At 35.0% G+C, this 72,089-nt stretch overlaps 5 protein-coding genes and 1 long non-coding RNA gene across 6 annotated transcripts; 3 read left to right on the top strand and 3 right to left on the bottom strand.

Annotated features, from left to right (window-relative positions):
- Window positions 1–16,661: 16,661 nt before the first annotated feature.
- Window positions 16,662–17,253, top strand: LOC141674855 (uncharacterized). Its single transcript, XM_074481559.1, has 2 exons — window positions 16,662–16,733; window positions 16,822–17,253. Exons 1-2 carry the CDS (start codon window positions 16,662–16,664, stop codon window positions 17,251–17,253), a joined length of 504 nt encoding a protein of 167 aa, XP_074337660.1.
- A 62-nt stretch (window positions 17,254–17,315) lies between these two features.
- Window positions 17,316–18,337, top strand: LOC141671270 (uncharacterized). Its single transcript, XR_012555027.1, has 3 exons — window positions 17,316–17,570; window positions 17,671–17,744; window positions 18,299–18,337. It is a non-coding gene; the product is annotated as an uncharacterized LOC141671270 (long non-coding RNA).
- Window positions 18,338–40,031: 21,694 nt separating this feature from the next.
- Window positions 40,032–41,896, bottom strand: LOC141674854 (uncharacterized). Its single transcript, XM_074481558.1, has 2 exons — window positions 41,803–41,896; window positions 40,032–41,671 (listed from the first exon to the last, which is right to left on the bottom strand). The coding sequence occupies exons 1-2, from the start codon at window positions 41,894–41,896 to the stop codon at window positions 40,032–40,034; spliced, it is 1,734 nt and encodes a 577-aa protein (XP_074337659.1).
- A 6-nt stretch (window positions 41,897–41,902) lies between these two features.
- On the bottom strand, window positions 41,903–46,405 carry LOC141674853 (uncharacterized). Its single transcript, XM_074481557.1, has 11 exons — window positions 46,397–46,405; window positions 46,181–46,244; window positions 45,906–46,094; window positions 45,482–45,604; window positions 45,023–45,148; window positions 44,762–44,815; window positions 44,411–44,685; window positions 43,774–44,260; window positions 43,243–43,685; window positions 43,110–43,138; window positions 41,903–42,818 (listed from the first exon to the last, which is right to left on the bottom strand). Exons 1-11 carry the CDS (start codon window positions 46,403–46,405, stop codon window positions 41,903–41,905), a joined length of 2,715 nt encoding a protein of 904 aa, XP_074337658.1.
- A 12,281-nt stretch (window positions 46,406–58,686) lies between these two features.
- On the top strand, window positions 58,687–59,124 carry LOC141674852 (egg cell-secreted protein 1.1-like). Its single transcript, XM_074481556.1, has one exon. It carries the CDS (start codon window positions 58,693–58,695, stop codon window positions 59,122–59,124), a length of 432 nt encoding a protein of 143 aa, XP_074337657.1. The 5' UTR covers window positions 58,687–58,692.
- Window positions 59,125–59,515: 391 nt separating this feature from the next.
- Window positions 59,516–60,848, bottom strand: LOC141672970 (uncharacterized). Its single transcript, XM_074479671.1, has one exon. The coding sequence runs from the start codon at window positions 60,800–60,802 to the stop codon at window positions 59,912–59,914; it is 891 nt and encodes a 296-aa protein (XP_074335772.1). The 5' UTR covers window positions 60,803–60,848; the 3' UTR covers window positions 59,516–59,911.
- Between the last annotated feature and the right edge of the window lie 11,241 nt (window positions 60,849–72,089).

Raw genomic sequence — 72,089 nt, 5'->3', positions numbered from 1 at the left:
AAGGCCCAAGGCTCGTCCGCAGCTTCGAGACTTCACGGATAAGGCATCACCCTGGCCAAGGATAACCCTCCGCTACCAGCTGTTTCTCTAGTCCGCGGACACAGTTATAGCCGTGGTTCACTCCAAATATTGGACGCCTCCTTGTCCCCCGATAAAGAGCCCCTACCAGAATGCAGGACAAGTGATCCCAAATTTTTGGGTGCAAAGTGCAGGATACTCCAAAGTCTCCCAACAAGGACACCCGTTGACTACAGAGACAGAGATCCCAAAGCACACACCAGATTTCACCCCACATCCCTAATGAGGGCATCCATTAACTACAGGAGGAGGCCTTCAGTCCAGGCATACCCCTGGAGGTCTCTGACCACGAACACCGCCTTTCCTGTAAATATGCTACAGGAAGGAGTTCTTCAATAGAGTACATGCATCAAATACGTGAGTCATAATTAACTCCATCTTCCTTGAGCCTTCTATGGAATCCATCTAAGCATCCATGTCTGGAACCTGTCCAAAACCATTTCCCACATAGGGCGCGTCCTACGCTCTTTCCAGAGCACATTGAAGGTCCTTTACATCATGAGGGCGCACCTCCTTCCTTGAGGGGAGGGAGCGCCTTCTCTATTGTCCAAGCGTTCATTAATTGTTCTTCCCCAAGTGTCCAAGCAGTCCATCAAGCAGCATGTTCAAATCAAGTTCTGTGACAAACTGAGAGTGAGGCCGCGCCCAAGTGTTTCTCTTGGCCTCGCCCTTGTCATCAATCCTTTGATTTCTCTTATTAAGAGGGCGCGCCCTAACCTGTCCAAGGGCTTGGCCTCATACCAACCCAGCCAAGGGCTTGGCCTCGTGCCAACCCAGCCACAAAAACTCATTTTCTTGGACGATCTTCCTTGGTCGTCCGTCCTTGGCCATCCGCGAAAACCCGTTTTCTTGGCGTTCGCCCAAATTGAATTATGTCGACCCGGATTTTACCCGGATAACTTTTGTACCAAATTTTGGCTATAACATTGAATATTATCACATCAATGTTATTCAACTTATCTCTCTAATTTATATCATTACAATAAAATTGAATGAATTTGCAGTAGTTCTGCATTTTTCACCTATTGTGTAAGCTATTTTCTTTGAATGAGGTCACTAGTTCTGTATTTTTCACCTATTGACTAAGCTATTTTCTTTGAATGAGGTATACCATAGTACATAGCATATTCTTATTGCCCATATTATAAACATCAAGGTAAAATTTACTTGGCTTTTTCATTGCAGCAGCAAGAACAACTGAAGCATTATCACTTCACTTGACTAGGAAGAAGCATAATCCGAGCAATAGCAAGTAGCAACTAGCAAGCAGAGCATTCAACAATGGTAATTTAAATTTTGCAATTTCCTGCAATTTAATATTTAGGGTCATTTTATATTCTGCAATTTTCGTGCAATTTTCTGTAGGCCGTAAACTTAAATGTATTGGCCTGTAAATTCAATATTTTAAATTTTGATTGTAAAATTAATGTTGATTGTAAACGTAAAGATGGTCTGAGTTTTTTTGCAATTCTGGCATATTTTCCTAAATTTTGGTTTTCATTTTCGGTTTTCGGTAATAACCGAAATGGTTAATTCGATTTCGGTTAAATACTGAATACATTTTGGTTTAGTTTTTGGTAGTGATATTTCCCTTAATTCGATTTCGATTAACCAAAAAAAAAATTGGTTCGGTTTGGTTTTAACCGAATGTACAGCCCTAACTATCAGAGTTTGCCAACAGCAATTGATATCAGAGTTTGACAAAGGTGACGTCTGTTGGTAAAAACAATAATATTACGACTAAACTAACACAACGAGGCAGTTATATACCCAATAACAAGAACAAGGCAGAATCACCAATAACGAAAATATGTCACGAAGGCCAAACACATAATATAATCAGAAACTGTTAAATAAAAAGAAGACGAAAAAGAAAACTTATCGTAATGAAGCTTTCAACACAGCTGAGTCACCAATCCCTCAAGAGGAATAGGCTATTCTTGAAGAGTTTATTGCCCTCACTTACAGTGTCCTGAGCCTGCAATAACCCTTCTAGGATAAAACAGCAACAGAACACCGAACTCACAGCAGCATGATGTTCAACGGCGATCAGACCTCAGTCGCCCAGAAAACCAATGTATGTATGTATATTTTTCAGAGGGAGAGAGAAGGGAGATGAGAGGAGGATGCTAGGGTTTTACAGATGTGTATCTCTATTCATATCAAAAACGTTTTTCTTAATTAAAATCCTAAAAACGTAACTGATCAGTTTTAATTAAAAAAAATATTTTACTTAAAATATATTTCAATGTGAATATTATTTAGAATTATAACAGTTAGATATGCCCAATTTACCAAGCCCATACCATAAGTAAAGTCTAGGCCCACTAACAAATTCTAACACATAATATTTATATTAAAATATTAATTAAACAATAGTAAAATCCCTCGCCCAGGTCGCCTCGCGTACGCGAGACGCCGAGACATTCTCCCAAATCGCCCTTCGACCCGACGTGTCGTGGCGAGGCGAGGCGGCGACGCGCATATGTGTGTGCGCGCGAGGTCCACACTACACCCATACATACCCACATGCCTTAGTAGTTGTGGACTACACTTGCATGATATACTATATAAAGCCACCAACTCTCTTTTACCATATCAATGTGGTACTCAAGTTTTTACAACTTAATCAACCACAAACCCATTCCAAGCTAGCCATTTCAACTCCATTTATTTATGGATTCCACTAAGAAAATGTCTTAGATCCAAACATGAAAGTTTGAGTCCTCTTAGCAAGGAACAACTTCCAACTATTAGTTTTCGGAAATTACATCAAGATCATAATTTTAATTATGCCTCAAAGTTCCATTTTCTAACAATCCCCCATAAATCCTTACAGAAATACATATATGATTTATCATGACTTATTTTTCCGAGTCGGTACGCTTCCGGGTTTGAACCCTCCTAAATACTCTACATAGATAGATACCAGATAGAGATGAAATATTTCACCTTGAATCTTTATCCGTGTAGTGTAACCACACTCCATAGACGACGACAAGTCAAAGGCTATGGTCAGATCTACGGCTTTGAGACGTTATGGTCGTGTCTCAATCCTGTTCGTCAAAATCTTTGAGGAATAACTTTTTCCTCTAATTACGACCTCACAATAATATTTGCTTATCTGGTTATCTCCAAAGATGAGCTGCTAACATCTCGTCTTACGACTTGACCCCATTCAGAGTTCAAAAAACTCTTGCTATACTAGCAGTTTCAGTACCTTTTGAGGTTTCCAGGGGATAGACTCAAATACGTAAGTATCAATCTATATATAGTAAAGTACTACTGATTCATCCTTACAACTTGTTATTACCATATTGAATATACTTCGAGGGATCTCCTCTCAGGTGTATTGGGTTCCCGCTGTAGATGAACCATGATGGGTTATCAGTCCCATCCACAACCTCGACTTAAGGACCACAACATACTCAAGCCCCTTAGTCAAAGGATCAGCTATATTATCCTGAGTTCCTATGAACTCTATAGCAATAATCCTATCAGACACAAGACCCCTTATAGACTTAAGTCTAACTTGGATGTGTCTCTTTATTTTAGCATTATACTTCACACTTCTGATCTTGTCGATAGTTGTATGGCTATCACAATGAACATAAATGGCAGGAAGCGCTTTGCTTAATACAGGTAAAATTGACATCAGTCCATGTAACCATTCAGCCTCCGTCCATGTGGCATCCAATGCACACAACTCAGCCTCGAACGTAGACCGAGTAATCAAAGTCTGTCTAGAATACTTCCAGGACACTGCTGTACCCCCAAGGGTAAACAGATATCCAGTCACTCCATTGGAACCGGATTTCTTAGCTATCCAGCTTGCATCACTGTACCCCTCGAGTACCCCGGAAATCTCTGATAATGCAAATCAAGGGAAATACTTCCCTTAAGATATCTAAGAACTCTATCCAGTGCCTCCCAATGAGTCTTATTCGGATAGCTTGTATATCTAGCTAGCTTAGACACAGAGTAATAAATATCTGGTCTAGTCACATTAGCAAGATATTACAAACTACCAATAATCTGAGAATACCTTAACTGAGACACATGAATACTAGAACTATTCTTGATAAGGCCAACTTTAGGATCGGATGGAGTACTAGCGATTCTACAATTTGAATAACCATACTTCTCAAGTATAGATTTCTATATATAATGAGACTGTGACAAGGTTATTCCATCAGTTGACCGAGTCAACTTGATCCCAAGAATCACACTAGTTTCACCCATATCCTTCATCTCAAAGTGCCATTTCAAGAAACTTTTTGTCTCGTTAATAATCTCAATATTGGTTCCAAACAACAAAATATCATCCACATATAGGCACACAATCACACATTCATTTCCTCTAACCTTATAATAGACACACTTGTCACTTTCATTAACCAAAAACTCAAAGCCTAAAATAGTTTCATCAAACTTCTTATGACAGTCTATAGGAGCTTGTTTTAGGCCATAAATGGATTTGACTAACTTACATAATTTCCTCTCGTTACCAGAAGCAACAAATCCATCAGGTTGATCCATATAAATCTCTTCTTCAAGGTCACCATGAAGAAAAGTTGTCTTTACATCCATCTGATGGATGATAAGACCATGTACAGAAGCCAATGCAATAAGCAATCTGATTGTTGTCATTCTAGCAACAGGAGAGTATGTATCAAAATAGTCAATTCCTTCTCTTTGCCTAAAGCCCTTAGCAACTAGCCTAGCCTTATACTTATCTATTGAGCCATCAGGGTTTAACTTCCTCTTGAAAATCCACTTACATCCTATAGTAAAACACCCGGGAGGGAGATCGACTAACTCCCATATTCCGTTAGAAATAATAGAGTCCGTCTCACTCTTCACAGTGCCTTTCTAGTGCCTTGACTCCGAAGAATCCATGGCCTGACGGAAAGTTAAAGGTTCGTCCTAGACATTGTAAGTGACATAATCACTTCCAAAGTCCTTAACTACCCTTGCACGCTTACTCCTTCTAGGTTCCTCTACTTCGTTAGGAATAGAGCTACTACCAGAATCCGCCCCAATATTCGACATCCTTTCCACATGATCGGGAATGAAACTCGATGTGCGAGTGGGATCATCATTAGATGTACCTTGAGGTATACCAGTCTTCATAGGGAACACATCCTCAAATAATGTTGTATCACAAAACTCAACTATCATATTCGCCACAATACCATCTATGTCAGATTTTAAAACTAAAAATCTCATAGCAATTGTGGTTTCAAGATAGCCCCGAAAGACACAATCAACAGTTTTCGGTCCTAGTTTCTTTCTCTTGTGTTCGGGGACAAGCACCTTGGCAAGGCAACCCCATACACGAAGATAATTCAAACTAGTTTTACACTTCTCCATAATTCATAAGGAGTCTTTTCCATGTGTTTCAGAGGGACTCTGTTCAGAATATGGCAAGCCGTATTCAGAGCATCTCCACACATGTACTGAGGCAACCCCGAATTAATCAGCATACTGTTAATCAAATCTTTAAAAGTTCTGTTCTTTCGCTCTGCTACCCCATTAGACTCAGGTGTATATGGTGGAGTCACCTCCTGAACTATACCATTGCTTGCGCAAAATCCATTAAAGGAGGTAATCGTATACTCACCACCTCTATCTGATCTCAACCTTTTAAGTACTTTGTCAGTTTGTGTTTCAGCTTCATTTTTAAACATAATGAATTTATCTAGTGCTTCATCTTTATGTTTAAGCAAATAAATACAACAATATCTACTACAATCATCTATAAAGGTAATGAAATATCTACAATGATCCTTATTCAACACACCACCAAATTCACATATGTCTGTGTGTACTAGATCTAGCAAGCCAAAATCCCTAACAACATTATGAAATGGTTTCCTTGTTAGTTTAGCAGTCACACATACTTGACATTTAGTTTTCTTATCAATGGCATGCTTTGGAATCAACTCTAAATTCATCATATTCTTTAGAGTACCAAAATTTAAATGACCAAGTCGTAAGTGCCATAAATCAGATGATTGTACACAACTAACAGAAGGTGCAACACTATTATTAATAAAACTGCCCAAAACAGGCTCCATATTTATTAAAAATAAACCATCAAACGAGTAACCCTTGCCAAAAAATGTACCAGTATGTGTAATAACTACTTTATTACATTTAAGAGAAAGTTCAAAGCTATTTTTAACTAAAAACAGCTTCCACTAATAATATTTCTACGAATAGAGGGAACATGATGCACTCTAGTGAGAGATAGAATATGCCCAGAAGCAAACTTCAGGTCCACATTTCCTATTCCAAGCACGTGTGCAGCACTAGAATTCCCCATCATCACTGTCACTCCATGAGTCTGTTGATAAGATACAAATATAGTAATATCAGCATAAATATGCACATTAGCTCTAGTATCAATCAATCATTCATAAGAAATATAAGTGGAAAGTAGTTCAGGGTTGTAGTTAACATACCCGTCGTTGGCTTCAGAGGCAACAACCTCACCAACAACCATGTTAGCCACATGCCCACTAGTGGTTGCAAGTCCAAGTACAGTGTTTGCTTGAGCTACCACTCCAGCTTTCTTCGTTTTCTTCACAGGACGGTCCTTGCTCCAATGACCAGCCTATTCACAAGACCAACATGGTTTGTTTGCCTTTGGTTTCTTAGCCTTCTTCTTGTCAATTTTAGGTTTAGTATTATCTTTCTTACTGACAGATTTCCTTTTCTGCCCAATAGTCACTACGTTCACCTTCGAACTGCTCCCATATTCAACAGGCATCACATGTCCTTGTTTGGACTTGTGCTGTTCTCGCATAGAGATGTCCAGCATAAGGTTTGTCCATGTGATCTATCCTTTCTGTCTTTTCAGGGAGAGAGCAAACTCCTCCTAAGACTTAGGGAGATTTTCAATCACAGCCATCACCTTAAACTTCTCAGGTAAGTCCATTCCAAACTCACTCAAAGCATGCACCAATATCTTAAACTCATGTACTTGCTAAGTCATGGACCTGGTATCCACCAGCTTGAACTCAAGAAACCTCGCCACAAAATACTTCTCAAGACCTTGAGAATCAGTATTATGGGTTTGGTTCAGCTTCTCCCACAACTGCTTAGCACTATAGGCATCCGATGAATAAATATCAAATAGAGTGTTCGCTAAAGCAGCCAGAATGGCTGCCCTAGCCACCCCATCCTTCTCAGCCCATAGCGCATAAATAGTCATAGTTTCAGCCTTTTCTTGATCCACAACTGAAGGATCATACTGCACAACCGGCCATAGACCCTTAACAGTTAACCAGAGCTTCATATTTTTCTGCCAGCGAAAAAAAGAAGCCCCCGCAGGCATGCCCGATAAATCAATAGGTTGTGGAAATCTGTATGTGGTCCAATCTATGGTGGACGTAGTAACTCCAGAACCAGAACCAACATCAACAGGAGTCTTATCAACATTAAGAGGAGTCTCACTTTCGTTAACCATCTTGTAAATTACAATATAACAAATAAACTCTTCAAGATTGTTGGTAAAAAAATAGTACTACGACTAAACTAACACAACGAGGCAGTTATATAACCAATAACAAGAACAAGGCAGAATCACCAGAAAACATGTCACGAAGGCCAAACACAGAATATAATCAGAAACTGTTAAATAAAAAGAAGACGAGAAAGAAAGCTTATCGTAATGAAGCTTTCAACACAGCTGAGTCACCAATCCCTCAAGAGGAAGATGCTATTCTTGAAGAGTTTATTACCCTCACTAACTGTGTCCTGAGCCTGCAATAACCCTCCCAAGATAAAACAATAACAGAACACCGAACTCACAGCAGCACGATGTTCAACGGCGATCAGACCTCAGTCGCCCAGAAAACCTATATATGTATATTTTTCAGAGGGAGAGAGAAGGGAGATGAGAGGAGGCTACTAGGGTTTTACAGATGTGTATCTCTGTTCATATCAAAATTGTTTTTCTTAATTAAAATAAATATTTTACTTAAAACATATTTCAATATGAATATTATTTAGAATTGTAACAGTTAGGCAGGCCCAATTTACCAAGCCCAGACCATAAGTAAATTTTAGGCCCACTAATAAATTCTAACACATAATATTTATATTAAAATATTATATTAAGTCACTATTTATTTAATTAAAATAATAGTAAAATCCCTCGCCGAGTTTGCCTCGCGTACGCGAGACGCCGAGACATTCGCCCAAATCGCCCTTCGACCCGACCCGACGTGATGTGTCGTGGCGAGGCGAAGCGGCAGCGCGCGTGTGTGTGCGCGTGAGGCCCACACTACACCCATGCATACCCACATGCCTTAGTAGTTGTGCACTACTTGCATATTATACTATATAAAGCCACCAACTCTCTTTTACCATATCAATGTGGTACTCAAATTTTTACAACTTAATCAACCACAAACACATTTCAAGCTAGCCATTTCAACTCCATTTATTTATGGATTCCACTAAGAAAATGTCTTAGATCGAAACATGAAAGTTTGAGTCCTCCTAGCAAGGAACAACTTATCAAGATCATAATTTTAATTATGCCTCAAAGTTCCATTTTCTAACAACGTCATCAACATTTGTCGTCAGTATTTTCTGATCAGTACCTATCATCAGCATTTTTTCATATCAGTGTTTGTCAAGCTGGAAATCAGGAGATGTTGAAGGAGGATATATTTGCAGAGATATGTCGGTGTAGGACTTAACTTTTTGTAGCAATAAATAGTTCAATATGTATTCGGATTCCTTATTCATGTATATCATATCAACTCATCTATTGTGTAATTGTGCAATATATAGGAACATGTTAGGTTAACACTATATGTGTCATGCATTGTTTTATCTTATACATAACCTAGCAAATCTAAATGATATATGTTCATCCTTTGAGAGAGTTTTGTAATCAGTTTTTATTCATTATTATAAAAACTGTTCTTTATGGTTGAGTACTTGTTTCAAATTGATCGGCATAACTGTATTCACCCCCCCTACAGTTATTAAAAGGTCTAACAATTGGTATCAGAATTTGATGTTGATACAGAAATATTTTAAGATCCAGAAAACAATCAATAATGGTAGACAAAGAAACTCAACAAAATCCCCCACACCATCAGCCACAAACCAAATCAACCACAACATGAGCAAATAGGAGGCTATCAAGGTTCCAATCTTGAAGATTAATGAATATCCTATCTGGAAAGTTAAGATGGCTATGTGTCTGGAATCAACAGATCCCGAATATCTGAACAGGATTTATGATAGTCCTCACAGGCCCATGAAACTGGCTGTTGCATTTCCTAGTCAATAGGAAAAGATGGTTGATAAAGACAAAGAATGTTATACTTCTAAGGATCTTTCATCTATTATGAAAGATGCAAAAGTTAGACATCTTTTGCATAGCAGTCTAGACAGTGTGATGTCCAATAGGGTGATTGGATGCAAGATATTCAAAAAATTTTGGGACACTTTAGAGGTAAAGTGTCAAGGCACAACTACTATCAAAAAGAATAAAATGACAATACTTACTCAGGAGTATGAGCACTTTAACTCAAAAGCTGGTGAATTTTTGACTTAAATCTATGACAAATTTTAGAAGTTGCTGAATGATTTGTCACTTGTTGACAAAGAGTATTATCTAAACGATTCAAACTTGGGCTTATTCTGGGAGCCCATCAGAGATTGTTATGAACCGTTATAACCTTAGATCTGGTACTACTTGTTGGGTTTGCTAAGCAGGCCTAACTCCACATTAGTATGATATTTTCCGATTTGAGGTTGTGCCTGCATGAATTTATTTTTGGACACTCCTAAAAGACCTCATACTAAAGGTTATCACGCTGCCTATATATTAGCAATTTTCCCCTCTCATAAACAATGTGAGATAATTTCTAACAGTGCACATATACCTGAAATCCAAGCCCGATATACCAAATTTTCGTTAAATATTGCATCCGTGTACTGAATTTTCGGTATACCAAATTACCGGTTCTAATTCGGATGACTGTTTGTAACAAATATATATTATTTCAATATGTAATTATAGAAAGTCGAACTCGGCAAAACTGAAAAACTTCGATTAAATAAATAATTTTGTACAACACTGCAATTGTGCAGAATTGAGCCCGAATTTAAAGTGAAAATATTTAATTAAATTCTCCGAGTAACCAAAATTTGGTACTTTAGTAATATCTTGTTTCACCAAATTAATGTTTACTTATCAAATAATGTTACACACTTTTTATATTATATTTACATTAATAACGTTCCACACTTTTTATATTATATCAACGTTAAGCCTTTTAAACATTCACTAGTGGATATTCTGTCCATCTCAGTATATTTGTCTTGTTTGATTTTTTGTGATCAAGTTGACTAGTTTATTCGAAAATTAAATACTAATTTTTTTATTTTAAAAAATTATAAAATACATATTAAAATGGATTACTTATACTTTCCAATGATATAATTTTTATATTTTTTCTTGAATATATACTATATAAACTTTTTAATCAAAATTGGCTTAGTTTCACCGTAAAAAAAGTAAAACAAAATAGATAAATTAAAACGAATGAATTATACGTTAATAAATAATATTTTCCCATAATCTCAGTGGAAATTGTTTTACATATGATCTGGATTTTGGAATGTCCCCCAAGTTACCTAATTACCTCCACAAACATTGTTTCGATATATATTATAGTATCTTTTGCTACCGTCTAAATCTTACAGATATGTTACTTATCTAGAATGTTTATTAAGCGCATTGTTTTTCCTATAAATACTATTTTCCTGATGAACTATTTTACACTCACAAAATTATTCTATCAGTCTTTGCATGTAAACATTGTTGCTCTCATTATAATTTTCTATGATGGCAATCACTTCAAAAACTGAATTGATCAAAAAAATTATGATTACAGTGATCGCAACAGTTGTAATTATATCAGCAGAAATGCAGGTGGCGAAATCAGTAGATTGTGATCCAGCGGCATTAGCGATCTGCCTTCCATCAGTAACAGATCCGAGCATACCACCACCACCTGAATGTTGTTCTACCATGATAGCACAACAACCTTGTTTCTGTCAATACCTTAAAAACCCTGTTTATGCAAGATATCTTAATTCTCCTGGTAGCAAAAAAGTTGCAGCTACTTGTGGTTTTACTATTCCAACACAATGTAACTAGTTTTAAAAATGTTGTGTACCCATATATATATTGAATCCAATCGAAAATAAAGTAGTAAGATGTGTTATTTTACTGCTTTTATGTAAAATTAGAGCATCTAGGACACAATCTAATTACCAGTATATGATTGGATTTGGGCTTTAAAATTTTGGAATACATGCACCTAGCTTCTTAAGTTTGGACCTGATTCTTCAATTTGAAATCAAACTCTTTTTACTAAAGAACATGGGTATCAAAAAATTAATTTTTTTCAGACACATTTTGATAATGATTATGAAAGAAAAATAGAAAAAAATAAAAAGTATAAACATAAAATAAATTTAGGAGTACATTTTTAATTTTTATTCTAAGAAACTGTCTAAAAATAAGATATTTTTCACCTTTAGTTTGACCGACATTAAATATTATCAATATCTTTTTCTTTTATTATTTATTTTATTTATTAACATCGGACACAATTTTTTTCTTATTTGGGGCCTTATATATCTCGAGGTCAGCCCAAACCCCATTTACAGTAAAACCTCTATAAATTAATATAGTTGGGACCGGAGAATTCTATTAATTTAGTGAGATATTAATTAATCGATAAATTAATAATTATTAATTTATAGAGAATTTTCGGTAGCAAACAAAATTAACTTTTGATTAAATTTTTATTCACATAAATTTAAATAAAATGAATTGTACAATTTATATTTTATACTTAATTCAATTAATTCAATGTATATGAATTTAGAAAGTCAATGTAATGTACAATATATTAGATTCAAAGTCCATGTAGTGTATAAGTTAAATTCATTGTATTTTACATAGAAAATATTCAATGTATATTAGGAAAATTCAAAGTACATGAATTAATTTAATTCATTGTATTTTACATAGAAAGTATTCAATGTATGTGTAGTCATAAAATATATTATATATACTGTATATACTAGATTGGGGGAAAATTATACAAACAAAACAATGGCTTCTCATCTAAAAGGTGTCACAAAATCAACAATGACGGATGAAGCAAGAAAAGCATTATGTGAGTATAGAAGAGATTGCAAACACCATCCTTGAAAATAGTGTTGAAGATGATCTTGAAGACGATACAACACCGTTGGAGCCGGTTACACGTAAAGAAGCACTCAAGGCATCAAAAATGCTTAATAACTTTTTGATGCAACATGAAAGCACCACACCCGAGCTTTTGAATGCAATAAGGAAGATTAGGGATGAGCTTCATGTTGATTTAAATTATATGAAAAAGCAAACTACAATTGAATCATATTTTACAAAGATGTAATAGCTATATTTTTATGAATATAAGGGAATTATTAATTTATAGTTTTATTGGGACCATATTTTTATACAGGGTTTTCAAAAAAATTATTATCTTATTATCTTATCGAAATTGATCATTTTTTGAACTGGCCCAAGTCGGGACCGGACAAAATTATTAATTTAGAGAGATTATTAATTAATCGAGTATTAATTTACAGAGGTTTTACTGTATAATCACCTCATTTGCAGAATGAAAAGGCAACTGCACGCATAACCACATTTATGAACAGGGGTGAGTAATGGGTCAAAATCGAACCGAACCGTAATTGAAAGAATCGATAATCAAAATAGAAATATTTTAAGAATTGAACCGGACCCGTTTATATGTAAGAATCAAACCGTAAATTTGGGTTTAGTTCGGTTCTTAACCGAAAGAACTTAATTTATATTTTATTTTATATATATTTATTCTTCATATTACTTTATATTATAACTTTTTAAATTTTGACTAGTTTTGATTATTTATTAAGGGTAACTTAGTAAAATAAGATTTTTATTAGTGGTGGATCAATTTAAATTCGATTATTTTCAAATATTTAAGAAGAAAAATATTTATAAAAATATTCAAAACTCCATAAATATTTAAAAAACGAGTAAGACAATAAAAATCATATTTTTCTTAAAATTTATTAAAGTATTACAAATAAGAAAACATAATACGTAATATATATACATATATTTATATATATATATATATATATATATATTTGTATTTATGCATTTATATACGGTTCGGTTCGGTTCTTACGGTCTAGTATGTTAAAAAATGAACCAAACCAGAAACCGAAATTTTTAAAAAAACAAGAATCAAACCGGACCCGAATTACTTAAAAATCGAATCAAAACCCCAATTTTTTATCGGTTCGGTTCGATTCTCGATTTCGAACCGGAAAATACTCGCTCCCAGTTATGATCACCTCATCTTCACCTTCATCTTGCAGAGTGAAAATCTGCTAAGAGAATGCTTGAGTTTTCCACCAAAGCATTAATCACAATGTGATTTTAAGTTATTAAAATCATAATTGTTATATTTCATTAACATCTACCTACATCCGTGAAATTTTTCCATAAGCGAATACTTCTTTAAAAAAAAAAGAATTTCTTCTGTTTCGTTGTCTTATTCACTTTACTTCTGGGTGAAAAACCAAAATACTTACCATTTAGGGAGATTTGCCCAAAATGCTGATTGGCGGGGATTCCGCACTAAATATCCACTAAATACGCATTGCTCACATTCGAATTCTATTTTTTTAAAATTTGTAAAGAACACGCATGTACAGAATGCGGGGTTTTTTTTGTTTTTTAGCGAATACGCATCTTCAAGATGCGTATTCTAACTAAATTAAAAAACAAAACACGCATTCTTGTAATGCGTGTTCTTTACATTTTTTAAAAGTTTGAATACCCATATGTGCAATGCGTAATCCGTGGTTATTTAGGGCGGAACTCGCGCACACAGGTATTTTGGACACTAAAAACTAAAAACTGGTGTATTTTGAGCATTCTTTCTTTACTTTTCATACGCGCTTTAAGGTGTAAATAAAACACGGTTTGTATATATTTTAAAAAAAATCTTTTTTACGAATAAAAATTATTCAGAATAAAAAATAAAGTGGACAAGAAAAATGAGTATAAACGAATCATAGCTCAGATACGAAAATTCGTGACTCTAACAGATCACGATCTAAAAAATCCGGTTGTAATCCTATTTGAACCTCAATCTGATAAAATTAAATGGATATTATATGAATAATCCATACGGGGTTCTCATTGACACCCTCGTCTTCGGGGTCATTTGTTAACCCCTGTACCATACCAAAAGTACTGGACGAGGCTTGAATCACCTGTTCAGATTGTTTGATAAATTTTTTTTAGCTGGATGAGCCAAGAATTTAGCTGGACGACTCATTCAAAAAAATATAGCTGGATGGTTCATGTAACCTCAGGATATAGTAAGTTTTATCAAGTGATATCAAGCCACTAGAGCATAATACAAAAATATAATATATTTATTTATAATACATACGTGATTTTCTTAAAAAAAGTATAAAATTAAAATTTCATGCCATATATTAATTTTAACATTTATACTTATATTTTTAGTTTTTAAATATGTTTATATTCAAATAATAATGTGGATTTTAATATGAATACATTTGTCTAAAATTTGTTTAATATTTTTAAAATTAAACTTACAATTATATATTTTTCATGTTTAAGACTGAAAATATTGTTTACTCTTTAAATCTTTAAATGGATAATATTTATTCAAAATATATGTATGTTTTTATTATTAAATTTTCAAAATACGTGTAAATTGTTATTGATTATTAAGATTAAAATACAAATTAATTTTTATATATACGTATGGATATGATCAACAAATACTATCATTCAGAAATTTTGATATTTATTTACCAAACAGGATTAACAATCCAGCATTCAGATTATCAATCGTTCAAAATTTTAATCGTCCAGAAAAAATGATTCAGATTTAACAAATGACCCCTTCGTCTCACTCTCTCATCTTTTTATTATTATTATTATTATTATTATTATTATTATTATTATTATTATTATTATTTTATAATCAATCAATTTCTTTATCATTCTATTTAGTAAACTAAATAAAAGAGAATAAAATCGATACACTTTATTAATAATCGAAAAAATATTTTACTGAAACGTAAAAGTCCCAAAATACCAAAAGAGCTCAAGTGTTAAATTTTAGTACTCACTTTCATAATTATATAACTATTTTTTAGATTTTATATTATCAAATACCAACTACTAATACAAACAAATTTACTTCTACTCTTTTTAGAATTATTTAGTTAGTGTACATCTGAGCATCGATTTAATTTTAAAATGAAAAACATGTTTTTAACAATAACTAAGTAATAAAAAATGATTTTATTGATATTTATTCATTTTTAAACTAAAAATCACTAGTTTACGATATCGTTAGTTTCTCTCACATCGACTCTTATTTTTAAGTTAAAAACATTTTTTAACAGAAACGAATTTATGAGTTGTATCTAAATTTTATTAAGTAATATTATATTAAATTAATAACTTATATGTGATTTTAATTTGAAAAATAATTAATCAATAATTAAATAATATTAAATAAACTATATTAAAAATGATAATTATCAAGTAATATTAAATTATCTAAAATAACAAAAATGATTGGTTCATAAAATATTTACAATTTGTTTCATAAAATAAAAATTATGAGTAACAAAGCTAACATGTTTGATGTTTATATAAGTAAAACAAGAACAATGTGGTCAAATTTCATAACTAGGTTCAATTCCTTGTAATTACATAATGTAACAAAATTTAATAAATGTTAGATTTTTATAACAAGTAAACCACTAGATGCAGAATAAGAATAATGCGGTGAAATTTCATAAGTAGGTTCAATTCCTTGTAATTACATAATATAATAGTATTTAACAAATATAAATTTAATATTTAATATTTGTTATTAATTTTTAAATTTCGATCATTGTTTAGCACGAATTATAATATTATGTTCCCTATAAATATTAATTTGGTACTTTTAACTTCGAGTCCGTGGTTCGCACGAATTACTCACCAGTAATTTATAGTAACTAGTCATTGAGCCCGCTGCGCTTAGCATTTTCTTAATTATATTATATTTATTTTATTGCTGCGCTTAGCATTTTCTTAATTATATTATATTTATTTTATTTAATTGCACTTCCTTATTGTTTAAAGGTATTCCAAGTTTATGAATTTTTTAATTGATTTGCCTTTGTTTAAGGAAATAGAATTTAAGTAAACATAATAAATCTAAAATTACATTGATGACAGGCGTTGCCATTTGTTAAATAATGTTGTTTTAGGTGTAAATTTTTAAGCCATATTTTAAAAGGTTGACTTTGAAAATGTTGTAGTGTGAACAATTAACAATGCATTAATGTTAAAATAAATTTTTTAACCTCCACCTACTACTTTGTCTGCCACGGAAGGTTACTTTCTTCCATTATTGAATCCCCTTTTCTTCCTTTCTTCAAAGTTGTAACCGAAAATGGATATTGGATCATCCAAAATTAGTTTCATTTGTACTAACACGATTCAAAATTTTATGCATGGTAAACTGGTAAGCATTTCCAGAAATTTGATTACCTCTGTCATTTTTTTCATTTATCAATTGCTGACATATTTCTTGTGTTACCACTTTCTTGCAGGAGTTACCCACTTCTTTTGCTTCTCAAATAGGCAGTTTCATACCGAGGAATGTCTCCGTGTATGTGAACTCTGGTAGAAGTTGGAGTGCTACCATTGATGCTAAGGTTAAGTACATCGAAGGTTTGGAAGATTTGATGGATTTTTATCTTATAAAACCATATCATCCTGTCAGACTGCATTATGATGGGAGTAGTAATTTCTTAATTGAAATATATAACCCTTATGCAATTGAAATTAATTATCATGGGGATCGTGTTATTAATGCTGGTATTACTAATGGTTCTTCTGTGTCGAAAGAGGTGGAATCAGATATGCTTCGTTCTACATTTTGCCGTAATGCAATGGATAATACTGTTAGCCTGTATGAATTGGTGATCGAGACAAAACATCTAGCCGGTGACGAATTCGTAGCGGTGAGTATATTTTTTTAAATCTTATTTTGAAATTTTCATTTTACATTTTAATAAGGTTTAACTTCTTTAGGTGCTGCCAGAAAATGCTTGCAGAAAAATTAATCTTCCAAAAACATGTTTCATGATAAGAATTGGATTTGAAAAGTTTTTATGGAGTATTGATATAATATGGAAATCTGGCTATGTCCTTTTTGGTGATTATTGGCTCCGATTTGTGAAAGCATAATTAATCGAAGTTGGGGATACTATAGTATTCAGGCAGACGGAAAATGATTGCAGCTATGGGGTTTGTGTATATCACAGAGCAAGTATTTCCCCAGAACTTTATCTATCAGGTTAAAAATGTACTATAAACATAAAAAAATGTAGTCCACAAATCCTAGTTCTTTTTAAACTTTTTTGTAAAATAATTAATATTTTTGAATTTTGGATCAGATATTTCAGAATTGTCTTTGCACTTCAGATTCCTAAAGTTTGTGACTGAATCAGCCATTATGAATGGAGAACTTGTAAGTGTTTTATATTAGGCATCATAAAATTATATAAATTAACTTAAGTGTACTATAGTAGTATATTTTTTCAATGATAGGAACTTCCACATGTGTTTGTGAAGATATTTGGGATAACTATTAGGAGTGTGGTTAATATAGTAGTCGAAGGAACTACCGCATTAGATTTCACATTTTCATTTTCTGATAGTAAAATTTTCAGTTTGAAAGAACTATTCAAGAAGTTGCAAGTGCAGAATGATTACATTATTATGTTCAATTATTTGGGGAATTCCACTTTCTCAATATCTTTGTATGATACGTACCATACTAATTGCGGACAAAATATGAGGGGAATTTTCAGTTTTGAGTTGTTTGTGGGCAAAAATAGTGAAGTACAAAGCAACAATGAGTAAATTTCAATTCCAGAAAATAGGAATATGGTTATTAAAGGTAAAAATTTTCAAAAGAAGTAAAGTCTTTTTCAATCTTAATTTTTTCCTTTTTGTAAAGAAACCATAAAGTTTTATATTTGTTTATTAGTTAATAATTTATGTTAAACATATTTCTTGCAGCTTTAGGATTGAGAAGTGAAGACAGTAATGATTCAGAAGGTAGGTTGAATTCTTTACGCCCTACAATGCACTTGTTTTTTTAGGAATTAAACCAAACAACACTTTCAGTCTGTTAAGTGGAAATTATTAAGTTAAAGTGGAAAAACTTTCTGCACTGTTGTGTACTTTTCAATATAAGTACTTTATTGAATTATAGAACGGTAATTCTTTTATTTTATTCTGCAAAATGTAATGCATAATATGGCTCGGCTACTCAAATTGAAGAGACTAATAAGGTTGTTGGAGATCCCCAAGTACCTTTAAGTGTTACCAGAAGTGAAAATATGTTATAGTTTTATTTAAATTTGTATTACACAAATATTCTTAGTTGACACAAAATTACTGAATTAATATCCAGAAGGAGTAGTAGTTCATAACAAAGAAATATTGGAGTTTCACGTTGTTCTTAAGAACTCACATATTGATCAGCAATGCCATGGGGCGGTAATTTCTTACTCTTAATATGAAACTAAATAACTTAGAATTGTTTATTCCGTATGTGTTGAAATTTCCAAATGTCAAAGGATGTTTTTAATTTCAGTATTTAGGACCTAACTTGGGGAAGGTAGCGAGGAAGTGGAAAAAGAGGGTGACAACCACGTTGTTATATGGAGATAGTCGTACTTCTGTCGAGGTGCTGAAAAGAGGAAAAAAATGCAGATTTGGAATTGGTTGGGACGAATTCATCCTTAACAACAAATTGGAAATAAATCAACATCTCGTCTTCCAACTTGTGGGTAAATTAAATTTCACTGTAACTTTGATTCGTGCATGAGATATTAAGTGGGTGTGAGGTCTCTTCATTAAAACTGGCTATTTGTGGTTTCCAATAGAGGCAGAGTAATTATTTAGTATGTTTGAGGATAATTAAACAGGGTAACATGCCTCAATATTGACTTGTTTGCATACAGTGACATGTAATTGTGCACTTTCTTTTGTAAAACATTATTGAGGAATGCAATTGAAATTTAAACCCAATCACTTTGATATTGTTACTATAAATGTAAGGTTTTCATATGTAGTACCAAAACATAATTGGAAGATTTACTGGTTTTTTGCACTTAATTGAGAAATTTGCAATGTAAAAAGAAGGATAACTGATACTTGGATTTATGGTTAACCGTTATAGAAGTGCCATTTGCTTAATTTGTATGATTTAATTTTTTTACAATTTTGGATAGTACATTATAATATTACTACTGTCTTTTTTAAAGTCAGGGAATCCATGAAAAATCTTTAGTGGCAGGGGTTAATTTATTGATTTTTATTTCAAATTTATTTAATAGAATTATATAGCTATTACATAAAGAAATTTGATTAATAATTTACTATTGAAATCCGGAATATAGTACAAAATGTCTTAAATGCTAAAGATAAAAATATTTAAATTAGTGAACATAACAAACTGGAACTTAAAACATTCAAGTAAATAGGTATGTAAGTAAACTCAAATACCATTTCCTATTCACCACATACATTGACTAAACTGGAAAATGTAGTCATCGTCTAAGTGTAGTTGCTGTAAGCTGATTGTTCAATTAGGAAAATTAGTTATTCTCTGAAATTGCTTCTACATTAAAGGTGGATGTCGATGCTTTCACGAAGACAGAAAAATAAGAACTATAAATCTGAATACATAAAGTAAAATTTGTAAAATAGTATTGAAGAAAGGAAAATTACCTCCGCTAGAGATTCTTCTATAGGTTTGGGCTGCTCTTCATCTGTGCCGTCGGACAAATAGTCTTTTGGTATGATGTCTTCTGCCACCACAACTGAGTTTATAGGATAATGTTATCTTCTTTGATTGATAGTTGGAATCTATAAGTCTGGTCCTCGACTGTCTTCAAGAGCTTCTCAAGTTCGGGTCCATCGTACTGCATTACAATTATTAATATTCTTCTACGAAAAATTTATAAATAGAAACTATTAGATTATGTTATACCTGGTCGAATAGGTTATTTCATTTGCTTTGTATAGTTTCTGACCTGCTACATTGCCAACTTTAATTTCAACCTTTCCGGTGTCATCAATACACAATAAAGAAATATTAAACCTACAAAAAATAATTAGTACAGTAAAATAATATAAAATTCTAAATCATAAGAATTAAATTTATTTTTGGAAGACATATTCAACATACCATTTAAGGGGGTACGGAACCTCTCTACCAATGCATTTGCAAAGTTGCAAGTTATCAACAGAATAAGTATCCTCATAGCAGGATGTGCATATGTTTCTAAACCATTGCGTAGTTTGCAGAACAGTAGACACGGTCAGATCACATAAAAACTCCTTCTGTTGATAAGGCATTTAAATTTAGAACTTAGTTACGAAAAATAAATTTAAAAATTATTGCTGGTAGTATTTACCTCAGCTGAATCAAGATTGTAATTCATAATTTCTTCAACCGCAATGACCTTCAATTCTGGTTTTTTCCCTAATAAGTATTGTTGGTTCTTATAGTTTGGATCTTTCAGCCTTAATGTCAAATAAAGCAACAGAATTGTTAAATACATATTTATGATTTTGTAATGTTTACATTGTTGGTGAAGTTAATTTGACGTACATGTTGCGCATATCATGGACACTATGGTGGTTGCTATTAATGTGAAATGTTGTTGCTCCTATGTTTGAAATATCAACATCCCCTGCATAATAATAATTGTCATTGCTAAACCAAATAATATCCGTATTATGCACTGATATGTTACATTACCTTGCCACTCTGTTACTCTACCACAACCAACTATAAGAATAAGAGGTTCCTCAAACTTCTCCTTAAGAGCCTCCTCAAAGGACTCAACAAATGTATCCCAGAAAGTTACTATGATTGTTGTCTTCCCATCTGAAATATGAAACTTCATTTGGGTTTGGGGATTGCCTAATTTCTTTTTAAATCTTGCAAGAGTAAGCTCCGGTTCTTGAATAACACCAACTACATCTGAAAAATATTGACAAATATTAGTATATATATATGTGGAAATTGAAGGTAAATTTATATAATTGGGGCAAGTTGTTTCCCTTACCGGCAATGTATGTAGTCTGTTTGGCAAGCTGCTGGAGATACGCAAGATCATAGAAATCAAAGACCATTTTATCAATGTAAACGTTGCTCTGTTCAAGTGGTCTAATTTTGGTATCGTTTGAAAAGACAATGTGAATTGGTTTGACTATGGGTCTAAATTTTTCATCTTCCTTATAATCTTTGACAGTAAAATTCTGGAAGGTGTATATGTCTCCTACTTCTAAGGCATGCTCAAAAACTTCAGACACTGAAGCTAGAACTTTTGCATGGATCCTGCACCTCTGTTTGGTTATTTATAAAAAAATTAGATCATATGAAATTGTAGCCTAACATGGTACTTGTAAACAATTAAAATTTTACCTTGTTATCCACAAGTATAAGGTTGAAAGATTTAAATGGTTCCCCATCTTCTGTGTAACCTCTTCTTTTGTGTAACATCTCCACAAATTTAGAACCCTTCCCTGAACGTTCCAATCATACTTTCCCTTTCTTAGATCTTTGAAAGAGTCATTCTTCTTTGTGGCCATAGTAGATATCCTCTATATGTGCAAGTACATGTTAAGCTTTTGTTACTAATATATAGAGTAACTTGCAATGTAATTCATATTCATTTTGTTGCTTAATATTAAATTCTTAAGAATGCAGTTGTCAATAAATGAAAAAAATTGATTAGATGACCAAGCATTTATTAGTTAATAGAACTTTGTATAGCCATAGCAGACAGGTTTTAGTAATTTTCTTCGTATCAATACGTAATAGTAATAAAAAAAATTCTGATAATATTGCGTCATACAAAAATACATGGTACGTATTTTACACAAAAAAGGTGTCCATCACACAACATCCTTTATGTCTACAGAAGACATATATATTATATTTAATAATTTGACGCCACCTACTGTAAACCAAAAGTAAGTTGTTCTAGGGGAAATTAAGATTTTTTCAATTTAGAACTTCGCTCTACGGGCTCGAATTCGCATTTGACAGCAACTTTAGTCTTTCACCTTCGTGACCTGTTTGTTGATTTTCCAGTGGGAGGACTCATCAAGGCGTTCATGCTTGGATCAGACACCCGGTGTCAAGGTTAAATTAATTATTTCATACATTATTTTCAGTTAAACAGACTGAGTTGTGAACTTTTCTATGCTTACACAGATGACAGAAACTTCCCCAATTGGGGGACTTAGCTGTTCAGCAGGGTTATGAGTCCCTAACATTTACGGAGGATTGGAAATTTTTTTGGCTTCATATACATTACTAAGCTTTGATAAGTTTTCCTCCGAAGGGCATAACGTCAGGACATATTCTTTATTTGCAAATTCGTTCAGAGCAGGAGGAAATCTTTTTTCATCACCAGCCTAAAAAAAATATATACTTTGTGAGATGATATACGATTAGATATGCTACAATTTGTAGATTTTGAAGGTGATCAAAAACCGAAATTTCAATACAATTACTTGTAACCTGACTAAAATATTCAATCCCCATATAACTATAAAAAGTAAAATCGTACAGGGAAATAAATGATACATCTAAGAGTAATACGAAATCATACCTCGCGGTTTTCATTCTCAAGTTCGTATACATCTTTACCAAGAATTCTTTGAATTTCATCATCCGGAAATATTATAGGTAAAAAACCAGTACCATCTGAATAGACCATGCACAAACTGAACCTTCGAAATGTAGAACTGTTTTAGTACATTTATTAATAAGAAATTTTACAAATTTGGATTATTATTTGATATCTTAACTTTCGTAAAATTACCTTTTATCAGGACAGGGCAGGTTCCTCTTACATTCATTACACCAGTAACGATCATCTACAATGCTAACTTCTTTGTCACATTGGACATGAAAGTTCTCATACCATTTGCATTCATTTTCTGCTTTCTTAACAACTACACAACATAAAACCTTCTTCTGCCAAAATAACGGACATGTAGCATCAATGATTTTTTAGATATATCAACGTGCCTCTTGGAATATAAGAGACATATTTTGCATGAGAATAACTCAATTTTTAAATTTATGAACGTACCTCTGCGAAATCTGTTGTGAACTGCTTAATTTGTTTGATTATATATATTTGAGGATCTTGCTCTTCCTCAACAGTTGCAGCAGATATACTTTACGGTAAAATATAATGTTTTATAATAATAGGGATTACATTTGTGGAATAATGGATGTTAACTTTTATAGATACTTACCTATTCAATAAAATTTTAACGGCATAGTGATCGGGCTGAATGTAATATATGGTTGCCGGATAGTTGGTCAAGTAGATTTCCTGATTAGCTACAAAATGTTTTCCAATTACATACTTCAAATTAAAAAGCAAAATACAAAAAAAAAGTTAAATTGAATGTACTAATGTTGTAAAATATGAGTTTTACCTCCGTACTTGTTAACCTTAGCACTGCTGAGAATTACAACCACCTTTTCATCCTTTAACTCTTTCATAGCTCTTTCAAAGTTTTGTCCAAAGTCATTAAACAATGTCACATTAACTTCATAACTATATTTTGAAATTGAACCATGCATGAGTATAATTATGATTTGGTTAGAAGTAAAGAACAAATTCACTTTTGTAAGTAGTAATAAATTGAAAACTTTTACCTCCCATCAGATAACTTGAACTTAATATGTGACTTTGTTGGATCATCCTTCCCAGGGAAATAATGTGCAGTAGAGGTTTCTAAAATTCCGATTACATCTAAATTTAACAATTATAATTTAAAATTAAAATGTTAGTTAGAGGAATTACACAAATATTGTTTTATACCAAAGTTTAAACTACAGGCTTACCAATCAAGAAACGCTTAGAAGTGACCAACTTTGGAACATCTTGAAGACTAAAGAGATCAAAGGCGTACTTGGGTATTATTGACATTCCTTCTTCAACTAATTTCAACCTACTTTGGTTGTCAAAATAAATATGTTTCTTATTCTTGACACAGAGGTTAAGTTCATCCCCTTTATATTTGAGTACCTTGAAATTACTGAGTAGATATACCTGACCTTCTTTCAGTTCTTGTGCAAAGGAATCACTTAGCTTATCACTAATAAATGCATGTATTCTACAACTCTGCAGCGAAAAACAATTCATTACATTCAGATATGGTTGGAAATAATTAATTACATCCATCAATAAGTAAATCTACAATACTTGCACGTCAGTAAAGATAATGTTGAATCCCCTAAATTCGTTTGTTGTCCTGTTAATGCCATTCCAAACTGCCTGTTCCCTGACTCTTACAGTGTAAACAATTTTCTCTGTAGTAAGATTTAACAAATTTGTTAGATTTCTTCCCGCCATCGGCGAATGAAGTGTTTTTCTGTTTTTGGCCTTGTGGTATAGTAGATTAGTTTGTGAATGCCTTATGAACATGGTGGCTTCAGTCACTACCTTTTCTATCAATCAAATGTCCTAAAATAATAATAAAAACAAAAATTTAATAATCGAATTTCAGTTCAGTAAATTAGGATAAAATATAGTAATTAAAAATCTTATTTCAATTACAGAAGTAGTAGTTTTAGCCACAAAATTCAAAATTAGATTTGCAAAATTTTTTATAGTTCTCAATATTTAGTGTTAAAGCGACACAGAAGTGTTTTTTTAGCCACAAAATTAAAAATTACATTTGCAAAAAGCTAACTAATAACTTATGAACCAAGTAAAACAGTATAAAAGAATACATAAATCATTGCTGCAACAACAAAACTTTGGGAAATAAACGTATATTTACCACATTTATTTACAATGTTATTCGGAAAAATTGACTATAATGTCTATTATTTATAACAATAATTGGTTAATTTTTATTATCCAAAATAAAAATACTATAATGTCTATTATTTATAACAAAGATTGTCTAATTTTTATTATCCAAAATAAAAAATGTAATACAGGGCTATGTAGAAGTTAGGAATATTTTTATCAAACTCATTGTTAATACGGATAATTCTGAATTGTAGGAATGGTTTTAAACTTTCATTAACAGATAAAATTGTCGATCCCTTAGGGATAATTCTAAATTATAGGAATGGTTTTAAACTTTCATTGACAGATAATATTCCTAATGGCTTAGAAATAAAAATTAATTAGTAATCTTCTATTTTATTAACAAAGATGGGTTAATGAATTTATTCCAAAGTAATAGTTGCAAATCCGACCCCTGTAGAAGTCACGTATTTTTTAATTTGGCATTCGTATTTCCAACCAAGTTTGTATGTATACATGCCTAACCTAATCTCAAACAAACTGACGTAATGATTCAATTAAAGAGAAGTTATAATGGGTAATTAAAATGTAATAAGAAAAATATCTACTACAATTCCCTAAGTCTAACGTAAACGAACTGTTTGAGAATTTTATTAAGTAATATCTTCGCAAAATGGTTTAAATAGAACTTGATTTATTATTGGCTATTATTTATAACAAAGATTGGTTAATTATTATTAGAAAATTAGAAAATGCCAAAACAACCATTTTAAGGAAAAAATTACATTCCCAACATTTTAATAATTATTGGTGTTTCAAAATTATTTAATTTGGCATCTGTAGCCAACTAACCTTTTTGGAATTATGTTAGAAACAAAATTAACCAAAACGTGGTGATGATCCAGTTTTGGAAAAAACAGCATTGGGAATTAAGATGTAAATCGAAACATATCAAGTACTACTGCTTGAGATTCAAAATAATTACAACATATTTATATTAGTTGAAATAGGGGCACTTGCCAATCACTTGGAAATAAAACTTATTTTGTTATCTTCTATTATTGATAACAAAGATGGGCTAATGAATTTATTCCAAATAAATAGTTGCAAATCTGTCCCTTGTAGAATTCAGGTAATTTTATTTGGCATTCGTGTTTCCAACAAAGTTTGTATGTATACATGCCTAACCTAATCTCAAACAAATAGGCGTAGTGATTCAATTAAAGAGAAGTTATAATGGGGGATTATAATGTAATATGAAAAATATCTACTACGAATCCCTTAGTCCAAGGTAAACGATTTGTTTGATATTTCTATTAACTAATATCTTCGCAAAATGGTACAAATAGAACTTGATTTATTATTGGCTATTATTTATAACAAAGATTGGTTAATTATTATTAGCAAAATTACAAATAGCCAAAATAACCATTTTAAGGGGCCATAACTTGATAGTTTTTCAAGGAAACATTTACCTTCCCAACCTTTTAATAATTAATGGTGTTTCAAATTTATTTAATTTGGCATCCGCTGCCAAATGACCTATCCGGAAAAATTGACTATAATGTATATTATTTATAACAATAATTGGTTAATTTTTTTATCCAAAATAAAAATACTATAATGTCTATTATTTATAACAAAGATTGGTTAATTTTTATTATCCAAAATAAAAAATGTATTACAGGGCTTTGTAGAAGTTAGGAATATTTTTATCAATCTCATTGTTAACACGGATAATTCTGAATTGTAGGAATGGTTTTAAACTTTCATTAACAGATAAAATTGCCAAATCCCTTAGGGATAATTCTAAATTGTAGGAATGGTTTTAAACTTTCATTGACAGATAATATTCCTAATGGCTTAGAAATAAAAATTAATTAGTAATCTTCTATTTTATTAACAAAGATGGGTTGATGAATTTATTCCAAAGTAATAGTTGCAAATCCGACCCTTGTAGAAGTCACGTATTTTTAATTTGGCATTCGTATTTCCAACCAAGTTTATATGTATACATGCCTAACCTAATCTCAAACAAACTGACGTAATGATTCAATTAAAGAGAAGTTATAATGGGTAATTAAAATTTAATAAGAAAAATTGTTGGAAAATATGGGTATAAGTCCCATATTGGTAAGTCATATTTTTGAGCATTATGACTAAAAGATGTGTGAGATATGATGATATTCTCTTAATAATGGAAATTATTATTTTCCATTAGAATTTGGCTCAAATATTATGGCATAAATTAATTTGATTTTGTTTCAGATTAATTGATATGGTGTATGTCTTGATATATTTAGTCTGATTCTGTTTCAGATTATTTATGGAATAGAGTAGCTTGCAAGTATTACACCGATTCCATAATTAATGATATTTAATTATGGAAAAGAGTAGCGCACAAGTCTATCTACACCTATATAAACACCTCTAAGGCGTTAGGGTTAGACACACCAAAAATATATTCGCCTTTAAACACAAAATTCTCTCTCTCTCTCTCGATGATAGTTTCGTACCCGTTCAAGCTCGCTGAAGGTGCTCGTTATCCGTAACACCGCCGCTACCTCGTTTTATCCTGGGAGGCTATTGACTCGCACATACGGTGAGAGGCGAAATAGCTTTAAGGAGACAGTTTCAACTGGACTCGAGGATCTCTCTTTTGTTTATATCTTTTCTTCCTCCGTTTGATTTCGTTTACTCACGCACACATTTGTTTGATTATATGTATTAATCACAGATTCTATTCACAATCTTAAAGCTATTTATTTTATATACATCTGTGACTGATTCATCTGTATCTGCTTGTTTTGTTAAGTAACAGATCGATGGAGAACCAAACTGTGAACGATTCGATGAACATGACGGTTGATCCCAACGCACAGATCACTGGATCTGATGGGGTTCACCAGCAGCCGATTAACCCTAACGCACGGATCGTACGATCTGATGGGGGTCAAACGCCTGTTGGACATGTGCCTTCGGGACATGTGCCTGTGGGACACACTGTCATTGGACAGTTTAGTGTTCCTCTTGGACAGATATCGGCAGGATTCACTCCTCCGATCATACCTGCGGTGCCTACTGGTGTGTATACACCTGTAGTACAGACGCACGTACCATCTGTTCCACCTGTGGTGCCTGCTGCACCTGTTATGCCAACTGTGCCTGCTGCACATGCTGAAAAACCTGAGAAGTTCAACGGAACGAACTTCAAACGTTGGCAACAAAAGATGCACTTTTATCTGACCACGTTGCATATGGATCGCTTCCTTAAGGAAGAACCACCGTTGTTCACTGCTGAGAGTAACATGCAGACTGTGTATGCTGCTGATGCTTGGAAGCACTCCGACTACATCTATCGGAACTATGTGTTAAATTGTTTGTCTGGCCCGTTGTATAACGTATACAGCGTGAAGCCAACAACTAAGGTCTTATGGGAGTCACTTGACCATAAGTATAAAACCGAGGCCGCTGGGGCAAAGAAGTGGATTGTTGGCCGCTTTCTTGATTATAAGATGGCAGACTCTAAGACTGTGGTCAGTCAGGTGCAGGAACTGCAGGTGATTTTTAATGACATTCATGCTGAGGGAATGGTCATAAGTGAGTCTTTCCAAGTTGCTGCTGTTATTGAAAAGCTTCCACCTGGATGGAAAGATTTCAAGAACTACCTTAAGCACAAGCGAAAGGAGATGTCTATGGAGGATCTTATTGTTAGACTTCGTATTGAAGAAGACAACAGAGGGTCCGAGAAGAAAGTTAATGTTGCCACTGAGAAGGCAAACATGGTGGAGCATGCTCAAAGCTCCCAGCCCAAGAAGACTAATTCTAGTAAAGGGGCAAAGCTGGCACCCAAAGGAGGGATTTCGAAGTCTAAATTTCAGGGGAAGTGCTACAACTGTGATAAAGTTGGTCATAGGTCTTCTGACTGCAAGAAGCCCAAGAAGCCCAACAAGAAGAAAGAAGCAAACATGGTAGAGAATATCTCCAAGGATATGGATGATATAGACCTCTGTGCTACGGTCTCTGAAGTGAACCTGGTCGGTTCTAATCCACGTGAATGGTGGATTGATACTGGTGCTACTAGGCATGTTTGCTCAGACAAGGCAATTTTCTCTAGCCTCAAAGCTTCTGATGCTGGTGAGAAGCTCTACATGGGGAATTCAGCAACTTCTACCATTGAGGGTGAAGGCACGGTGATCCTGAAGATGACCTTTGGGAAGAATCTAACTTTGAAGAATGTACTTTATGTGCCTGATATTCGCAAGAACCTTGTGTCTGGTTCTCTGTTGAGTAAGCATGGCTTTCGCATTGTAATAGAGTCAGATAAAGTAATTTTTGTCTAAGAGTGGTATGTTTGTAGGCAAGGGTTATTTAACCGATGGGCTTTTTAAGCTCAATGTAATGTCCGTTAAGGACGATAATGAAATGAAGAATTCTTCTGCTGCTTGAGTCTCCTAATTTATGGCATGCTAGATTAGGACATGTAAATTATGACACTTTACGACGTTTAAGTGCAAAAGAATACATACCTAAACTTACTATCGATTCAAAACATAAGTGTGAGACTTGTGTTGAGGCAAAATTAACGAGATCATCATTTAAACGTGTGGAAAGGTTCACCAAAGTGCTAGACCTAATACATAGCGACATATGTAATTTAAAATTCGCTCCAACAAGAGGAGGAAACAAGTATTTTATTACATTCATTGATGATTGTACAAAATACTGCTATATATATTTGTTGAAAAGCAAAGATGAAGCTATAGATAAATTTAAAATCTATAAGGAAGAAGTTGAGACATAACAGACTGAGAAAATCAAAGTGATACGAAGTGATCGTGGAGGTGAATATGTTGAACCATTTGGAGAATTCTGTTCACAACATGGTATAATCCATGAGGTCACTGCACCATACTCCCCTCAGTCAAATGGTGTGGCTGAAAGGAAGAATCGCACTCTGAAAGAAATATGTTGTTAGTAATCTTCTATTTTATTAACAAAGATGGGTTGATGAATTTATTCCAAAGTAATAGTTGCAAATCCGACCCTTGTAGAAGTCACATATTTTTAATTTGGCATTCGTATTTCCAACCAAGTTTATATGTATACATGCCTAACCTAATCTCAAACAAACTGACATAATGATTCAATTAAAGAGAAGTTATAATGGGTAATTAAAATTTAATAAGAAAAATTGTTGGAAAATATGGGTATAAGTCCCATATTGGTAAGTCATATTTTTGAGCATTATGACTAAAAGATGTGTGAGATATGATGATATTCTCTTAATAATGGAAATTATTATTTTCCATTAGAATTTGGCTCAAATATTATGGCATAAATTAATTTGATTTTGTTTGAGATTAATTGATATGGTGTATGTCTTGATATATTTAATCTGATTCTGTTTCAGATTATTTATGAAATAGAGTAGCTTGCAAGTATTACACCGATTCCATAATTAATGATATTTAATTATGGAAAAGAGTAGCGCACAAGTCTATCTACACCTATATAAACACCTCTAAGGCGTTAGGGTTAGACACACCAAAAACATATTCGCCTTTAAACACAAAACTCTCTCTCTCTCTCGGTGATAGTTTCGTACCCGTTCAAACTCGCTGAAGGTGCTCGTTATCCGTAACGCCGCCGCTACCTCGTTTTATCCTGGGAGGCTATCGACTCGCACATACGGTGAGAGGCGAAATAGCTTTAAGGAGACAGTTTCAACTGGACTCGAGGATCTCTCTTATGTTTATATCTTTTCTTCCTCCGTTTGATTTCGTCTACTCACGCACATATTTGTTTGATTATATGTATTAATCACAGATTGTATTCACAAAAATATCTACTACAATTCCCTAAGTCTAACGAAAACGATATGTCTGAGAATTTTATTAAGTAATATCTTCGCAACATGGTTTAAATAAAACTTGATTTATTATTGGCTATTATTTATAACAAAGATTGGTTAATTATTATTAGAAAAAATATAAAATGCTAAAACAACCATTTTAAGGAAAAAATTACCTTCCCAACATTTTAATAAATATTGGTGTTTCAAAATTATTTAATTTAGCATCCGTAGCCAACTAACCTTTTTGGAATTTGTTAGAAACAAAATTAACCAAAACGTGGTGATGATCCGGTTTTGGAAAAAACAGCATTGGGAATTAAGATGTAAATCGAAACATATCAAGTACTACTGGTTGAGATTCAAAATGATTACAACATATTTATATTAGTTGAAATAGGGGCACTTGCCAATCAATTGGAAATAAAACATATTTTGTTATCTTCTATTATTGATAACAAAGATGGGCTAATGAATTTATACCAAATAAATAGTTGCAAATCTGTCCCTTGTAGAATTCAGGTATTTTTTATTTGGCATTCGTCTTTCGAACAAAGTTTGTATGTATACATGCCTAACCTAATCTCAAACAAACAGGCGTAATGATTTTTATTAAAAAGAAGTTATAATGGGGGATTATAATATAATATGAAAAATATCTATTACGAATCCCTTAGTCTAAGGTAAACGATTTGTTTGATATTTCTATTAACTAATATCTTCTCAAAATGGTACAAATAGAACTTGATTTATTATTGGCTATTATTTATAACAAAGATTGGTTAATTATTATTAGCAAAATTACAAAATGCCAAAACAACCATTTTAAGGGGCCATAACTTGATAGTTTTCCAAGGAAACATTTACCTTCCCAACCTTTTAATAATTAATGGTGTTTCAAATTTATTTAATTTGGCATCCGCAGCCAAACGACCTATCCGGAAAAATTGACTATAATGTCTATTATTTATAACAATAATTGGTTAATTTTTTTATCCAAAATAAAAATACTATAATGTCTATTATTTATAACAAAGATTGGTTAATTTTTATTATTCAAAATAAAAAATGTAATACAAGGCTTTGTAGAAGTTAGGAATATTTTTATCAATCTCATTGTTAATACGGATAATTCTGAATTGTAGGAATGGTTTTAAACTTTCATTAACAGATAAAATTTCCGATCCCTTAGGGATAATTCTAAATTGTAGGAATGGTTTTAAACTTTCATTGACAGATAATATTCCTAATGGCTTAGAAATAAAAATTAATTAGTAATCTTCTATTTTATTAACAAAAATGGGTTAATGAATTTATTCCAAAGTAATAGTTGTAAATCCGACCCTTGTAGAAGTCACGTATTTTTAATTTGGCATTCGTATTTCCAACCAAATTTGTATGTATACATGCCTAACCTAATCGTTAACAAACTGACGTAATGATTCAATTAAAGAGAAGTTATAATGGGTAATTAAAATGTAATAAGAAAAATATCTACTACAATTCCCTAAGTCTAACGAAAACGATATGTCTGAGAATTTTATTAAGTAATATCTTCGCAAAATGGTTTAATAAAACTTGATTTATTATTGGCTATTATTTATAACAAAGATTGGTTTATTATTATTAGAAAAAATAGAAAAAGCCAAAACAACCATTTTAAGGAAAAAATTACCTTCCCAACATTTTAATAATTATTGGTGTTTCAAAATTATTTAATTTGGCATCCGTAGCCAACTGACCTTTTTGGAATTATGTTAGAAAAAAAATTAACCAAAACGTGGTGATGATCCAGTTTTGGAAAAAACAGCATTGGGAATTAAGATGTAAATCGAAACATATCAAGTACTACTGCTTGAGATTCAAAATAATTACAACATATTTATATTAGTTGAAATAGGGGCACTTGCCAATCACTTGGAAATAAAACTTATTTTGTTATCTTCTATTATTGATAACAAAGATGGGCTAATGAATTTATTCCAAATAAATAGTTGCAAATCTGTCCCTTGTAGAATTCAGGTAATTTTTATTTGGCATTCGTGTTTCCAACAAAGTTTGTATGTATACATGCCTAACCTAATCTCAAACAAACAGGCGTAATGATTCAATTAAAGAGAAGTTATAATGGGGGATTATAATGTAATATGAAAAATATCTACTACGAATCCCTTAGTCTAAGGTAAACGAATTGGTTGATACTTCTTTTAACTAATATCTTCGCAAAATGGTACAAATAAAACTTGATTTATTATTGGCTATTATTTATAACAAAGATTGGTTAATTATTATTAGCAAAATTACAAAAAAAATAACCAAAAAATGGTGATTACCCAGTTTTGGAAAAAACAACATTGGGAATTAAGATGTAAATCGAAGCCTATCAAGTATTACTGGTTGAGATTCAAAATAATTACAACATATTTATATGTACGTAAAATTAGTATTTAAGTAATGATTTCACTATTTTAATTTAATGAGGTCTTCATTATTTATTTTAGAAAATAATAATTCGATAAAATTTACATAGGGAAGAAGTACTCTTATTATGTGGTCGAAAAAATATGTCAAATTTTAATAAAAATATGAAATAAATAATACTTGTCAAAAATTAATTATAACCGAAATTGGTTAATTATTATTGTCCAAAATATTAGTTGAAATAGAGGCAATTGCTGAAATTCGGAAAGATTTAAGCAAATGCATTGTTAATAGGAATGGTTCTAAACTTTCCTTGATAGATAAATTTGCCGACGTCTGGGAAATAAAAATTAATTTGTTATTTTCTATTGTTCATAACAAAAATGGATTAATTATTTTATTCCAAATAAATAGTTACAATACCAGCACTTGTAGAAGTCATTTATTTTTCATTGGGAATTCGTGTTTCAAAGCAATTTTGTAAGTAAACATGACCAACCTAATCATAAAAAATAAATGTAATAATTAAAGATAAGTGATAATGTGGGATTATAATGTAATACTTCGGTCTATCTACTACGGCTTGCTTAGTCTAACATAAATAAATTGTTTGAGAGTTTTATTAACTATTAATTTATGGTCAAATTTATGGTGTTTAATTGTGAAAAATATAATTTATTATTTTTTTTTATTTACAATAGTTTGGCTTCAAAATAAATTTTATGAATACAAATTTAAGATTAAAACTTTTAGGATTGGTTATTTAAGTTGTTATAATTCTTTTTGATTTAAATTTTCATTTTTGGTATTAAGTCCATACAAACATTGAATTGGGTTGGAATTTCCTAGTGATTAGAAATAAAATTATACTTTTGTTTATTTCCCCGAGAAAACACAGATTTATACAGCGGGTTCTTTGAAAAGCCTTCAGATGTAGGGCGGCTTGATCATGGCCCTACCTTAGAGGCATGTAGTGGCCTCTGCTGTCTTAGAAGCAAACAAATAAATCTCTCTTATCTATACTAAAATAGTGAACTTCAACTATTCCGTCTTACATAGTACTTGTACTTGTACTAATATAATAACATGCACTTATACTCAATACTAAAAAAAGGACTAATATTTATTTATGTCATTTGTTCTAACTTCAGATTATATATTGGTTCGACAACATTAGACTTGGTTTCATCCAATTAAGCTTCTTGATCATATCGATTAATATATTCAATTTTCCTGATTATTTTTAAGTGAACATTAAAATTGTGAAATCGCTTCTTTGTTTAGGTTCTAATATCTTTAATGAATTAAAACTATATAAAGCGAGTTATATATTTAAATTTTATAAATAATTATAGGATCAAATAAAAATGAACCAAAAATGGAAAAAATATATAAAAAAAATTCAAGACCAGGTAGTTATGATCCATAAGGATTAAATATGATTTATATAAGGCAGCAGGTACATGTTGATATTTAACAATAATTTGCTTCGTTAAATATTAAAAATTACAACCACTTTAGCTAGAGAAACCCTTCACAATCACATGCAGAACTTAATAAAAAAGCTAGATAAGTAACTTAGGGGTCATTTGTTAACCCCTGTACCATACCAAAAGTACTGGACGAGGCTTGAATCACCTGTTCAGATTGTTTGATAAAAATTTTTGTTAGCTGGATGAGCCAAAAATTTAGCTGGACGACTCATTCAAAAAAATATAGTTGGATGGTTCATGTAACATCAGGATATACTTTATCAAGTGATATCAAGCCACTAGATCATAATGCAAAAGTATAATATATTTATTTATAATACATACATGATTTTCTTAAAAAAAGTATAAAATTAAAATTTCATGCCATATATTAATTTTATTTAACATTTATACTTATATTTTTAGTTTTTAAATATGTTTATCTTCAAATAATTATGTGGATTTTAATATGAATACATTTATCTAAAATTTGTTTAATAATTTTAAATTAAACTTACAATTATATATTTTTCATGTTTACGACTGAAAATATTGTTTACTCTTTAAATGGATAATATTTATTCAAAATATATGTATGTTTTTTATTATTAAATTTTCAAAATACGTGTAAATTGTTATTTGATTATTAAGATTAAAATACAAATTAATTTTTACATATACGTAAGGATATGATCAACAAATATTATCGTTCAGAAATTTTGATATTTATTTACCAAGCAGGATTAACAGTCCAGCATTCAAATTATCAATCGTTCAGAATTTTAATCGTCCAGAAAAAATGATTCAGATTTAACAAATGACCCCTTAATATAATATCATCATCTTCTTTCAGTCCTCCTTGTACATGGTCTCCTTGATCTCTTTGGTTATATTTCTGGCTTCCAAATTCAAGAGTTTCATGTTCTCTGTCATGATCTTGTGCTGCTCAATGAAGTTGTCGATGAATTCTTTGAAAGTTGTGGCAAGCTCCTGCATCTGATCACGAATTGTTGCAATGTTGATGTTGAAGTTGCCCACAGACTTCTCAATGTTCTCACGCGGGTCATACTGATAAGCATCAATGATGCGCATCACTTCGTCATCTTCAGAGCCAGAGTTGTTACCACTATTAGTTGTTTGCCTGTAAACAATAAACATAATGCATTGTTATTACATAATGGTTATTGTTAAAAAACAGTAAGAAACAAAAACAAATAGCAGTTCAGAAACATACTTTACCTGGGAATAGAGGAAGAAGCCATGACACAAAGGGTTTTGGGTAAAAAGCTAAGTAAAGTATGTACTTGCTTAAAAAGAGCAGCAAGGTATATATAGGGATAAAGTATTGGGAAGTTAAAAAGATTGCCTTTTGTCCTAGTACATGCGCCTTTTCGTAGGGGGTGTTCGATTAAATAAATTTAATGGCAGCAGACGTGTAGTAATGTACTGAAGGAAAGTGGACAGTCATGACAGATACATCATGTATCATACATGAATTAAAGAATACGCATGCGCACAGTAGTACTACCTAATCTATGGAATTATTACTTCAGTTAATCAAACTTCTACTGTTTTACAACCACCATAACTTTACACTACAAAGGCTGTCAATTCTGTAATCACTCTCTGCAAAATGAGTTGTGCATTGTGGAGTAAATTACATTTTGAAAAAAACAAATCTATCTTCGATTGATTTAAACAGAAGAACTGAATTCTATTTTATAGGTCAAATCCTAGTAAACCAAATATTTAATTATCCTGTAAAATATGAACTTGTCAAATTTTTCGGTAAGAAAAATAGTTTGCCACTCATTTTTGGAACAATGTTTATTTATTATAGCCAAGTACTAAGCTTATATCTTGGAGAAAGTAATTAAGTATTCTAAATAAAAAATTAATTCTTGGTATAGAAAATATAAATTATAAAAAAATCAGTTCTTAAAATTCATATTGGATATGTGTAGAGAGGGCAATCGGGTCGTGTCGTGTACTTTCGTGTTGTGTAATTTCGTGTTTCGTGTACGTAAACATAAAACCCGTATCCGACCCGAAATGATTTCGTGTACCCATATACAAAACTCATATCCGATTCGAATCGTGTCGTGTACTTTCCGTGTACTTTTCGTGTATGTTAAATTAAAAATTAATATAATATATATACATATAATATATAAAAAAATCTATTTTAATGTATAATTTAATGAAATATGGAGAGTGTATATATAAATATATATATGTTTAAAACCCATATACGTATTTTCGGTGTCGTTTTGTGTCGTGTTCACGTGTCGTGTACCAAATTGTACGCTCTAGATATGTGTCAATCTTTGGGGTGAATTTAACATTTGTTCCTAAAATTTGAATTGTTAAATAAGCGTTCTCTTAAAAAACCTAACCTTTAGGTTTATGTCACCCTTTGTGGTGAATTTAACATTTCCTCCTCAAATTTGGATTGCTCAATTGGCGTTCTCTTACAAAAAATGGATTAAAATTTTTTACCGTTATACATGTAACAGTTTAAGGATTAGATTAGGATTATATCTAGTAAAATAGATATGTTCTTACAATTCATATGTACTAAAATGTAGTTGTTTGGGGTGATTTTTAAGTTTTTCAATATTAGTTAAGTATTTCAAAAAATTATAAAAATGTTGGTATAGACATTAAAAAATTTAGTAAATTAATAAATATGTTATTAGATTTAATTTTGGGTAAATATTGTTGTTGGGGTAGAATTTTACATTTAAAACTAAAAATTGGATTGTTAAATTGGGGTTCTACGAATAAATTCGTATTACATTCTTTAATTAGTTAAAGAGGTTCCAGTTTAAGGAAATCTAGTAAATTCATACACATGCATGGGACTATATTTTTTCATTATGGACTCGAGCAATACAAACTCCATAGTAATTCAAATACATAATTATTTCTTGGTCTAGAAGATATATAATTTAGTACAAATTTATTTTCTTAGATTTCATATGTGGTATATGTAATGGTTTGGAGTGAATTTAAAATCTCAAACTAAACTTTGGATTGTTAAATTGGGGTTCCCTTACAAAAAGAGATTTGCATTTCTTTTTTCATTAAACCTATATGAATCTAAGAAAATTTAGTAAAACTTTAGAAATGCATGGAACAACATTTGTTATGTAGGGACTCAAGCGGTACGAACCGCTTGTACAACGATCAAGATAAATAATAAATTACACTAATCAAATAGTTTGATACATGATATCATACCGTTCATAGAACAATATGGACTGATCAAATTTGCTTCAGTTAAAGAAATTCTATTAAGTAGTTACTCCATTAACTACTTTAATCATAGCATTTTGTTAATACGCTAATAAATTATAATTGGGCAACACAAGTAAAAATGATCATGAAGCTAAACTCATTGATTGATGCAAGATTTTTGATGTTTCAAAAAAAAATTAATAAAGAACAAATACAGTCGAAATATATTGTGAGAAACATAAATTAATAAGGAACTACATAAATATGGAGCTTATTTGAGATTATGTCGAATATAATATAAAAAAACAAATTGACAGAAAATTCAAAATTATATATTAATGGTTATCTCAATAATAAAAATTCGATGCAAAGATAGAAGTTCCATAGTTCGATACAAAAGACATATTAAGTTGAATCTGATTATTCAACATTTGGGGGAAAGTGAGGTGCTATTACAAACATATATATTAAGCAACATAAAACATAAAAAAGCAGTCTCATACGCCAATGCAATGGTTAACACTGCCTAAATGTCGCGAACACCCAGGAACCTGTTAGGCAGAAATAATTCAGTGACATTAACTTTCTTCCTAAATGTTTATCGAATTACAGTTCTGAAACATACCTGTTTCTTAGGGAAAGAACTCTACCATGACTGTGATTCATGTAAAACTTTGTTGCAGGTCCGTCGGTGAGAATAACTGCACTTTGGTACTTGTCCTTTACCATCTTACAACTGGAAAAAATGATGATGGTAGGATGCAGTTGGAGAAAGGCACGGTCATTTAAAGCACTGTTACATTTTAAAGCCATGTCATCCCACAAACGGACTGTAAGATGAGTCCTACAAAGAATCCCAGATTCAACTTTAATGTCTACAAACTAAAAATAATACATCCAAAAAAGGAACTAACAATTCATTAAACTACTCACACTGTATCACGGATTACCAGCTCAAGCAAGGTTTGTTCTAAATTGTTCATGTTAGTGAAACATTTGAGAGACTTCCTCTTGTGCACAATCCCAAGAACATCTAATTACATAATAGAAACTTGTTTTAGCAAGGGATAAAACATAGTTGAAAAATTTCTAAACAAAAAAAATTATATTCAGGAAATTACCAATGCAGTGGTTGTCTTGAAAATTTGCCAAATCTATACCATAGAAATGACTAAATTGAAAAATATATGGAAGCAACAAACTTTGAGATTGCGAAAGTTCATTGAAAACTGTCATGTGTGTGAAAATGATGTGATTCGCCCCATCAATACACTTGTACTTTCCTCTGAATGGAGTTACTATGAAATTACTAATTTCATATGTCTGACCCTCCTCAAACATAGGATTCAGGGAATCAGCCAAAGAAGAATGAATCCAAACATGCATTCGGTTCCTCTACCAAAAAGAAAATAAATTCTTATTAGAAAGGGGAGAATGAAATTAAATTATTGTAAAATGAAAAAACTTACATTTGAATCAATAACAACCAAGTGGAGACCGGTTTCAACAGCAAGAGGAACATTATAGTCTCTCCATTTCCTTGACACTTGCACTTTTATCTTTCTTTGACTGGGTTGGAGAGGTTGCAGATCTGAGAGAGAGTGATAAGGGACGACATCCATATTCTTTCCCAGTTCAAAGAAACAATATATGCATAGGTTACTTAGTGGGGTGTTACAGCCTACTGTATTTAAGTAAGAAAAAGCCTTGCCAGTGCAAAACTTGGAAAAATATAATGTACTGACATGACATTAAAAAATTAATAAACAAACCTCCCTTCTATTACTAAGGATTAAACATATCACAGTTTGGAAAAAAAGAAAATATCAAATTAAAAAAAAGAGGATTTTGGCATAATTTGACGGGTAGTAAATAAAATTAAAGCAGATTGCAATTACTACTGATTTGCATTCCAAAAATTTAGAAGCCTTGCTCAAGTACATTTAGACAGGAAATAATTACGCCTTTAGCAAATTATAAAACACTTCTTGGTATACAACATTTTTGGTAATGTTTGTTGAGGACCCATTGTTAGCATCGATAAACACCTTCAATCCAGCAGGCGATGTTACTCGGCTAACAGCAACGTAGAACTGACCGTGGGTAAAAATAGGGTTTGGGAGGAACAAACCAACTCTTTGGAGAGACTGACCCTGCGACTTGTTGATGGTCATCGAGTAACAAATCTGTAAGGGCATTTGCTTTCTAATAAGCTTGAAAGGTAACTTTGTGTCTGTAGGTTGAAGCTCCATTCTCGGGATGTAATGCTTGATGCCTTTAAATGCACCGCAGATTACTTCACACTCTACACATTGGGTTAAACATCTGGTGACCATCATCCTCGTACCATTACAAAGGCCAAGCGTTTGATTTAAATTTCGCATAAGCATAACGGCAACACCTTCCTTCAACTTCAATTCATGTGGTGGAAGGCCTGGAATACTTATTGAATTTAAATATTCAAGAGGAAAGGCAAAACTAAGCTCGGACACCGTGCCACCAAAATCTTCAGCTCGGTCTACACTGTAATAGATTATCTCAGGACTGGGAATAGTGTCAACAATTAGAGAGTTAAGATGACTGACTATTTGATTTGTGGGAGTTAATATGGCTCTTTCACTTAAGTAATCCGAAAACCTGTATTTCTCCAAGAATTCAGGATACGTCCATTTGATCATATTCTGGATGGAATTACTCAACTCAGGATCACAAAAAGCAGGTGGAATCAGAATGTCATCTTCCTCAGGTTTAAAATCAACATCTTTTGGTGGAGGAATCTGACCATTACCAACTTTAAGCACCCAATCAGCAAAGTTTTTCAAAATTCGTATCTCTTCTTCGCTTCTACCTTGATTTAGCCTCATATTACGATGTAATAACAATATCTTCGAATGTTTCCAAAGAGGTGAGTTTGTTATACATGCAGACACAACGTCGCAACGAGATCCAAGAGTTATTACGGGAAGTATTTGCCTGAAATCCCCTCCAAGCACAACAGTAATGCCTCCAAACGACATATTATATCTTCTTTGATCAACAGCCCTCATTATATCTCTTAGAGACCGGTCAAGACATTCAAAGGCATATCTATGTTGCATTGGGGCTTCATCCCATATTATAAGGCTGGTTTGCTTTATAAGTTCTGCGATGTCAGAGTCATGAGAAATGGCACAGGAGGAACAGTCATCTATTACAATTGGGATTTTAAATCGAGAATGAGCCGTTCGGACACTCGACATTAGTGTTGTGGCTATGCCTGAAGAAGCAACCAGTAATACAATTAAGCCAAGAGATCTTAATTTATATATTATGGTTTTCCATAAAAATGTCTTGCCACATTCACCACTGCCATAGACAAAGAAAACACCACCAGCCTTACTCTGCACACTTTTCACAACATCGTTGAAAACTTGTAATTCCTCGGGATTGCAATTTGGAAACAATTTATTAAACTCTTCCTCCATTTCAGATAGGTTGTATGATGTTTCATCAATCACCAAATTATTTGTTCCAGTATGAAGATAGTCAACAGGAGGTTGAGGTAATTGCTTGAAATGTTTCAATGACTTTCCAATAGACCTCAACAACTTATCAATCTCTGTTAAAATTTAACATACAGAAGTTAAATTATGGTCAGAGAATAATTTTGAGTGGAAAAATTATGATAGACTTAGTATTGTTTGCTTTGTACATAATTGAGGAAAAAGTGGATATGTAAAATAAACTAACTAGCAAGAGCAAAATACTGCAGTTGCCTATCATAAAAGACGGTATCGTCATTTCCAGCGATGTGCCTTCTCTGAATGATAAGATCGTCAACCATATTATTCTAATGCTTTTCCCATAAAATTGTCAAGTCAGATACTTGACAATTAACTATTATATAGACAAATAGCTGCCTAATCTGACATGGTAATCCACTAATTGCACAATATTCTAAAACAAAGTGCCACTCATTATCATCATCTAATAATCCATAAATCTTGCATGCATCTTTAAAAGTCCTGTACTGTATACCATTTACAGTCTTCAGCGATTGAAAGGAAGTAGGACCTCGTATGTTTGAAAGTAGCAGACGTAAATACCACAACTCCCCGGCAGTATGATGCGTATACAAAAGCCGACCAATTTGTCGGCCTTTCTTCCGTAAAGTCCACAACCTGTCAACCTCATTCCAAACATAATGTTCAGGAATTTGATCATACGTGTAATTTCTAGCTTTGGGATCCTTACTATTTAAATGGAAAAATGCTTCAAGCTGGCTGTGTTTATTTTTCTCACGACGAACAACTTTAGCAAGGACCTCAGACTCTGAAAAAGTACAAATCCGCTCACTAGGAAGATGAAATGCTAAACGAAGCACGGATATAGACCGACAATGGATAGGATACCCAAAAATTTGATAAGCCGCTTTAGATGCACATATATAATGACCATCAAAATAAGCATTGATCTCATCAACGGGAGTTTCATCGTATATGTCCTTATCAGCTATCCGAGAGGTGATTTCTATAGTAGCACGATCATGGCCTTTTAGACAATATTTAAATAAATATTTCAAGCTCCGTGCATGACAGCATATCTCGACGTTCATATGACATTGGTATTTAACCAACAGGTCCCTGTTGTAAGGTACGACCCATGCATTGTCAAGTTCACACTTTCCTTTTGCTACAGTGATCCCAGTTTTACGCCTTCGATAAATTGGAAAACCGGACTGATCAAAGTAAGTCTCCGAGCAGTACCTATTACCAAAATCCAGGACATTAAATTAAAATTATAAATTTAAAATAAAATTACATAAAGGTTGATAAGAAATATTACTTTTTGGGGAAATGTTTTGTGCATTTCATTTTGTTCATACAGGGTGATTTTGGATTTTGAAGACCACAGGGTCCATGCATCATTAAAGACTTAACAGCAGCAAAGCCAACAGGATCAGAATCGGGGTCGGGAAGCTCAGCACTCACAAACTTGTCAATATTTGATGACAACTCCTTCTTTGATTCAGCACTAAGCCAAATAAGCATATGCACGTGAGGTAAACCTCTTTTTTAAAATTCAACTACGTACATCACTGCAAAAAAAAAATTAACTACAAACAATGTAATATATAAAAATTGTTTTCAATTATTTATAGTATACACAAAATACCTCCAATACATGTACCAAAAAAACTGTCTTTTTAATATCGTCTAATAACTGCTCAAGCTTCAAATGGAACACGCGTGATATTATATCAGGAGAGTCTTGGGGAGAGCAACCAGGTAAGTGCTTCATCATTTGCAAAATTTCATCCCAAAGTGGGTTGCACGTCATCGTGAGGAAAATGTTAGGATGTCCAACAGAATGACATACAGCTAGGGCATCCTGAAAATTTTGCTGCATGTACCTTTTTGAACCAAGAAAATTTGCAGGTAATATAAATCCTTTACCAACATTCGATGTTATAGTCTCACCATTTACCAATTTTTTAGCAACACTACTATATAAATCACTGCGCAGATTTTGTTGGTGAGTGCGCAGCCACCATAAACGGGCTTGCTCAACACATGAGAAAGCATCTACAACATACTGCTGATACAATCTACCTGCTAAATGAACATGCAGACCTGCATTTGTATATGATTGGTGGAGATTATATAACTGTAAACAAATAGTTTATAATTCAAAATAAACTATAGAAAAATGAAAGCATACTTTCTCGAGTTCGGACTTGTAACTTGTACGCATAGTATTCCTTCATTGTTATTCTTTTACGCTTCTTCTTCTTCTGAGTTTCCGAGTCAACATATGGAATTTCGTTGTGGTATCCATCTTCACCAAGCGGAAAGAGAAGAGGGTATTGTAGTGCCATGAGCTTCGGATGAACACTGGTTATCCGTTCAAGATCATTGTTGGTCTTCTGCAGTATAATATCACGCTCACCGCAGGTTGTGTCAATGTCGCCAACCATAATAGCCGCCACTTCATTGGAAGGACCGATATTATTTGGACGACCACTCTCCGAACGATGAACTTTGAGTCTGATTGTAAGATCTTGTACAGGGTCATTTCTGAAACGGTCTCGGGCTTTACGAAATTTCTTAACCAACTGGTTAGTACTGTCCAACATTTGCACTAAACCTTCAACAACATCAACATCCACACCCTGATCATCATCAACTTTAAACCATTTTAATCTGTTCTGTACCTCATTCTTAGTGTCATAGACGTAGAGCTGGCAAAATTTGGGATCCTCTCCCTCATTGGGTATTAGGGAGCCAAACACATGGTGATTTTGTCCATTGAGACGTTACACATAAGGAGCTCTACCAGAATTTATAGAGTAGTCTACTTTTCCACCCATTGATGTAAACGCAAACATATAATTATATAAGCGTATGTTACGTTTGAAAGCAGGGCCCTTCTTGGGATGATTATACAAATCCAGCAAATACTCAGGAGTAACGGGGGTGGGTGGTAGTTTAATCGTACCCTGACCACAACACACACTGAATTTTGCAGGTCCTTTCTTCACATGCTTGTTTGACCTTTCTTCCTTCCACATTACAGCTTTACACTTCGAACAAAATTCAGTTGGAGGTCCTAAGGAGACATAACCTTGAGGAACTGTACAATTAAGGGGGAAAATTAGGTTATTTAAATAAAAATTTACAAAATATACATATAACATTAAAAATACAACCTGTAAAACTGGAAAGGTCAACATCTTCAACACTGGTATCATCAAAATCAATATCTGCAACAATGAAATATAGTAATGTATGCCGTTTCAACAATCCAAAAAAATGCAAAATTAAATTTCATTACCATCATCCCAAAACAACTCTGCATCATCATGTTGGGGGTGCAATTAGTTGTATACTCTCCATCTAAAATTGCAACATCGTTATATTACAATTTACAAAGTAAATGTATGAATGCTTCATAATTTTGAGGTTTTAACCTGTAGTATCATATTCAGTGTTTGAAATGTCTTGTTCAAAAGAAATAGACCTCGAAACATAAAATACATTGGGATCTGTTTTGCGTTGCTTGCGTGTCCGCATCTGTCCACTCAAAAGGGAAGCTTCTACAAAAAAAATTAACACGATTTTAAGAACATACATCAAATAAACTGTATTCTTTCAAGAAAAAAATTATATGCACAAATTAAATTATGCCAGACAAAATAAAGGATCTTAAATTTGTTATCGGACAAATAACTGTACCATTCAGAGGAATTAAACCTTCACCAGTCAGTGAGTTTTTGGTCACATATGGATTAATCATATCAACACCTAATTCGTATCATACATCAAGGTATTCTTCGCTCAGCAAATAAAAAAGTATAAAATGAAATACTACAAAGGTAAAACATTAAATATGTTTAAAATAAAGAGTTTCATAGTAAGTAATAGGTTACCTATCGATGCAAGATTAATATTATCACCATCAACGGTAAACTGTTTCTTTTTGCTATTATAAGAACCATTAACTGTTATGGAACTCTTGCTCGATGTGGGAGTTCTAAAAAATTTCCCTGATTCTAAACAAATAAATCATCAATAAAATAGACTACTTATTACACATTCAAACCAGTTTAATTATCAGTACTAACCATGGCTCATAGGGGTAGAAACATGAGGGGTTCCACCTGCTTTTAAATAAAACGTTTCTTAGCAAATCCAAAAATAGACTACTTATTACACATTCAAACCAGTTTAATTATCAGTACTAACCATGGCTCATAAGAGTAGAAACATGAGTTGTTCCACTTGCTTTTATAAAAACATTTCTTAGCAAATCAAAAAATATACTACTTATACCCGAATGTAGTAGAAAGGTACCTCGTCTGACATGGATCTTGTTCGGATTTAATTCAATCTGTGCTTTTTGGGAAACAGAGGGAATCGTCTTATTGGTTAAATCGGAAAAAGGTAACCTTGAAGTAGATTTATTTATAGCGGTGCATGGGTTGGGGTTGAACTTGGAAGGTACATCATCTTCTAAAATAGAACCACTGGGAACAGAAAGACCTGCAAAACAATTAAATCGTCAATTGGAGGTTCTATGCAGAAACAACAATAACTACCTCACAATTTACTGGTAATAACTAAATTACCTAATTTTTCTCTGGTATTACTGTCAAGCTTCCTTAGTTTCTTCGCGCTGCTACAAAAATCTGACTACAAAGAACTAAAATTATCAAGTCTTAAATGGTTATAATTCTTCACCTGCAAAATAAGAAAAACAAAACAAAATAGGTTATGGGCAACGAACGGTGTCATAAAGACATGAAATAAAAAGGGGATGAAGCATGGATGGTAATGAAAATCACCTCCTTCATTTCTCTGTAAAACCAGAGATGAGAGAAAACCTAATGTTTTATATTATAGATGGCAATTCTACTTTTTTTCAAATTTGAAATGTCTAGCCTGAATCATAGACATATGGGATGTAACAGTAAGTACACCCCTATATTAGTTCTTTATTTGTCTTGGTTGTCTGTGCAGACCCTTGTGTGCATGTGAACAGTGAGACTCGTTTTTGGACAAAGGGTATACAAGGGTATTAATTTGAGTATGTTAAGGTAGTAATTGCAGTGGCATTGTAAGTAAATAATATAAAAGTTGAAGGGTATGGGTGTAAAAAATGCTTGATTTGGAATCAGGATTTATTATATAGATAGATGCATATTTCAAAATATTTGAAAAACTTCAAAACAATTTGATTCATTGAATTTTTGATCTTTTGATAAACAATAGCTTATCATCCTTACAATGCATAAGATTTTTCACTTTTAATTTTTCATATTTATCTCTCATGACATCCTTATTTTTCATAAATATATTAATTTTAAAGTTAAAATGATGTCTCAAATTATAAATCAGATTTTATAGCCAACAAGTGCTAGGACTAAGATGCCTACAGAAGATCCAACGGATAAATCTTGGGACGAATTTTTATCAAGACCCGAGGACACAATTTTATCATGCTTCCCTACCTCTAATCAAGCTGGCATGGCGGTGATAACTTTGGATGTGTTGTCAAAACATTTGGAAGATGAACAATATATAGGTGAGAAACCAGAGCCATCTTGGGCTGAGAATGCAGTCATAATGGCGGAGTTTGAATTGTTCCGTGGAAGGTTAATGGAGCTTAACAAAATCATTGATTAAAGAAACATGACACTTAAGAATAGAAGTGGAGCTGGTGTAATGCCATATACACTTCTGAAGACCACTTCCAAAGATAAAATTAAAGGGATGGAAGTTCCTAATAGTATTTCAATTTGACATATTAATTTTCTTATGTTGGTGTTGTTTTGTTACGGACATCAAAGATACTTTCTTTACTCAATTAGTCAACCTCTTAAATGAGGTTGGTCCTTTTTTATTTATAGGTAATTCAAAGGGGCTATTTCTTTACAAGTGAGCCTCTTGGGCCAATATACAAATATTACATTATTTTATATCCTAAATCTTCCTGGGCTTCCACTTGTTTCAGCCCATGTTCCAACATTTTTCCCCCTCCTATTTCGAGAAATTATCTTTAGATTTGCGCCTTAGTTATTTTGAGCCTGGATGTTAGGAAATTGAGGGAAACACTGTGATAGACATAAAAAATAAAATAAAATAAATGGTAATAAAAATGGAAAATAAGGACAAAGATAAAGAAAACAAGAATGAAAGTTCGCGCGTGTTGTTTGTTTATTTGTTTGTCTGTTTTTTTTTTGCGAACGTATAAGTATTTACATTTTTGGGTCTGTTTTTGTTTTCTGGGTTTCATTGATTGAAGATTGGTTGTTCGGCTTCCCTTTCCATTATCAAAACCGCAACGGCTTACCGGGGAGGTTCTACTCAGCCTTAAATCTTGGTTCCAAAAATTTTATCTGTAAGTTCTTCTTCCCTCTCTTCTTTCTTTCTTTAAGTTGTTTCTGCCTTTGCATTGTTATTCTTGTTTGTTCTTTTCGATTGCTTCACTCCTTCTCCATGGATCAATCAATTTCATCTTCCCTTCGTACCGTTTCTGGTCGCGACCCAGGCAAAAGCCCCTCGAGGAGGGTGACCAAGAGTCTTTTCTGAACTTGAACAACTTGGAGATTCCCGATTTAGAGCAGTGTGGGTCTTTTGATTTTCTGAATGAGGACGACTTCTTGAAGGGTGTTCCCATGTGACCTCTTCCCTCGCCTCCTTTGAGTCCTGAGACGTTAGCTACAAGGAGACGGATTGTGGAGGATAGCCTTCTTCTGGGTATGGAAGAGTTTGGGGATAAGACAAGTTTAAACTACCTGAGTTACTATATCACCAAGGACCCACCGCTGAGTAAGTTAAAAGCATATGTAGATTTGTCAAATGGTTACCGGTATCGAGTACCGACGACCGATCAACGAGTATGGATGATGCCGAAATTTGGGATGCACGGGATACCGTTAATATTCTTCCACTTTGGACTCCGGTTGCCTATGCATCCCTTTTTCTTGGCCATATTCGAGGCTATTAAATGTGGGGTTAGTCAGTTGACGCCCAATTCTATTGCTCAATTCAGCGGGTTCGTCGCTCTTTGTTGTGATAGAAATCGGGTTCCCTCTTTTGAAATTTTCTTCTCGATATACGCTGTCAGGTATCACGACGGGCAAGTTTATTTTGATTATCCTTATAAAAGGGTCAAGATCGTCAGTGCTCGGTCTTCTAATTCGGGGTACCATTCTAAGTGGTTGTATTTTGAGGGGCCGGACTTGGATTTTGTGAAACCATGTGGAAAAATAAGTCAGCTTACTATTGATTATCTGAATAATCTCGAAAAATACGATGCGAGGCACTTGTACGAGTTTCATGGGTAGGTGTCGATATATACCCATCTACAGTTAAAGAAACTTAATTTTTTGGAAATGCACGATTGTAAGGGGGAATTTTTAATGATTAGTCTTTCCTTTTAGCTTTATGTTGTATAATTTTTTCTCTTTCCTCGTTCCTTTTTTGACTGTTATCTTTATGTTGATATTCATTTCCCATATTATTTGTTTAACTTGCACTGAGCTTTCCTTTTCTTTTGTCTTGTTTTAGCTGGAGCTTCTTTGAAGAAGATTTTAAACAGTGGGATTCGGGAGGAGATGGACAAAGCCATGTTACTGCTCGTACAACGGGTGTCGAGGAAGAATACCGACGCCTCACAACCCGGTTCTTCGAGGGTTGGAGCATCAAGTGCTGGCCATTTTGTGTTAATAAAGTTGTTGGACGATCAAGGAAATAAAGTTGTGGAAGATCCAGGAAAAACTGTGTCGGATATGGAGGCGGCTGACTTTAATCCTCGCAAAAGGAGTCTTCGGGAGATGGAAGTTGTCAATGCTGATGGTGGTGACTTTGTGGAGCCGGTTGCGGCGGGCGGCGAGGTGAACACCATAACCTTGATTGGCAACAGGGTTTTGAAGGCCAATATTGTCGAGCCTCGATCCAGGAAGGAACCTATTAGAGTTGAAATTCAGCCCAGCGAGCGTTGGACTGGCAGAGCCACTGTGCCATTGAGGGCTTTTAAGCTCTTTAACCTCCCCTAAGACGCGGTTGCCTACGACGGTCGATGTAGGGATGACCTCACAGATCGATGCAAGAGCCGAGCTGGACGGGTATGTGTACTTTATTTTCTTATATCTTTATTGAGTTTTATTGCTTTATTTTTATTTGTTTATTTTTGACGTTTGTATTTTTGAACTGTGACAGTTCCTCGCAGATTTCATGCATATTGTAAAAAAAGTTTAAAGTTGATGGAAATGGCGAGACTCGAGCAAAGTTGGAGGCTGGGTAGCTGCTCTTAAGGGAGAGAAGAATAAACTTGGTGCCAGCTATTCTGATTTGGAGAAAAGGTCAGCTGATTTGGCTAACGCGAACACTGCGTTATCAAAGAAAGTTAGTGAGATGGGTGTTATGGAGCAGTCGTTGTCCAACAAGGTCTCGGAGCTTGAGACGCGGCTCCAGGAGGTTGAAAAGGAGCGCGATGAGGAGAAGGCCAAGCGCGAGGGATTGGATCACCAGGTCGATGATATGAATACATCTTATAAGCTGATAGTTGAGGAGAACGAGAATTTGAAGGCCGAGGTGCAGAAGGGGGTAGAGGATATCGCTGATGCTTTGGGAGATGGATACGGTCGCTGCGTTCGTCACATGACCGAGGTTGGTTTTAATGTTGAAGTTCATATCTTCGAGGATTATCTGTGAGATTTGGCAGCCTCGCAGGGTGGTGGATCGTGAAGACGGGGAATGCCCTGTTGATTGATGTAATAATTTATGCGGTACTTATTTGACTTTTGATGTAATAGTTTATGCGTTACTTCTTTGACTTTTGGTTTCCTGTGGACTACGTTTGACGTTTGGATTCGAGGTTTTGGGTTATTTTTTCGGAATGCTTGCTTGATTCTACAAATATTTGTTTCTGCTTTTAAATTATCGGGACTTTATTTGTTAGTAAGTATAAATCAAGTATTGCGTTGTTATAGTCCTGATTTTGTTTGACTTTTCTGTTTTAAAGTATATGCTTGTGGAAGGATTTTCTTGTCACTTATGGTTTATGTCATTTATTGTATGCATTATCTATCTTTTATTTTCGGCTATAGCGTAGATTCTTGTATTTGTTTGTTTTCTTGACTAGTTTTCGTGTATCTTGGAATGGACGATTTTTTTTGCTTAATGTGTATTTTCCAGTCTTCTCCCCATTTTTTTATTTTTTTTAAATAGATTAGGCGAATGACGAAACTTGTTGATTCATAAAATAGCTTAAAATCTTTTGTTGTCATAAATTAAGTGTTCCTTGATGGGGATCTCATAACGACCCTCATTGCATCGAGGGTTGATTTTTGGTATGGCAGTTATAGCCTTAAGGTTTCAAACATAAGTGAATTACTGATAAAATTTCTTGAGATGAATGTTTTTCCAGGCATTCTTGATTGGTTGATCGTCGTGGTGTGAGAGCTCATAAGTCCCTGCGCTGACAACCCTCGACACTCGGTAAGGGCCTTCCCACATTGGCTTAAGCTTTCCTGAAACAGTGGGCTGTGATGCAGCGGCATCTCGAAGGACTAGGTCATCAACCCTGAAGTGCTTGTTTTTTACTTTCTTGTTAAAGTACTTTGCAGTCTTTTCGTGTTGCGCGATCATGCGGAGTCGAGACTCCTCTCTTGTTTCTTCGAGCAAGTCATTATAAAAGCGCAAGCCCTCGAGTGCGAGGGAAGTCGACCCTTGGGGAAATTAGGCTTATCTCGACGGGTAAGACGGCATCGACGCCATACGCGAGGCGGAAAGGAGTTTCGCCTGTTGCGCTTCGAGGAGTCGTCCTGTAGGACCATAGCACATTCGGGAGCTCATCAACCCAGCAGCGGGGGTTTTCTTCAATTCTTTTCTTTAATCCTTATAGGATGGTTCTATTCGTCACTTCTGCAAGCCCATTGGCCTATAGGTACGCAACTGAGGCCTTGATGTGCTGGATTTTTAACTTTTCTAGAGCTTTCTCAAACTGCGCCCCCACAAATTGCGTGCCATTTTCTGAAACTAAAATCCTTGGATTTCCAAAGCAAAATACCACACATTCCATGAAAAATTCAATCATTTCTTTCTCTCTGATCTTGGAAAGGGGTTTTGCCTCGACCCATTTTGTTGCATAATCCACTGCGACCATGATATATTGGCACTGATTTTTAGACTCTGGAAAGGGCCCTACGATATCTATCCCCCACTGGAAAAAGGGGCATGGGGCGAGTATCGAGTTGAGCTCAGTCGTGGGTCGATGGCTTACGTTTCCATGTAGTTGACATGCTTAGCATTTTCTAACATATTCCTCACAATCTTTGTGAATTGTGGGCCAATATAGTCCTTATTTGATGATCTTTAGGGCTAGATTCTTTTCCCCGAGGTGTTCACCACAGATGCCCGTGTGTACTTCGACCATCGCTTGGTGAGCTTCCTCTGAGGTCAAACAACGGAGTAGCAGTTCAGACAGAGCGCGTCGATACAACGATGAGCCGATTACACAGTAGTTTCTTGCCTTAAACATGAGTGAGCGAGCCTCGCTTTTCCCGTCGGGGAGTTTGTTGTCGATAATATAATCGAGGAATGGCTTTCGCCAGTCAGGGCTATCCTAGATCTGGTTGCCAGATAATTCATCGATGGCAGGGGCCGTTAAGACGTCGACATACACTGGATCGTGATTGACAGGCAAATTGGAGGATGCTAACTTGGCAAGGGAATCTGTCCACTGGTTTTCTTCTCTATCAACATTCGAGAGTTTCCACGAAGGGAACTTCTTAAGTAGTTCTTGTGTTCGTGCCAGGTATTGAGTCATTCTTTCATTGTGTGCCTTGAACTCTCCGCTTATTTATTTAGAGACTAGTTGTGAATCTCCGAATATGTCAATAATCTCGGCCTCGAGGTCCACGGCCAGTTTTAAGCCGGCGATAAGCGCCTCATATTCGGCAACATTATTTGTAGCTGGGAACTCGAATTTTAGAGCTTGTTGGATTTTGAATCCCTTCGGGCTAATTAAGATAATTCCCGCTCCTCCGGAGTCAGCGGTCGAGGATCCGTCGACAAACAACAACCATGGTCTTAAATGATTTTCATCGGGATTCTGAGCTTTGGCTTGGAATTGACATTCGACAATAAAATCCGAAAGGACCTGGGCTTTGAACGTGGCTCGAGGCTTATACTCGATGTAGAATTGACTTAATTCGATGGTCCACGCAGCAAGTCTGCCCGTTATGTCAGGCTTGTGTAGGATCCTCTTCAGAGGTTGATTCATGAGCACATGAATTTCCCTCGCCTGGAAGTAATCTCGCAATTTTCGGCTGGCAACCACTAGGGCATAGACGAGTTTCTCTACCTGTGGATATCTAACCTCCGCATCCCGAAGTGAGTGACTAATGTAGTACATCGAGATTTCTTTTCCCTCTTCGACCCGAACTAGTAGTGCCGTGACTGTTTCGTCGGAGGTTGAGAGATATACCCGCAACGACTCGCCTGATAAGGGCCGAGTGAGGATGGGTGGATTTGTTAGAAATTTTTTTAACTCAGAGAAGTTCTTTTCACATTCATCATTCCATTCGAAGTGCGAGGACTTGGAAGCTTTTTTCATTGCTGAGAAAAAGGGGAGGTATCTTTTTGACGACTGGGGAATAAACCATCGGAGTGCGGCGATACAACCAGTTAGTTTCTGTAAATCCTTAACGAATTTTGGATTCTCCATTTCCAAGATTGTTTTTGTCTGAGATGGATCTGCTTCGATACCTCTTTGGGCAACTAAAAAACCAAGAAATTTCCCCGTAGTAAGACCGAACGAGCACTTAGTTGGGTTTAGCCACATATTATTTTTTCTCACGTTTTCAAATATTTCGCGAAGGTCGGACATATGGTCGGAGGAAAGCTTCGACTTTGTAATCATGTCATCGACATATATCAGCATATTTTTCCCGATCTGCGAGGCGAATATTTTATCTATCATCTGTTGAAAAGTGGCCCCCGCATTGGTTAAACTGAAAGGCATCACTCGGTAGCCGAAGACTCCCAGGAGTGTGATGAATGTAGTCCGCTGCCAATCTTGGGAGTCCATGTTAATCTGGTTGTACCCCGAAAAGGCATCCATAAAATAGAGGAGTTCATTTCCCGCTGTCGCATCAATGAGTTGATCGATGTTTGGCAGTGGGTAAAAGTCTTTAGGGCAAGCCGTATTCACGTCCGAGTAATCAATGCACATTCTTCATTTCCCGTTGCTTTTCTTGACCAGCACTATATCGAGATCCATGTGGGGAATTGCACTGGTCGATAAAGCTGGCCTCGAGTTACCTGTCAATCTCTTGATCGATGGTTGTTCTCTTCTCGGCAGAGAATGTTCGGTGTTTCCGCCTTACTGGCCTGATGCTTTTGCTGATGTGTAAAGAATATCGAGTGACGACCTCCGGAATTCCCGGCATGTCTTTAGGATCCTAGGAAAAAATGTCAGAGAATTCACGAATAAGGCTCGCGATATCTTTCTGTAATAGTTCAGGGTGATTCTTGCCAATTCTTGTGATTTTCTCAGGATTTCCCTCAACTACCTCGATTTCTTCGGTTTCTTCGACAGGAGAGCAAGAGTTGTTGGTGGGTGGGTCGACGAGTGCTCTGGGGTCGATGTCGAGCACTTGGTTAACCTCAAGTTCTTCGTCTGACTTCTTTCTTGGAGATACCGTGGTTAAGTAGTACTTTCTTGTTGTCGCCTGGTCACCGGTCATTTCTCCTACACCAAATTCTATGGGGAATTTCATTTTCAAATGGGAAATGGAAGTTATAGCTCGGAGTGCGGTGATAGTTGTTCACCCCAATATGGCATTGAAACTAGAGGAGGCACAAATCACATGAAACTTGATTATCTTCCAAACTTGACACGGTTGAGAACCAAAAAGCACCGGCATGTCGATAGTTCCTACCACATGAACCTCATTCCCAGTGAAACCATACAACGGTGTTCGAGAGTTCTCAAGTCTTTGATCCCCGATATCCATTCTGGAGAAAGCGTGATGGTCCAAGACGTTGATGGAGCTGTCATTGTCAACTAGCATTTTCTTAACTGTGTTGTTTCCCACACGCGTGGTAATGACAAGGGCGTCCTGATGGCCTTCGATGAGACCGGAACGATAGTCGTCATCGGAGAAAGAGATGACCGGGAAGGGATTTACTCGAGGGCGTTTAGCTATCGAGAGATTGACATTAAAAACTTCTCGAGCATAAAGCTTGCGAGAGTTGTGAGAGAGGCCCCCGGCGGCTATACCACCAAAGATGACATCGATGACCCGGTCCTCTTCATCTCTATGATGGCGTATGGGCGCATCATCTTGTTGCACATAGTGGATAAGTTGTCATCGGCGAATATTTCCTTCAATGAGGTTGCTGAGTTGAAAGCATTGTTCTGTTGTATGGCCGGTGTCTTCATGATAATCGCAATACCTGGAGCTTGGGGGTCTGCCCGGTTTCATGGGTCTCGGAGGACGGTAATCTGGTTCCATTTTCAATATTGCTAAAATTGTTGCCTTCTCGGCGTTGAGTTTAGTAAATTCTTTCTCAGGTCGATTACAGGGCTGCCAATCCCTTTCTCTTCTATCCCTCGGGAGGTGGTCAACTGTACGCGATGGTGGTGATTGGCGACGCTCTCGGCGTCATTCGCGCACGGGCGACCGAGGACTATCGCTACAACGTCATTCATATCTTGACACACGACGAGGAGATTGGATGCAGCTTACTTCATCTTGAAGCATCATGTGATGTTCTATAATCTGAAATGCGGCTTGAAGGGTTTTTGGTCTTTTCTCAAAAATTTCTTCTAGGAGAAGTCTGTGTCTAGATTTATTAATGCCCGCTGTCAAGAAGTTGACGGCCATCTGCTCTATCAAATCCGGTATTTCTGCTATTTCCTCTCTGAATCGAGTTAACAAATTTCGGAGGCTCTCCCCGGAGCGTTGGTGCATTGTCATCAAGGACGATGTGACTTTGATGCCTTTGTAGTTACTGGAGAATCGAGCTTGGAACTTGCTCTTTAGAGTTTTCCATGAATCGATTGACCGCGGGGGTCGATTATTGTACCATCGAAGGGCTGTGCCCTGGAGGCAAGTGGAGAAAAACTGACAACGAGCGATCTCTGAGTGGCCGAAGAAGGCCATGCGGCCGTCGAAGGTGTTGAGAAATGCTAACGGGTCAGAAGATCCGTCGAAATGATCGAGGGAAAGAATTTTTAGCGTCCTGTCGATGCGTGCTTTCTCGAGGACCAACGATAGGGGGCTCCCGGAGACAGTTTTGAATCCTGACTGATTTCGTATTATGGTGCGTATTTGAGCGATTTCCTCCTGCATTTTGGCGAATTCCTCATGGGAGATGGACTCTGTGGATTCGGTTCGCTGAGAGACATCGGCAGACGATATTGTGCGCTGTCGATGCTCGCGCGGTTGTAAGTTTGTTGACTCTGCTGATGGCTCATATTCGTATTCGACGTCATCATCTTCATCGTAGAGCTCATCATCTTGTCCCTGGTTCTGAATTGACGCTTGCTGGAGCTCTCGGCGGAGACGATGAATTTCACGCTGTCGCTGAAGCTTGGCTTGGGGCATTCGAGTCTCACGTTCCAGGAGTTCAAGTTCTTCATCTGAGTAAGGCAGCTCTTCCGGGTCTTCCTTGTCTTGAGCCTTTAGCATTTCTCTCTTTTCGAGATGGAGTCGCATGTCACTTGAGAGAACCTTTTTGTCTTTGGATGTCTGGACTCTTAAACGCTAATCTGATTTGAACTTTCTCTTCTTGTCTCTTTGATCTGCATCTTTCAAGTTCACCGGCTGATCATGGGAAGCTCCTTCCGGTGGAGGAAATAAACATTTCGGTTTCAATGTTGATTGTTTGGGCGGTTCTTGACCACCGTGGGTCGAGGGGTCAGCTGCAATTTCTGCCGTCAACTCCTTTACCTGAGTTGGTCCGGCTGTTCCCGCATCAATTTCTTTCACAATCATATCTCGGTTGGATCTGTAGAGTAAAGCTCTTTCTAGCGCCAAATGATATGTCTTAATATTTAATAACAACTAAGACTAATTTTTGAGGAGTTGCTTTCTTTACTCAATTAGCCAACCTCTTAAATGAGGTTGGTCCTTTTTTATTTAAAGGTAGTCCTAAAGGGGCTATTTCTTTACAATGTCTTAATATTTAATAACAACTAAGACTAATTTTTGAGGAGTTGCTTTCTTTACTCAATTAGCCAACCTCTTAAATGAGGTTGGTCCTTTTTTATTTAAAGGTAGTCCTAAAGGGGCTATTTCTTTACAAGTGGGCCTCTAGGGCCAATATACAGATATTACATTTTTTTCTATCCTAAGTCTTTTTGGGCTCCCTCTTGTTTCAGCCCATGGTCCAACACCTCCTTTCATTGTTTACGAACTTAAAGCATATTTTTTTTTACCAAGTAAACTCACACACTCCCGGGTGGGGAACCCTTGACCTCCTTCATCGAAGGCAAGAGTTCAACCACTGCAACAACTTTTTGTTGGAATGGAAAGACATATTTCCAATGTCGAAATGAACTCAGGTCGGCTCGGCTGTTTCGCCAAAACAAATGGATGGGCTGTACAGTTGCACTACAGGATCATTGCATGGTTCCTGTATAAATTTCTTTTGCTGCTGCTGCTGTGCAGCAGTCTAAGAACCTTCGTGTAGTGGAGATTCATTTTATTGCAGAAGATCTACAACTTAATGAAACGCATCCAAGATGTAGACTATTATTGCAAATGAAACCATTGCTACAATATTTTCAATAGGCTACTGCAAATGGAACCATTGTGCCAACATTCCCACCAGTGACCAACCAAGTAAACTATCGAGATAAGCTCTGCAACTCAGAGAACTCGAGCACTTTGAACGATTAGATATGTTACTGAAACAAAGTGATTTTCTAGGAAGCATTTTCAGCAGATCATATTACAATCTACATGCATTCAAGCACAGCATCAATTGTTTAATTTTATGGTTTACCTTGAAAATATAAGTATTCCAACTAATCTATCATAACATTGTTTGTCTATAATTTGGATCCAACTTTTTGCACTGGCATGGCATGAAATTAACTCCAGAAGACTATCTTATGCTAGTGATATACAAATATTTGGATATATGGATGATTCGTGATTATCAAAGAAAGGATCGAGTCCTATGTCAGTAAATACTGCTTAGAAGCAAGCGAGATGGAATCTGAACCATGGTGGCCTAAGGTACAGATCCTCAACAACTAAAGTAGATGCATAAACCATTTCATGGGTACCATTGCTTATCATGACTTCACAGCAATTTCCGAGGAGGTTCAATTGTAAGCACTAAGATGGAACAGATGAACCTCAGAATGTCCAAACTGAGGCCCGAGAACAAGATGCTGTCTCTCTTTCCTACTACATTTCAAGCTTCAAAAGTAGCAGCAACGTAGTATATGTTGTTGTATCATATGTTAGGAGCATACCATCTTCAGCCAAATCTGGGATCATGGGGAATGGAGTTCCTACAACTATTTCCATCAGATTTGATGATTTGAAGGTCAAAATGTCTGTTAACTGAGGAAGATAGGAAATTCATTAAGTATTCAGTTGCAAAATTATATAGGCTAATTCATGTAAAATTGCATTGTTCAACTAAGAAAGTAAAATCAAATTTTATCTTGAATCATAGTAACTAATGAGTACTATGATTTATGTTTCTGTAGATTTGAGCTTTTGATTCAGCAAATGTGACAAGTATTGTTGAACTAGTTGATAATACAACATTAGTATGGTCTGCAGAGGAGAGTGAAATAAATAAACTCGTTTCAAGATTACCATACTATTAAATCTGATAAAATAAAATTACTAAAATCATTTTTCACTTTAAAAAAACACCAATACAGAAAATATCTTTCAGCTTCTAATTTTTGTAAAAAAATCAGTTAATAAGTCCTGGTGGCTGGTACTAATAAAGCCAGTAAAAGTCTCAACTCTTTGTTTTCCCTCTTAAAACTTCCTTTAATTATGCTCTTTCACCTCCCATCAGTTATACACTACCACCTATATAAAAAGACCCTCCAGGCTCCAATAGTCTCACTTATCTCTATTCATCTCTCCCTACCATGGCCAACTCTTACAAGATTTTTTTCTGCATCTTCCTCACATTATGTTTCATATCTACCACTGTGATGACTCGGCCAATATCAGTCTCGAAATCAACACTTGTATCCCGACTTAAGCTTGATAAAGAAGAGAGCTCAACAGCTTGTTGGGACTCATTGTTTCAACTCCAATCCTGCACTGGTGAAGTCATTCTGTTCTTCCTCAATGGAGAAACTTACCTAGGCCCGAGCTGTTGTCGTGCCATCAGGATCATAGAACACGATTGCTGGCCTTCCATGCTTGGTTCACTTGGATTCACTTCCGAAGAAGGTGATATTCTCCGTGGCTACTGTGATGCCTCCAACTCTACTGTCACCCCTCCTCCACACACTGCTAATACCACTACAAATACCTCCCATTATCTAGTCCCTATAATGGTTCAAAACCCTTAATCTGTAGCTATCTTATGCTCAATAATGAAATAAACTGCAGATTTCATCTATCTTCTCTCTGTTATTTCTGTCATTACTTGAGTTTGTTGACAATCAGTCATCTGTTTTTGAGGCTCTTGTTCGATTTTGTAATGTTTATGTTCTGATATAAATGTTTCGATTTTGTACTGTTTTCGCATTTCACAAATAAACTAGAAGGCTCAGAATGCATACCTGGGATCCCCACACACACACAACCAGAAATTACAAGCAAAAAACACCGAGTTATTGAACATTGACTGTTAATTCGTTATACAGAACAACGAAGAACTCACATTTTATCAAATTCAAGAGAACTCGACATTAACAACTCAACTCAGAATCGTAAACAATTCAGCAATCAGGACTTTTTTTGGTCTTTACATAAAAAAGGTTTTGATCTGTGAGACCTATATATCAGAATGATGCTAACAGTGAAGCTACAAGAAAGAAACAGACTTGAGTATCGAATCTAAAAAGCAATTCACAATTTATCGAATTCAAGACTAGCACATTTCCCTCAACATCGACAACTAAGAACTGTAAACAATTCAGCAATCAGGATTTTGATTACGAACAAATTTTTCGAGACCTAAAATATCAGAACGATGACAGACGACAAACAAATTTTTCGACACCTAAATTCCATTCGCTACGGAAACATTTACATTTTATCAAACTCGAAACAAGCACAATTTCCTCAGCATCGACAACTAAGAATCGTAGACAATTCAGCAAATCAGGAATTTACATACAGATTTTTCGAGACCTAAAAATCAGAACGATGACGCTCAACATACTTCGAGAACCTTCCATGACGATCATGTCCATTTGGTCCATGATGACGTCTCTCCTTCCTCCTCGCTACCTTTGCGCGATTCTTCCTTTTCGACATCTCACTCCTACCCTCTGATCGCATTGGTGACTCTGATGATCGCGGAGAATCAACCGATTCAGGCTCCGGCCTCGGAGATAACATCGGAGACATCACCGGAGACTCAAAACTCATCGGAGAACCAAAATTGACCGGAGAGATTGCCGGAGACTCAAAACTCACCGGAGACATCGCCGGAGAAGCAAAATTAGACTCAATTGACGCCTGAGGAGCCAAATCGCGAGAAAAATCGTTACGAATCTCATGATCCGAATTACGAGCAAATTCATCGAGGCTTAATTCACCGGGAACTAAAATTCCGTCAAGTCCGTGAACAACGATCCTCGATCCAACAAACAAATCCGGCAAGGCAATCGCAATGCCGTCAACAACAGTATCATTCACCGCATTCTGATTCACAAGCACACTATAATGCGTCAACAGCGTATCGAGATAACACACATTCTGCAGATCATCAATCGTGTGGCGTCCATTGACAACATGATAGAACAGAGTCTGTGTGTAAGTAGTAGAAGGAGAGATCATGTCGAGAGAGTAGAGATTCGAGTCGAGAGGAGCGAAGAGAGTGAAAGAGGCATTGGAGTTTGAAGAGGAGAGGAGAGTGTATCGGAGATCGGAGGTGGAGATAGCGTTCCCGAAGAGATTGTAGTTGGAGAGACGGAGAGAGGTTTCGGTTGCGGTGAGCTGTTGGTCGAGAGTGAGGGAGAGAGAGGGAGAGATTAGGAGAGAGATGAGAGAGAGTGTGAGGAGAGAGATTGTTGACATTTTGTGGTTGCAGAGAGATCGAGAGAGTGCGAGAGTCTGAGAGAGAGGAGTTTGTTAGAGGTTTTGTAGTTTTTGGATCTTGAATTGGCGGGAAGGGGGTTGATTCTTAGCCATTGGATTGCGTTTTGATCTGACGGTGTAGGTTTGTGTGTGTCAATTGGGGTTTATTTGGGGGAATAAGTTATTTTTGTTGTTTAAATTGTGTTGTTTAGAAGTCAAATGAAAATTTAAGTCGTGTCATCTTCGAGTTATTTTGGAAAATATAAAAATCAGATAGAATTGCATCTAAATCGTACTAAATTTATATTTGTCATAATTACATTTTGGCTTATTAACCTTTTGGCCTCTCTGAAGTATACGTGTTTATATCTATAAATTCCTGAAATCTGCAAGCGTACTCATTAACCTCCAATTTATGTATTTTCATATCTTTTAACCCCTAACCCGATATTATCATAAAAATGTTATATATCTGATGAGCAAAACTGTCTTTTTTTATTGATATTCCCTCCAAAACAGAAAAAACTCTCCCGCCAAACCTCATAGCCCCGTTAGAGCTGCAAATGAACAGAGCCGTTCGTGAACAAAACTCGGGATCGGCTCGTTTAAGTGAACTCGGCTCGGCTCGTTTTCTTAAACGAGCCGATCATAAACAAAAAAACAAGCTCGGATAATTAAACGAGTCGAGCCGAGTTTTTGGTATGTTCGGCTCGGACTCGACTCGTTTAGCTCGAACTCGGTAACTCGGTTCGGCTCGGATAAATTTTTTATATATAACATATAATAAATATTTACTAATCACTTGTATAAAGATTTTAAATTTTTTAATTAAAATTTAATACCAATTTTAAAGTAAAATGATTAAATTAATAAAAATTTATTACATATTTTAACAATAAATAATTTAATTAATTTCATACATATCACTAGAACTTGATTACTTTAACAAACAATTTCTAATTGAACTTAAGCCTAAATTTCACCTCACTTTTATTAGAGGAGTCTAAGATAAAATTGACCAAAGTTACGATTTCGAATAAATTAAAATAGTGAGTTGTTAAAATAAATTATAACATTATAATAATTTAAAAAAAATAACTTTTAATAATTATATTTTTCAACCACTTAAAGGGGCTTGCTTCCTTTATTTTATTTTATATGTCTTTTCTAATATAAACCAATTAACTAAAAAATATCAAAAATTACTAAATCTTTGACAATCGACATCAACAATTTAAAAGTAATGTGCGATTTATAAAGTTATGTATGTTTCAATAATTTAAAATAAAAATGATTTTGTTCTTAAAACTCGACTTGTGAAATAAATTGATAAAATTTTATGAATTAAGAAACAAGTGTAGAGTGTGAGTGCGCTTATATAATTGTAAGATGAAATTAGTATTTGATCTCCATGCATATAACTTATAAAATTAGAAATTATACCTTAAACTTGGTCGATTAAAAAATATATACGAACTATTAGTGGACAACTCGACTTGGCTCGAGTTCGGCTCGGCTCGGTTGTTCGTGAGCAAACTCGTGTTCGACTCGGCTCAGCTTATTTATAAAAGAGCTGATCGTGAACATTTTTTTTCGGCTCGGTTTTTTAACTCGGCTCGGCTCGTTTTAAAAAAAATATGTTCGGCTCGGCTCGGACAGAACTCGGCTCGGTTCTGTTTGTTTACAGCTCTAGCCCATGTGGTTATATAAATATACATATATGTGTGTATTAGGTAATGTTTTATTAGAGGAGTGAAGAAAATGGAACCTAATTGTTGGTGTGGAAGAGCATTAGTGCTAAGAACTTCTTGGACGGATGCATATCCGGGAAGGCGATTCTGGGTTGTTTCCGTTTGATGGTAAGCATCTATGTATATGTCAATTTCTTGTATTTTTGGGTCATGAATTATCATAAGTGTGTTTATGGATTTGCAGGAGGACCGGAGGAATTCATGTAACTTTCATTTATGGTTTGACCCTTCTATGTGCCAAAGATCAAGAATGATTATTCCTAGGCTGCTGATAAAAATAGATAAGTTAGACGATGATTTGGGCAAGCATGAGGCTGCTGTTGAAAACAAAGGGAAGAAGAGAAGCCCCATTTTGTATTACGTAGTTATGATATTATTAGTGTGGGTGTTTGTAGTGTTGAACAAAGAAATAGAGTCGATGCCAAAGAAGCCCGTCGTGAAAGCTTAATGATTGTACCTGAGACCCCATCCCCCAACCAGCCAACTAATATAAATTTTGCAATCAAGAAAGAACTTGGACACGACCACGAGATTGTAGGGAGAAAGCGCCACTTCACAACAATGGGTATCAATAGAAATATAGACCAGCCAAGAGGCAACTATGTTTGTGATTTTTATTAGGGAATGGGGATAATGGTTCAAGATCAGGCTCAGCTTATTCAGAGATCTGTTCATTAGTTGCGCAACATTTTGCACGAATGCACGAAGTTTTGGTCGAGATAAGTGTGACTTCAACTCTGAATTATGGCCTCTTGACACTATTAGTAGCTAAAACACGCGCTAAAATTCACGCAAGTATACGCGTTCACAAGTAGTATAAGATATAAATCAGATTAGTTCCCATAGAGACTCTTTTTAGTTAACTTAAGATTATGCACCTATGCAACAATGGTATGGCTATCGTTCAATGCTAAGACAAATAATAATTTGGGTTTTGATTAAACTAAGAGATTATACTAAATAGCATTAACTAAGAGAATTAAGGTTGAATTACTTATATAAGACAAAGATGGGATTCTAACTTCATTACTACTTCATTTAAAGTCATTATTCTTAGCCTTAGCATATGATGGTGATGACAACTAATCAGATTACACGAAACTAGTAAACGCCAACTTTCGTTGTACGAATACCCTACTACCAGACATCCACAAAAGAGATAGAAGCTGAATAGACACCAATTATGTTGAGACCCTATATATCTATAGAATTTGACAACATAAAGGTTTCATGCGCAAGTTATCTATCTTGATTACATAGGGCAAGTAAGATGGTTAAAATTACCTACGAATCATGCATAACAATTACACATGAACCTAAGCTAGCATGGTTTGCGTAGACATTGGTCCACATACATCTGTGTGTAACAATCCTAGCAAATCTATAGCCCTCTCTCCATGTCCACTAAATGGAAATTTGGTCATTTTACCCAATAGACAAGACTCACATGTAGGATATGATTCAAAATCAAAGGGGTCAAGTAACCCTTCCTTATGTAATATCCGCAGTCTATTTTCACTAATATGACCAAGTCCGCAGTGCCACAAGAAAGTGAGATTTTCATCATCCCTTTTTCTTTTATTAGTATGTTCAATTTGTAGTAAAGTATGCTCTATGTCACATACATACAGACCATTGTTTAAAATACCACTTCCATAAAGAATATTATCTCTAAGAATTGAACATTTATTATTCTGAATAACAAACGAAAATCCAACCAAGTCTAACATGGAATATAAATAATATTCCTCACAATCGAGGGAACAAAATAACAATTATTTAGAACAATAGTCTTGCCCGGAGGCATATGTAAATGAAATGATCATACAGCTTCAGCAGCAACTCTTGCTCCATTTCCCATCCGTAGAATCACCTTCTCTTCTTCAAGAGTCCTACTTCTCCTTAGTCCCTGCAACGAATTGCAAATATGAGAACCACAGGCGGTATCTAATACCTAAGTAGAAATTTGACTTAGTGACATATTAACTTCGATCATGAACATACCTGGATCAGAAGCGATAGTCTCACTACCCTTCTTCTTCTTCGATACCTGAATCAGAAGCCACTATCTACATCATCAAAAATATATCCCAACCCCTTATCATGGGGTGCACCTAAGAATGAATAACTCAAATGATCTGTCAGTCGGTTGAGCTCAAGTGTGGGAGCTTCTTCGATAGATGGTTCAAAACGCTCCTGAGAAATTTTCAGCTCTGCTAACCCAAGAGAATCGAATGGCATATCCAACTTCCTCTTCCACGGAGGTGCATTCACAACCTGCATTTGCTCTGCTCCTTCTTCATGTTCAATAAGCAATTGCTCAGGCTCCGAATTTATGACAGAATCTACACACTCTACTTTAAAGCACTCCTCTTTAGCTGTGGGTAACTTTATTGCCTTGAACACATTAAAAGTGACCTTTTGATCGTGAATCTTCATCGTAAGCTCTCCTTTTTACACATCGATCATAGTTTGGACAGTATCTAAGAATGGTCTTCCCAAGATGATGGGAATCTTCTTATCCTCCTTTAAGTCCAGAATTACAAAATCAGCAGGGAAGATGAGTTTGTCCACCTTAACCAAGACATCCTCTACTATTCCTTGCGGATAAGCGATGAAACGATCAGCTAGTTGCAATAACATGTATGTCGGTTTTGGATCAGGTAGACCAAGCTTCTTGAAGATAGACAAAGGCATCAGATTGATCCTAGCTCCCAAATCACACAAACACTTGTCGAATGACAAGTTTCCGATGGTGCAAGGAATAGTGAAGTTTTCAGGATCTTTAAGCTTCAGAGGCAACTTCTGTTGCAGTACAGCACTGCATTCCATCGTGAGACCAACGGTCTCTAAGTCATCAAGCTTCACCTTCCAAGAGAGAATACCTTTCATAAACCTCGCATAGCTAGGCATCTGTTCAAGAGCTTCAGTGAAAGGTTTGTTGATATGAAGTTTCTTGAATACCTCTAGAAACTTCGCAAACTGCTTATCCAACTTTTGCTTCTGTAGCCTCTTAGGAAAAGGAGGTGGAGGATAGACCTGTTTCTCCATTGTATTACCCTCAGGATGAGTGTGTTCCACAGTTTTCTTCCTTGATTCCACTTCTGCTTCCTTCTGCACTTCTTCTTCAGCCACAACTGCTTTTTCTGAAACTTGAGATTTTTCAGGCTCTTCGTCTTGCTGAATTTGGCGGCTTGCGACCTTTCCAGACCTCAAGGTGATGGCGTTCACCTGTTCTTCAACTTCCCTCTTACCTGGATTGGCTTCTGTAGCACTAGGAAGCATTCCTGGTAGTCGATTCAATAAGGCGTTAGCAATTTGCCCTATTTGGTTCTCCATAGTCTTGATAGAAATAGCCTGGCTTTGACATATAAGAGCCTGGTTTTTGCACATAAGTCTCAACTCCTCCAATTTATATTTTTCATTCGAAGATTGACCTGCATCATGAGTTTTTTGTTGAAGTTGAAGTTGTTGTCTTGATGCAAATTGTTGCTGAAAACCGGGAGGGTTGAATTGTTTTTCTCCAAACTGCTGGAACGGCTATTGCATCGTATTCTGATTATTGCTCCAACTGACGTTAGGATGATTCCAGTTGTCAAGATGATAAGTGGCAGGAACTGGCTGTTGCGATCTCTGAAAGTTGCTCACAAACTGAGCTGATTCACAAGTTATAGCGCATTGCTCCATCGCATGCGAACCTGCACACAACTCACAAACACTGGTTATCTGCTTAACACCATAGTTAGCCAGAGAATCGATCTTCGTACACAAAGATTCTCCTGTTTGCTGCACAAATTGAGTAAGAGCATTCCTCAGTGCAGCTGTCTTCACCATAAGGAAGAATTTAGTAAGAAATTTTTGAGCAAGATCCTCCCAAGTAGTAATTGAACCAGCTGGTAGAGAGTGTAACCAGCTCTTAGCCTTGTCCCTCAGAGAGAATGGGAAGAGTCTCAGCTTCACAGCATCTTCAGAAACACCATTGAACTTGAAGGTGTCGCAGATCTCAATGAAATCCCTAATATGCATATTGGGATCTTCCGTTGGAGAACCCCCAAACTGGATTGAATTCTGCACCCATTGAATTATGCCAGGCTTAATCTCAAAGGTATTAGCTGTGATAGTTGGCCTGACAATGCTAGATTGAATGTCATTGATCTTGGATTGAGAAAAATCCATCAAGGCTTTTGTTCGTGTTGCTGGATCTCCCATTGTAATGAGTACCTGAAACACAAACAAATAAACCATGAGAGTAAAAGAGTCCGAGTCAGTGAACTTTAATGACCACTGATGACAAGCACATAAACTAAAAATTAATACCGAGTCCCCGGCAGCGGCGCCAAAAACTTGTTAGTCGCTAAAACACGCGCTAAAATTCAAGCAAGTATACGCGTTCGCAAGTAGTATAAGATATAAATCAGATTCGTTCCCATAGAGACTCTTTTTAGTTAACTTAAGATTATGCACCTATGCAACAATGGTATGGCTATCGTTCAATGCTAAGACAAATAACAATTTGGGTTTTGATTAAACTAAGAGATTATATTAAATAACATTAACTAAGAGAATTAAGGTTGAATTACCTAAATGAGACAAACATGGGATTCTAACTTCATTACTACTTCATTCAAAGTCATTGTTCTTAACCTTAGCATGTGATGGTGATGACAACTAATCAGATTACACGAAACTAGTAAACGCCAACTTTGGTTGTACGAATACCCTATTATCAGACATCCACAAAAGAGATAGAAGCTGAATAGACACCAATTATGTTGAGACCCTATATGTCTATAGAATTTGACAATATAAAGGTTTAATGCGCAAATTATCTATCTTGATTACATAGGGCAAGTAAGATGGTTAAAATTACCTACGAATCATGCATAACAATTACACATGAACCTAAGCTAGCATGGCAAGTTCTAAATCCCTATATTCATTGTCGCTTCAATAGAGATTAACACGTAGTCTTATATGTTAGCTACGTACATAAGACGAATAAGCACAACCAATACTAGGATATCAATCAATCACCACAACCAAGATATTGAAACAAATTAATATATAAATCCATAAGTAAATCCGTTAGAACCTCATGATAATGATTAGTTCATAATCGAACTCATCGTCACCATGGGTTCCAATGAAAGCATGATAATAAACAATATAAGAGTGTTAGGCTTCAAAGACAAATCGAAAACAAGCATCCAAGTATCAACTATATTAAAGAAAACAAAAGTATTCTTCTCTGTAGTCTTCTCGTGCTCTCTAGGTCTTCTTATTGCTCTCTCAGGCCTCCTTGTTGTTAAAAACATCTTTTTATTGGTATATATAGGCCCCAGGATGATCTGGACCCTCAAAATCATCAAATTCTACTAAAATCAGGATTCTGGGGCAAAAAGGGCGGCGAGGCCGCGCTGGTTTTGGGGGAGGCCGCGCTGGTTTTGGCAAAAAGTCAGCGCGGGCGCGCTGGTTTCTGGGGCGGTCGCGCCTAACTTCTGTACTTTTCTACTGATTCTTCTTTTGGCCATATCTTGAGTTCTACTCGTCAGAATTAGGCGATTCAACTGCCCACGCGAAGCTAACGAGATTCCCTATAACTTGATAATAGCCTAGGATTCCAATTCTATTAGGTCACACACGCTGTAGAAGGGGGTTGAATACAGTATTTACTACAATCAAATCAAATATAAGAACTCAAGTAACAGAAAATAGATTTTATTCAATACAATAAACTCTATTACAATATGGAACTGTCCTCTTTCAGTGATGAACAAATTATCACGAGAGCTGCTAGGGTTACAAAGAATAATAATTTCGATTACGATAATACATATAGTGTAAACCCTATGCCTGTGTTTATATACTACACAGTTACAAGATAAGTTCTAATTGATATGGAATATAATTCTGCTTCCTAAAATATATCAACTAGTTATCTTTTCTTCCAAGTATTCTATTCTTCATAGAATTCTTTTTTCATGCATATTTCTTCATGTCTTAGTCTCGATCTCCTTTCCTTTCAATCAGCCGTCTGCCTTATTTGAAAGTCATCTTAAGTCCTGATATTATCTCTTGATAAATATCTTCTGATAACTTAAGTTCTGATAACTTAAGTTCTGATATCTCAAGTTTTATCTTCAGTATAAGTGTTGATTTCCAGTTAAGTACTGATTTGTCCTGTTAGTTAAGATCTGAAAACTAAACACAAATCATATTACACATGACATTATCAAATATATCTAACAATCTCCCCCAACTTGTAAATTAGCATAATATACAAGTTCAACAGATATTTGATGATGTCAAAAATATTAAGTACAAATGCATGAGAATTTGACTAGATAACTACAACTTACAGTCCTTTCAGCTTTACATCCTTAAGGTTTGATAATAGCTTCAGTCTGTATACACTTCAGAATTTAAGCAGTTGTAGATCTTTGACTTGACTTCAATTTCTGATCTCTTTGATATCAGGAGTTGTTCTGAGATAGTTCTTTAACAAACATCTCTCAGCATATTCAAGTTCATTGACCATCCTCCTTTTAGCATTTATCAACTCAGCTGTATCTTCACCAGTTTGAAAAATAGTTGCTCTGAGATCATTTATCTTAGCTTTTCTTATCTCCTGATCTAGTCTGATCAGATATGCCTTGTCAGACTCTAGATTGATTTCCACAGCCTTATAACCCAGAAAAATAGTTATAATCTTAGCAGTGTTAGGCTTCATTTTGACAATATCACCTTTGTGATCTCTGTACTTGGGACAGTATGTGCTGTCAGACTTTACTGAATAAAGCTTCTTTTGTCTTTGAATTTGTGACTTTAAATAACCTGTAGCACTATCTGTTAATTTGTCTTTCACTTGAAGTAGGAATTGAACATGTTCCAGTTCTTCAAAATACTTCAGTGGTATAGCATTCTGCCTGATATGGTATACCCTTCCATCTGTCATAAAATATAACAAGATATGTTCTTTCAAAAAGGTATGGTAAACCATTTGTACATATTCAAGTCGATTCAATCTTTCAGGAGTTGCTCCAACACCTGGTTCACTTAAGGAAGTTGGATCATTGGTAGTTATATACTCTTCTTTCATCAGAACTACCCAATCCTGATTTATCTCTTGTTTCCTTTCCTGTAACAACTCTTGCTTCAAAACCACTTGTTGCAGCCTTCAAAGGTTGAGTCTGTTTAGCTTTGGTGAATCCTGGTAGGAGTATCTTTGAAGGTTTAACATGAGCAATGTCAGAGGTTTCCTTTTCCTTATCTTCTGATATCAAGCCAACTTGAGCTATGTCAGAGGTTGTTTGCTTCACTGTCAAATCAGAACTTAGTACATCTTGACTCTGAACAACATGAGCCATGTCAGAGGTTGTTTGAAAAATCTTTTTTGAAATCTGAGTAAGACTAGCATCTTCTTCATCAATTATTTCTTTATCCATGACTGGCATATAAACCTTTACAGGTTCATCAACTTTTTCTTTGCCCTTGGACCTTGGATCAATTTCCACTTGTGATTTGGCTTTGGTTGCCTCAGAATTTGTTCTTTCCTTTATCACAATACCCTTAGGCTTTGGAAATTTCTTTTCAACAACAGAAGCTTTAGATTTTGTCGACACCTTTTGCTTTGAGTCTAGCTTCTTCTTCCTTTAGACTCTCAAAGTCCATTCCTGGATTTTCTTTAAGAAATAATTGCTTTGAAATTTCTTCATCAAGTTCCAGATGTTCACCAGAACTTATCCTTTTACCAGTATCAGAACTTATTCTTCTCCCAGTATCACAACTTGTTCCTTGACTTGTAATTCTAGCTTTAATTGATGAAAATCCTTTGCCTTGACCTTGACCTCTACCCTTATCAGAGTTTCCATGGTCATCATTTCCATCATCCTTTCCCTTCAGTGCTTGAGTAGATTTGCATTTGGACTTAATCACTTTCTCCCCCTTTTTGGCATCAGCAGGTAAAAGAAGAGAGACAAGCAATTTCACTGAGGATTGGATCTCATTGAGTTGAGTTTATTGAGAAGCTTGATTCTTTAGAATTTCATCAATCTGAGTTTGTTGCTTCTCCTGAGTTTTCTCAATGTAGGCAATTCTGTCAAAGGCTGGCTTGAAAAATCTGTTCTTTTCAAGTTTCACATTCATATCTTGCTGGATCAAGGTTTCTTGAATTTTATTTACCTTGGCATGAGTTGTTGAGTGTTGACCTTGAAGGTGCCTAATACTCAATGCAGTAACTCTCAGCTGTGCCTTGAAATCATTATTTATCAGCATTTCATCAGCTTTTTCCAGATGCTCGGCAAGAATCTTTTCAGAAGGAATAAAACTAATTGTGTTCCATTCCTTAGTCCACTCATTTCCTCTAGTAGTTTCACTCCAAGGTACTGGTGCTTCTTTAACAAACTTCTTGATTAGATCAACTTTATTAACTGTTTGTTGAGGTGCATGTCCTGATGGACCAGCTGCATCGGCATCTAAATTAGTAGCAGCTTCACCAGTAATTTCCTCATTGGCAGCATCAGAACTTGTAGATCCTGCATGATCAGCATCCTCTGAAATATAGCAGAGGTTCTGATCAATATCCAAAATTGGTGTTGTTGGTGGAGTGAGTTGAATTGGTGGAGCTTCCAAGTACAAAACCTCAGGCACAATCAAGTTATGAATATCAATTTCAGCACTTGTACCTAGTTCTTCAGTATGTACTGGATCAACTATAGGTGACATAAGAGGTGTAGGTATTTTTTCTTGAGTAGTTTCTGGTTGTGCAGAAGGAAGTGATTCAATAACAATTGGTTCTGTTGAGATCAGAGATTCTTGATCCCCTTCCTTAGATGCTTCCACTACATCCTCTGAATCTGACTCAACTATGTCCCTGTAAGCTCTCTGTTTCTTTAATTTCTTCAAAGGTGGAGACACGGTAGGAGCTTTATCATCAGAATTTAACTTTCTAAGCCTTTTGAGGGGTCTAGAACTCCCAGTTACAGTATCTTTCTGAGAAGAAAGCTTCTCAGCTTCTACAACAACAGGTTCTGATGTTTGAACCTATTACTCAGTTGTTTCTTCAAATCAACAGAATTTAATCAAAACATTCATCACAAAATAAAATTAAAAGTCGATGAAGTAAAGATTAATAAATTACAATTAAACATGCACAGTCACATAATTTGAGGAACAAAGAACAAATCTTGTAATTAAAGAAAATTTCATTGATATATTAGATTAGTACATTTCATGAAATTTATCAATTACATGCAAAAATTACAAGATAGTCCTATTCTACGATTCTTAACATCAACAGCCTTAGTCCTAGTCTAAGAAGACCTAACGACTAACTCTTTATGCTGCTGACGAAGAGCACTGCAAGACGGATGATCCGTTCTTGCTGACGGAGAGCTTCTCTCATTTCCTCTTCCAACCTATCAAGATGGAGGTGATACTCCATTGATAAGAACAAGAGTTCTGTGTGAACCTCTTGTGGAACTGAGTTCCAAAGCTCTTCAGGAATGGTGGTGACGCCACTCCTGTTGCCATTCATC

The sequence above is a fragment of the Apium graveolens genome, chromosome 7 (genome assembly GCF_009905375.1).
Source record: "Apium graveolens cultivar Ventura chromosome 7, ASM990537v1, whole genome shotgun sequence".
In the NCBI taxonomy this organism is placed as follows: Eukaryota; Viridiplantae; Streptophyta; class Magnoliopsida; order Apiales; family Apiaceae; genus Apium; species Apium graveolens.
Note: the sequence above shows the minus strand (reverse complement) of the source record. Positions and strands in the feature narration are given on the sequence as shown.

What these genes read in the sequence shown, in the direction of transcription:
- LOC141674855 (XM_074481559.1), top strand. Translation starts at nt 16,662, where the DNA reads ATGGATATTGGATCATCCAAAATTAGTTTCATTTGTACTAACACGATT. An exon ending in ATTTTATGCATGGTAAACTG is followed by an intron (nt 16,734 to 16,821) that starts GTAAGCATTTCC and finishes ACTTTCTTGCAG; the next exon opens with GAGTTACCCACTTCTTTTGC.
- LOC141674854 (XM_074481558.1), bottom strand. Translation starts at nt 41,896, where the DNA reads ATGGTTGACGATCTTATCATTCAGAGAAGGCACATCGCTGGAAATGAC. An exon ending in GCAGTATTTTGCTCTTGCTA is followed by an intron (nt 41,672 to 41,802) that starts GTTAGTTTATTT and finishes AAATTTTAACAG; the next exon opens with AGATTGATAAGTTGTTGAGG.
- LOC141674853 (XM_074481557.1), bottom strand. An exon ending in TTACATCAATGGGTGGAAAA is followed by an intron (nt 44,261 to 44,410) that starts GTAGACTACTCT and finishes AATGAGGTACAG; the next exon opens with AACAGATTAAAATGGTTTAA. An exon ending in AAAAAAGAGGTTTACCTCAC is followed by an intron (nt 42,819 to 43,109) that starts GTGCATATGCTT and finishes TTTTGGTAATAG; the next exon opens with GTACTGCTCGGAGACTTACT.
- LOC141674852 (XM_074481556.1), top strand. Translation starts at nt 58,693, where the DNA reads ATGGCCAACTCTTACAAGATTTTTTTCTGCATCTTCCTCACATTATGT.
- LOC141672970 (XM_074479671.1), bottom strand. Translation starts at nt 60,802, where the DNA reads ATGTCAACAATCTCTCTCCTCACACTCTCTCTCATCTCTCTCCTAATC.